This window comes from Apium graveolens, chromosome 5 (assembly GCF_009905375.1).
Source record: "Apium graveolens cultivar Ventura chromosome 5, ASM990537v1, whole genome shotgun sequence".
Classification (NCBI taxonomy): domain Eukaryota; kingdom Viridiplantae; phylum Streptophyta; class Magnoliopsida; order Apiales; family Apiaceae; genus Apium; species Apium graveolens.
In genome coordinates this window covers 133,355,870-133,427,958 of record NC_133651.1, presented here as the reverse complement: position 1 = coordinate 133,427,958, position 72,089 = coordinate 133,355,870, and the positions used below count along the sequence as shown (strand labels likewise).

The 72,089-nt window shown below is 35.4% G+C and overlaps 2 protein-coding genes and 1 pseudogene across 2 annotated transcripts; 2 read left to right on the top strand and 1 right to left on the bottom strand.

Moving 5' to 3' along the window:
- Window positions 1-18,249: 18,249 nt before the first annotated feature.
- LOC141724514 (oligouridylate-binding protein 1-like) lies at window positions 18,250-27,676 on the top strand. The gene is made up of 12 exons (XM_074526680.1): window positions 18,250-18,524; window positions 19,950-20,011; window positions 20,414-20,516; window positions 21,288-21,364; window positions 21,446-21,507; window positions 21,591-21,678; window positions 21,803-21,878; window positions 22,030-22,060; window positions 22,240-22,356; window positions 26,351-26,436; window positions 26,735-26,908; window positions 27,152-27,676. Exons 1-12 carry the CDS (start codon window positions 18,441-18,443, stop codon window positions 27,404-27,406), a joined length of 1,215 nt encoding a protein of 404 aa, XP_074382781.1. The 5' UTR covers window positions 18,250-18,440; the 3' UTR covers window positions 27,407-27,676.
- Window positions 27,677-47,546: 19,870 nt separating this feature from the next.
- On the top strand, window positions 47,547-48,550 carry LOC141724512 (UDP-glycosyltransferase 83A1-like; annotated as a pseudogene).
- Window positions 48,551-49,343: 793 nt separating this feature from the next.
- LOC141724513 (FCS-Like Zinc finger 14) lies at window positions 49,344-50,644 on the bottom strand. The gene is made up of 2 exons (XM_074526679.1): window positions 49,900-50,644; window positions 49,344-49,761 (listed from the first exon to the last, which is right to left on the bottom strand). The coding sequence occupies exons 1-2, from the start codon at window positions 50,445-50,447 to the stop codon at window positions 49,593-49,595; spliced, it is 717 nt and encodes a 238-aa protein (XP_074382780.1). The 5' UTR covers window positions 50,448-50,644; the 3' UTR covers window positions 49,344-49,592.
- Between the last annotated feature and the right edge of the window lie 21,445 nt (window positions 50,645-72,089).

Here is a 72,089-nt window from a genome sequence, read left to right as displayed (position 1 = left end):
CAAAGGCATTGTTCAAGAATTTTCAACTGCAAGAACACCTCAATAAAATGGTGTTGTTGAGAGGAAAAATAAAACTCTAGTTGAAGCTGTCAGAACAATGCTGCAAGATGCCAATCTACTAACAAATTTTTGGGAAGAAGATGTGAATACTGCATCAACAAAAACCATGGAAAAATACCTTACTCAATTCTATCAAAAAGGAAGCCTACTTTGAAGCATTTGCATGTGTTTGGAAGTAAGTATTTTATGCTAAAAGACAACTCTAAATATGTTGGAAAATTTGACTCTTAAGTTTTTAAAGCAATTTTTCTGGGATATTCAATGGAGAGAACTGCCTACAGAGTTTATGTGCTTGAGAAAAAGAAAATAATGGAAAGAACAAATGTGACATTTGATGATGACAAGTGTCCAAGCCTGGAATGCCTTGATGAGAATGAAGCTGAAGCCCTTAAGTTTGAAAATCTAAACATTGATAGTGATTCTGAAAATGAAGCTAAGATCAACACAAGCAATAGAATAAATGAAGATTCAACTGAGCAAGTGAATCATGAGAATGAAAAATCATCTCATACACCTGAATTTGATGGCACAAACTCAAGGGGAGAAAGAGGAGAAAGTTCTGCAAATCATGCCAATGGTGAAGAAAATGCAGAAAATTCAAGTCAACAAAATAACACCAGAAAATGGGATAGGAGTCACACAAGAGATGTAATTATTGGTGATCCAAATGCTGGAGTGAGGACTAGAAGTGCAACTGCAAATGAATGTCTACATGCATGCTTTCTTTCACAAACTAAGCCTAAGAAAACTTAGGAAGCTCTACTTGATCCTGACTGGATATCTGCCATGCAAGAAGAGCTAAATCAATTTGAGAGAAACAAAGTTTGGAAGTTGGTTCCTACCCCGAAGAACATAATCATAATTGGAACAAAGTGGGTGTACAGGAACAAAATGGATGAAAATGGAATTGTAACAAGGAACAAAGCAATGTTGGTGGCAAAAGGCTACTCACAAGAAGAAGGAATTGATTATAATGAAACTTTTGCTCCAGTTACAAGACTTAAAGAAATAAGGATCTTTCTTGCATTTGCTACACACTCAAATTTTAAAGTGTATCAAATGGATATAAAGAGTACATTCCTTAATGGTGAGTTGAAAGAAGAGGTTTATGTGCAACAGCCACCTGGCTTTGAAGATCCAGAATTTCCAGATTTTGTTTATCAACTGGTAAAGGCTCTCTATGGATTGAATCAAACACCTAGAGCTTGGTATGATACACTGTCATAATTTCCGCTCAAGCATGGATTCACTAGAGGAACAATTGACATGACTTTATTCTACAAGTAGCATGGTGGTGATATGATCCTAGTTCAAATCTATGCGGATGATATCATTTTTGGTTCTACAAATGAAAAATTATGCCAAAGATTTTCGAGACTCATGCGGAGTGAATATGAGATGAGCATGATGGGAAAATTAAGTTACTTTCTTGGACTTCAAGTCAGCCAAAGAAGTGATGGAATCTTCATCATCCAAACCAAGCATATTAAAGATTTATTGAAAAAATTTGGAATGGTTGATTGTTCACCTGCATCAACACCTATGTCTACATCTACAAAGTTAGATGAAGATAAAAAAAGGAAAAAGTGTAGATATTTCAGGTTATAGAGGAATGATTGGATCTTTGTTGCACTAAACTGCTAGTAGACCAGACATCATGTTTGCAACATATCTGTGTGCTAGATTTCAAGCAAATCCTAAGGAATCACATTTGATGGCTTTGAAGAGGATTTTCAAATACTTAAAGGGAACACCAAACTTGGGATAGTGGTATCTTAAGGGAACTGGATTTAAAGTTATTGGATACACATATGCAGATATTATTGGATGCAAGGTAGATAAGAAAATCACAAGTGGAAGCTGTCAATTCCTTGGTCAAAGACTTGTCTCATGGTATATTAAGAAACGATAATGTAGGTCAACTTCTACAGTTGAGGCTGAATATATAGCTGCAGGAAGTTGTTGTGCTCAAGTGCTTTGGATTAGAAATCAACTAATGGACTGTGGTCTAGTGTTACACAAAATTCCTATCATGTGTGACAATACTAGTGTCATATCTATTGTTGCTAATCCAGTTAATCATTCTAGAACTATGCACATTGATGTAAGGTACCATTTTATTAGAGAACATGTTATAAATGGTACTATTGAGCTCATTTTTGTTCCAGCAGAAATACAATTAGCTAACATTTTCACTAAACCTTTGGATGAAGCAACTTTCACTAGACTTGTTAGTGAAATTGGAATGTTAAATTCTTCATCCTAAAGGCAAAAACTCAGCTAATATGTTGCAGCATATTAATTCCTGATAAACCAAAATTAATTTGATTTAATTGGAAATTAACTAGAATATGATTTATAAATATTTTAGAATTCTCTGTATATTTATTTTTCCAAATTCAAAATTTAACTTGGAATTTTTCAAATTCTAAGAAAAACTGTCCAACTGTTAATTTACATTTTCAATATGTGAAATTAATATAAGACAGAACTAAGAAGAACAAAAGTATATAGAGAACTGAGTTCTCGATAAGTCTAAATGACTTCTCGATAAGTCATTTTGAGACTTCTCAATAGAGTTCTCGATAAGACTTTTTCCTGACTTCTCAAAGGACTTCTCGATAAGCCTCATCATGACTTCTTGATAAGTCTTATAGAGATCTTGACATATGTTTATTCATAGAGTTCTCTACAAGTATTTTTAAACTTCTCGATAACTTAGAACTGAAATAATTTAATTAATAAATTATTTTGTTAAAATACTTTTGATACAAAATCATTCTAATTTTATTTTGATTTATTCAAATAAAAATTGGGAAAATTCAGTCCATTCAGGACAAACTAGGTATTTATTTTACATTTCGATAAGTGACTATCTAGTTCTCGACAAGAGTCAAGACAGTGACATCTCGATATGTATCTATTCATTCATTTGACTTCTCGATAAGCAAATCTGAACCGCTTATTCCTACTTCTCGACAAGTCACTTACCTTTTCCTATAAATACCCAGACATCTCGATATAACCCCTTTTTACGCTTTCGAGATCTCAATTGACCTAGTTTTTTCAAACATTAACCGTTCTCTCTCATTTCAAGTTCTTTCTCTCTCTCAAATTTCTTACCCACTCAAATTCAAACACTTACAATGGCTTCAAACACGGTTAGAGCTGTTATCCCAAAGGACGGTACCAACTACTTAACTTTCACTAATGTTAACCAAGCTCCTGACAGTTTCAAGAGGTTTGTTAATTTTTGTCTGAGACTTACTTTGCAGATGCCTTGACTGCTAATCATATCATGTACTTGGATGTTCTCAATGAATTCTGGAATTTATCTGTAGTTAAGACTGTTGTGCATGAGAATCAAGCTGTGTCTTTGGTGGTAAGCTATTCAATCCAAGGTCAACAAGTGGAATTTGATGAGAATGATATCAACAAGGCACTGGGAATCCCTACTGACGGCATGGTGGAGGTACCCACTCAACAAGAGTTAGCTGAATTTATGGATTTCATAAATTTCAGTGAGAAGATCAACCTTTCCAGCTTGAACAAGAAGCATCTAAGTAGGGAATGGTCATTTTTGTTTGACTCAGCAGTGAGAGCCTTCACCTGCAGAAAGACTGGGTATGACAATATATCTAGTGTGGTCCAAAAGCTGGTGTTCTCCATGGTTCACAACATGCACATTAATGTGGGGCTATTGATCCTGGAAGAACTCAGCACAAGGCTCATAATGCCTTTGGCCACTAGAGGTAAGGAAATTTTCTTTACTAATTTTATTATGTCTACTTTAAATCATAAAGTTACAGACATAAATTCACTTAATGGTATTGATAGAACTAAAATAGGCAATTATAAACAAGTGTCCAAGATATTATTTGGTTCACTAATTAAAAAGAATAAGGTACCAGTAGGTCTAAAAATCACTAACTTTATGTTAGAAAGGTTCAGGACCTACCCATACCCTATGCCTGACATGAGGTCTAGTGCCATATCTAATATAGTTATGGCCCTTGTACCTGTGGAAGTACAAATACATAAAAACCAATAAGGGGCCTCCCGCAACTAAGACCCTTTCTTCATCACTATTAGAAGCTAGGAAACCCACTACTTCATCCTCTCAGCGGGCTAGAGTGAGTAAAAAGAAGAGAAAACATGCACCTTTAAATGTCATAATGAGAGTGGTGAGGATCAAATCCAAAGAGAGTCTAACCTGGTCAAGAAGTCAAAGAAGACAAAGAAAATTGAGCTGACCACTCATGAAGCTACCTCTGTATCCTCCCAAAAGGATGCATTTATAAAAGAGGGAAATAAATAGAATCTAGGGGCACCTTCTCAACAAGGTGTCTCTATTGAACAAAGCACTCTCCCTAGTACAATCTGTACAAAGTTTGCACCCCAACTTGAGCACTCTCAAGTTGGTGAAAGAAGAAATATGGTTGGCACTAACACTGAGAGCACATCAATTGAAGCTCCCTCATCCATTCAGGGGGAGCTACAAACGCTCAATGCTAATATTACAACTCTTATATCTCAAATTTCTTTTTCTTACAATGAAACACTTGAATCCTCTTCTCAAGTGTTTCCAAAATCAAGTGACACAATTCAAGAAACTGTGATCACCACGCAGGAACCATATTTATATGGTGAGAGGCTAGAAGCTAGGGTAGACCTTGAAGACACTATCAAAACCACAGGGTTTCATCAATTTTAACTGAAAACCCTGTGGATGTTACTCAAGCACCTTCATGTGCCAAACAATCTTCACAGATTAATAGGTTTGAGGGTAGTATTCCTGAGGAGGAGCTATCTAAATCCTCTCCAATTTAATTGGAGGTTCCTTAAGTAGGGACAACTCCCCTAAAAACCCTAGATGAAATTGCACTGTCAATTGAAGCTGGGAGTAAAACTGCCAATAATCCAGCTATTGGGGAGGCAAGTTTAGCACATTCAAGTGCCATTTCTTTGCACAAAGAACAAGGGTTTGAGGCCATGGTACATGACAGTAACCTGGTCAAATCCCCTCCAATTCAAATGGAGGTTCCCGATTAACAACACACTGTCACAACCACAATTCCAACTGCAAGTCCAACTGTGACTCCTGTCATAGGGTTACCTACTACCTCCATACCCTCAACCTCAAACTAAACGGACATACCCTTTACCTCAAACACTACACCACAACCTTCTCACCTCATCTCTCAATGGATGCAAGATGCTCAAGCTCAACCAACAACTGTTAATGATCTTTTGGTTGAGCAATTTTCAGGCCTAGCCAATATCACTCAACAACTCCTCACAACAGATATTTCAAACCAAGACTATCAAGCCATACTACTTTCCTACAAGGAGGATGTTGAAGAGCAACAAGAGAAGATTACAGATGAAACAGATGGTAATGTAGATGCATGGCTCTCAAAGGATTTTACTACCACTATGGAGGAGGCCTTAACAAAGTTTAGAGAGGAATATATCAACATTTTGGGTAGCAATGCTAAGGTCCTCACTCCCCAAAGAGTGTATGATGCAGTGACAAATGTGTATAAAGCACAATTTAAGGCCTTTCATCATATTGGAAGAGCTATGGAAAACACGCTGGTCAAGCATCAAGTTGTTGTGAAGAAATTGGTGAATAACAAAATTGATGAGCCGATGCCAACATTTCAAGACATTAAGACCAAGTTCAACAAGTTTTCAGTCAGACTTCAAGCCCTCTCTCTAACTCCAGTGGAAGAAAATTTGTCTAAGCTTAGAGAGTCTTTCAAAGCTCTACATGAAGTGATCCAAAAGCAGATCATCCAAATTAATGACTCAAACATCAAACTAGATCAACTTTATAAATCTAGGTTTGAACCTTCAGCCTTAGTCATAAAGAAGGTCAAGAATGATGTACAGAATTATGTTGGTAATTTGGCAACATCAAGCTCACATCAACCTATGTCTACATCAGCCATCCTACAAATCCAAAACCTGCAAGCTCAAATCTCATCTCCACAGTCTTCGAATGAGTCTCTGTCAACTTAAGTCTCTCAATTGACATCATTGGTGCATAGTCAACAACAAGATATAAAGTCTCTAGTAGACTCCCAAAAACACCTACAAATGCAAAATTCCTTCTCCTTGAGAGCTATTATGGGTGCTTTAAACATTCCTCTTCCAACATTGACAGAGGCAGTTAGACCTGAAAGTTATACTCCTCTAATCTTGCCTGCTACCAAGACTAAGGGGGAGATAGAAGCTAGACTGCTAAAATCATCCATCCAAGCCACAGTTTAAAAAAATGAAGATGATGTTGGGAAAGAAAGACTACCGAAAGCAGCTGAGGGACCCTGTTTGGACAATGATTTTGATGAATTGCTCAGGGCTCTCAGAGTTTCTCTAACCAACAACTTCTTCACCTACAAAAAGGCTTTGGACAGAAATATCGTTTTTCTAAGGGTGATAAAGGTGACAAGGGAGAACTTTCAAGAGAGGAGGATTGTTGCAAACATAAATGACTCAGGTGTGGATAGATGTATGCATATGTCTCTTAATTATCTTATATCTAGAAGAGAATCTGAGCTGGACATCCTAATCAACAAGGTTAATAGGGTGATTTCAGAGGACACACTCTTGTTAAATGAACTCAAGAAGACTCAAGTAGTTGTTCTTCCAGGAGCATATCTCCAACCTAGCAAGGTAGTGACCTGCATTTGTTCATCAACCAAAAGGTGCAAACATTTCATAATTCCAAAGCACTGTGTCATGGGGAACTTGAGCCTGATAATGACACTAGAGACTGATTTGAAGACAAAGAAGATCAAGACTGTAGAATATGAAGAAATGATCAGGATATTGGGGAGATATTTGAGAAATGCTTATGACATGTTGCCTAGAGCTCAAATAAACACTAAAGATGACTTTAATGATGATGAGCAGAAGAAGGATGAGCACAAATCTTCTGGATCAAATCCAAGTCAGTCTTCTAAAGCAACTGGCAGCAAGGTGTATGAGAAGAGAAAATGTAAGGAAGATAAGAAGGATGATGGAAAGAAGAAGAAGAAGAGAGATGGAGAAGGGGAAACAAAGAAGAAAAATGTCCAGGAAATAAAAATTTCACAAATCCAACCAACTCAGACCTCCAAGCCAAGCCAAACAAACTCTCAACCAATACAACCTCAAAAGCCTAAATTCCTATTCAAGCAAACTGCAAACTCTTTGCTCAAGATACCTATCAAAGCCAGCCATGTAATAACCCAAATTTTTGAGATTTTGTAAAACGTTTGATGAATAGTAACCCTGACGATTGGGGAAATTTTTTACCCTGACGATCGAGTCAATATCGTGATTATACGTACCAAATGAGTGTATGTAAAATCCATTAGTTTTCGAAAAAACGAACTTTGTAAAATGACCTTATCTTACGAACCATCGAGGAATACGAGAATCACAGTACAATTATGAATCTAAAATCCTACAAATTAAAACCCAAGTACAAGGCTTCAAAGCATAAAGAATTTATAAGAAAGGATTTACCCCACGAATCGCTTACGAAGATTTATTACAAAAATGAATAAGCGACCAAGCGAATACGTAAGCGAATAAATAAAATATATCAAGCCATGCAACTTCCCATGCAAACCATGCAAACTAACTAGTAAGGAAGTAACCAAGGATTGGCAACCAAATAGTAACCAATCTAAAATGCATAGTAACCTAGCTAGGCAAATAGTAACATGAAGAGTAATGGTGGTACTTGGCTAGAAAACTAGCTTTGAAAATAGCCAAGCTAGAAATATATGATGAGATTTGCATATCTAAAGAATATATACACAAATAACATATCACTTATACAAGAAGCAATAAAGCAACACAAAAATTTCTCTCTTCTCTCTCCAAGAAGCTCCATTCGGCCCCTTTGAAGAAAAAGGAGGAATCAAATTTTAAACTCCAATTTCTAGCCATGCATAAATGCTCCAATTAATTCCTAAACTTCTTACATATCAAACTAAGGTAAGATAAATTTTTGAAAGCATTTAATTAAGGTTTGGATGGTTAATTAAATCCATGAAAGTGATAGTGAATAGTGCCAAATAGTAACATTTCTTGATTTCTTGATTTTCATGGAAAGATTTAGGAACCTTAAGCACACCCAAGCCTCATCAAGCTTCATCCATCAAGAATAACACCTTCAAAGCTTTTAATAAAGGTATAAATCTTTACCCAAACTTTTTTTATGGTTTAAGTTTCAAGAAAATCATGGATCTTAGTTATAAACCTAGTTTTGATGGTTGATATATTATTTTCTTGATGATTAGTTAGTTAGTCACTAAGGTTGATGTTGTGGCCTCAAGAACTCAATGTTCTTGAGAGGAGTAAGTGTTAAGATGATGGTTGATGATGGTTAGGTATTTATTAGTCGTTTAGAGTGAAAACGGAACTCGAATCGCGAGCGTAATGTCGATAAAATGAGCGAATCATAATTTTAAGTTTTCTGCAGAAATACAGAATGTATAAACTGTGTTGTGCAGGACATGCCTGTACCTTAACAAGACTAAGTCAAATTTACAACCCTAAGTAAGTTGTATTGTAATCTTAGTTTGTATTTTGTATTGTAACATTTAAAATCTGTAAAAATATCAAAAGAGCATACTGGAGTCTTTTTCTTTAAACAGTATCAAGCCTAAGAATTCTAGCTGGAAGAAGATCAAGAAGATCATGCCTCAGAAGAACTATGAAGAAGCTTGGAGTTGAATAAATCTATTCTGAGAAAAATGTTCTAAGTCAAGATCTCTACAAGTCACAGATTTAGTGTTATAGAGAAGTCATTTGAGAACTCCATAATGACTTATAGAGAACTCAGGAAAGCTACTAGAGAACTCAGAGATATCGACAAGCCAAATTGAAGACATGAAGATTGGAGATATCGAGCTCTATGTTATAGCTTTCCCCGCTCACAAGAAGGTATTAGGTCAAGGGCGCGCCGGAACGGTCGGTAGCTGCTTATTTTAGAGGATAGTGGGCTAAGCTCAACACAAGTCATTTCTTCACTAGAGAACTCAGAGATATCGACAAGTCAAAATTCACTATAGAACTCTGAGTTATCGATAAGTCAATTTCACTAGAGAACTCAGAGATATCAACAAGTCAAAATTCACTAGAGAACTCTGAGTTATCGACAAGTCAAATTTCACTAGAGAACTCTGAGTTGTCGACAAGTCAACAGGTCACTAGAGAACTCAGAGATATCGATAAGCCAAAGTGAAGATATGAAGATGAGAGATCTCGACAAGCTAAATTCTCTCATAGAGAACTCAGAGACCTCTACAAGTCAAATCAACTATGGAGTATTAGAGATCTCGATAAGTCAATATACTTATCGAGATGTCTAGATCTCTATATGCCTAACTGGAGATCTCGAAGTAAAATCTCAAAGTACAAATTGCAGACCAGTTCAATATCCAAGATTAACCATCAATAAACAATCCAACCAGTTGGATTGACAAGTCTACAAAAAACGGCTTGAAGAGTGTGCAAGATCAAGGGTGAAGATTAACTGAAAAAGGAAGATCAAGTTAACACAGTATGCAAAGATATGCTAAGCCGGAAAGGGAAGATATACTTTTCCCAAAATAGAATGATAAGTCACAGTTTACAAAAGTGAATAGTATCTCTTATTGTACACTGTGTAAACCAATAGTTAACTATCATATAAAGTTAACATTGGTCCTTTGTTAGGTGTAACAATTAGATCAGGAAACTCTTGTATTCTCTCAAGATTAAAGCTAAGCTTTTTACCAATAAAGAGCCTAGAAATTTTATAGCAAAACATTCTTAATTTTAATATAAAATTAAGTGAGTTTTGAAATATCTGTTTTATTCATTATTGCATGTTTAATTTCAGTCTTAACAAATCTTACTATAAGATTTGATTTAATTTGTTTAACCATAAACATTTCAAGAAAAGCAGAAAAATATAAAAACACATTCACCCCCCCCCCCCCCGTGTATAATTCATTACCTAACAAACTGTGATTTCTTTAAAAGTAAACTTGAAAATTATAGAGCTTTTTTTAAGAATCGTTTAGGCGCTTAAATCGCTTGATTTCGATTTACGGTTCAAAAGTTAGGTCCGTTTTAGTAAAAATGATTTACGCGATAAAAACTGCTACGAATTACGAACTTTGAAAATAGAAATGATCGACTTAAAACTATTCAAAAATTATGAAATTTTTAAAAAGAGTAAGAAATGGAATATATTAACTTTTATAAAAATTTCAAGTGAAAATATGGATTTCTCAATTTTATAAAAATATCGGAGCCGAGATCACGCGAGTCCAAATCCTTAAGAATCGCGAGTGGAGCCGAGGGACAAAATGTAAAAGAGATTAACGGATATAAAGGATTATGAAAGAAAATGAATTTAACAAGTATTTGTACTTATTTAAATGATGAGAGTAAAGCGATTCACGTAAATGAATAGTAAGTATTGCATATTTATCAAGTGACGATAAATACGATTAGAATCTAACGGAACGATAATGTTCTTGATTTTAGATTTCTGGACGAACCCTAGAACACCCTCCACCTCGAAGCACCCGGGCAAGTTTACGAACCCGACTCCATATACTGTTGTGTTGTGAAGATTGTTTTACTGTCTTTCGAACAAATTGCATGTTTGTCATGATAGTAAAATACAAGTTTTGTGTATCAATACTGATTGAATTTACAATGAGTATATCGTAGAACATTTAACGTTATGTTAGAGCATGATGCATAAATTATAAGACCGGGAGTCGGTCAGATTTTATAAAGTAAACACCCTGGAATCATCCCGAAGCTATTTTGGACGATTAAAAGTCTGTACTTATTTTATTCCAAGGGACTCGATGTCCCCTTGCGAAATATTAAATTACCTCGAATTTATTTAAAACGATTTTCGAAGATCGTATTTCCTCAACTTTATTTAATTACTCAAACAATGAATATTATTTCAAATATTCATTTAAATAAGAGAAGTATTCTCCAATATTTATTTAATATTTTATAAATCAAGTAAAATTCTTAAACATAAATTAATTGAGGAATATTATTTCAAATATTCTTTTAAAATAAGAACTATTTGAGGTTTAATTATTTAATAAATTATTATTTAATTATTAAATATTTATTAAAATAATTTAATATCATTTAAAAATCATAAACATATTTTAAAATATTTTCGGAGTTTCAGAAAATCATACTAATACTTTCGGATCGTCGAAGAGTATTATCTCAACGTATTTTAAATATTTTGACTATAGTGTCAAAAGAAACTTCCCCTTATTTAATTATTTGTTGACAACGGTCAGCTCACATTATCTTAGTACTTCCTCCAAAAATTCTCGGAAGTACATATATACATATATGAGATGAGTTGTGTCTATAAACAAGCAAAATGCTTGAGGAACTTCGATATAATTCAAGTTCCAATTTTGTAATAAGATTCTTTAAAAGGACAAGGAGGGGTAGACTCTAGTACTTTGTGTACGGGAGTGACTACTAGTGTGCCACATGTAAACATGTGAAGTATATGGAAAGCCTGGATGTATGGCCCACACATAATATGCCCGAATGCTAGGGGTGACAACTGGATGTATGGATTTCGTCCTTCTACTAGTAGAGAACCACAATTAATTACAGTTATACAACTGATCATCGTATTTCGGGGGCTCCGGTGAATGTCCTATTTTTTCAATTGGAATTGAAATGCAATACCGTAACTCAATCCTAGGTGCTGAGTTTACCATTAAGGTATTTGCAGACTAATAAGTCAATCAAAGAATTGTTTTGCAAAGAGGTGTGTAACACCAAGAAAAACTATTTCAAACAAATATATTTATCATATACAGAATCATATATGAATTTCTTATACAGTCTTTTCATACTGTACATTATTATGCTGGACATTATAACTCACACTTGTTTTCTTAAAATAACACAACACAACAGTGAACCAAGATGCCGGTCAGAAAGCTCACAGCTCGGAAGTGAGTAGGAAACGGCCAGCTTTTCCGTAGATTGTTTGGTGCAGTGCCACAAGTAGACCGTATAAGCTGGATTAGGTTTCAATTGTTTTTAGTCCAGCTTATATTTAAATATGACTTATGTAAGGTAGTAACGAAGAAACGTATATTTGGTCGCCGGTCTAACCTTAAGTAAAGGTTACATCCGTGGTAAGACTTAATCACTTTTGGTCTATAATAACTATCACCTTGTGGAATTTATAACTCTAGTAATGCATTGTTTGTTTCCAAAACAATAACCTGTAAGTGTGTGTGTGTGTGTTGATAAGTGTGGGGTCATAGTTGTGTGAGTATATATAAAATGTTATGCAAGATAAGTGTTAAACAGGATTCAAGACGGCATGGCCTCCTAGATCCTTGACCCCGGATTAGGGGCGTGACAGGCCAAGTCACACTAAAGAAAAATATCAAAACCTCCTTCATTCAAATTACCAACCAAAACTCATTTCAAAATTACAGGAAGGAAACCAAGAAAAATCACAGCAGAAAATGAAGTTATCTGGAATTGTTTTAATCAAGAAGATTTTCTACCAATCTCAAGGAGCATAACAGATGAAGAATGTTTCCAACAACAAGCTGAAGAGATAGTTAAAGTTTGGGTTGTCTCTTTGAGAGAAGTCAGAATTTATTACAAGGATGACTCATTTATCTGGCTGAACATAAATGTTATTGAAAACACTTCTACTGTAGAATTGATTAAGGCGATTAGTTTAATGAATCCAAGGGATTCAAGTACTAAAATATGGAAAGTTGTGCTAGTAGAGAGGCCGAGAGAAAGAAACGAGAGGCATGTAATAATAAAAGCTGAGAGAGGAAAGGGAAAGGCAGTATGCCAAGGAGATAGAAATGTTTGAACAAAGGTCAAATGAACTCAAGGTAAGGGGGCTGAGTAGAATCTCAAAAGATGGACATTTTCTTAATATTCAAGTTGGGAGATTTTCAAGGTACAGGGTTGGTTACCTCAATAATTACTCATTGGATGAATGACTCAAACTGGTGGAAGCCTTAAGTGGGACATAAATAATTGAAGAACTTTAAGTGCTAGTAAATCTCAAGGACCTCATAAGGAAAGAACCAAACTATGAAAAATTCACCTAATATCTGTAATGTTTGAATTGATATAATTACTCAATATATAAAAGTTTATATTTGTCAATCGGTCAATTTGTATGTATTTGATCTTAGCTTGGGGTTAGTCTTTTTATCAGGTATGAATTTGTGATAAGCAATCTTTTCACAAATTTGGGGAGATTGTTGTGCAAGACATGCCTATACAATAACAAGACTAAGTCACACTGACAACCCTAAGATTAAGTTGTATGATAATCTAAATATGTATTTTGTATTGTATTTCTTGAGTTTGTAAAATTGGTTAGAAGATTAAACTGGGGGATTTTTCTATGAACAAATTCAAGCTAAGGAATAAACTATGGAAGAAGATCAAGCCATGATCATACCTCAGAGAAAAGATGTAGAAGCTTAGAGTTGAATAAAGCTGTTCTATGAAAAATATTATAAGTCAAGATATCGACAAGTCACATATCAAGTTTTATTGAGAAGTCATTTGAGAAGTCCAGAATGACTTGTAGAGAAGTCCAAAATAGCTTATAGAGTAGTCTCAGAGATATCGAAAAGTCAAATGAAGATGTAGAGAACTGGAGATATCGACAAGTCATTTCTACATATATAGAACTCAGAGATATTGACAAGTCAAGTGAAGATGTAAAAAATTAGAGATATTGACAAGTCAATTTCTCATATAGAGATCTCAGAGATATCGATAAGTCCAAATTTGTATATAGAGTTCTCAGAGATATCGACAAGTAATTTCTGTATGTAGAGATTTCAGACATATCGACAAGTCATTTCACGTGCAAGGATCTAGAGACCTCGACAAGTCAAGTATACCTGTAGAGAACTTAGAGATCTCGATAAGTCATTATACTTTTCGAGATGTCACTTTTCTATAAAAAATTGGAGATCTCGAGATACTTCTCAAATTCAGAATGCAGACAAGTTCAAGATTCAAGATTATCAGTCAACAAATGATCTATTCACTAGATTAAAAAGTCTACAAAGTAGCTAGAAGAATACAAAATCAAGGGCCAAGATTAACTAGACAAAAGGTGGTCGCATACCTGCAAAATTCTGCACATATTTGCTAAGCTAGAAATGGAAATAGAAAAAGGTTGCTTTGGAAAGTAGTTTAGTACATTTTAGTGCAAGTCTTGTAAACCCGTGTTGTTAGTCTATAAAGCATGCACGGGTCCCTAGTTCACAAGTAACAAACAGATCTAGATTTTCTTGTATTCTTTCAAGATAGAAGCTGAGTTCTTATTTTCTTAAGAACACATAATTTGAAGTAATACAAACTTAATCTATACAAATTTAGTGAGTTTTGAAAACATAGTGCTTGTTGATTAATTCTGTAAACACAATATCTCTACATTATCTTAACTGCTTTATTTACATACAATCCAAACAATTTTAAAACGACTAAAAATCCAAAAAAATACATTCACCCCCCTCTGTGTTGCATTCAATATCTAACACCCTCAGCCGAGAAGGCTCCAGGGAAGCCACTTTAGCCGAGAGGCCCCAGCCGAGTAGGCTGCCTTGGAGCCCGACCGAGCAGGCTCCAAGAGAGCCTTTCGACCGAGTAGGCTGCAACCATGCAAAAAATAAATTGAAAAGTTAGCTGAGTAGGCTCCTTCCAAGAAACCTATCAGCCGAGTAGGCTGTCTTGGCGCAGCCCTCAGGCCGAGTCGAAGGAGCCGAGCAGGCTCCTGAGGAGCCTCTTGCCATCCGTCGCAGTCACAGCCAAAAAAAAGGGGAAGGCAAAAAAAGGAGGAGCCATATGAACTTTTAACCCTTTAAGGAAAGCTATATAGTTGTTTGATCTGCCTTAGCTAGCTTTTCTTGTGTTCACTTACATGACGAAAAACATTGAGATAAATACTAGCCAGAAATTCTTCCGCTAAATCTTGGAAAATGTTCGTCATTTCCGTTATGTTCCCCTGGAGCCGAGTAGGCTTCAGAGGAGCCTCTCGCCTTCCGTCGCAGTCACGACCAAAAAAAGGGGAGGCCAAAAAAGGGGGAGTTATATGAACTTTGACCCCTTACTATACAATTGTTTGATCTGCCTTAGCTCGCTTTTCTTGAGTTCACTTATATGATGAAAAACATCAAGATAAACGCTAGCCAGATATTCTTCCGCTAAATCTTAGAACATGTTCATCATGCTCGTGACATCGGAACAAGGTTGTAAAGACGTAGACGAATTAAGTACCATACCTCGTTAGGACCTCGCCTTGGCGCGACGAGCCATGACCTCAGTCACATGGATGGAAGTGCCGTTATTCTCTTTAGACATCTTTGAGAAAGGTTTGAAAAACTTAAAGAAGCTAAAGCTAGAGAAAATTTGAGAAAATTGAGAAGTTGAGAAATGAGAAGTGGATGAAGAACGCATGCTTGTCTTCTTCTTTTATAGAAAAAGGGCACATGCTATAACAAGCCACAACCCAGGCTGGTTCACATTTGCAGGTTGTTTACAGATTAAATACCTGTAGAGGACTAAACTACTCGTTGAAATTAGGAAAAGTACATAAAGAGTGTATAAATGCTCCGTCAAAGCTGAATTCAAGGAGACAATAGCTGAATTCACGAAGAGAGTCATGAGCAAGCTTAATTAAGACTAAGATCAAAGGATTAGTCTTAAATTAAGATTAGAAATGCTAATTATTCAAATTAACAAAAGAGTTAGAAACTTAAAAATTAATTTCTAAAAATCAACTTCAAGGCATAGATGCCTTGGGTCATGACCGTCACCTCGCTTACTCTCAGAAAAGTAAGCTTGGAAGAGTAAATTTATTTTGGAGGCTTTTCAGACGCCAAGGACGTCACCTCCCTTGCTCTCGAAAGTATAGACTCAGAATAATAGGATTATTTTTTAGGCTTTTCATCTGCCAAGGACGTCACCTTGATTTGCTTACTCTCAAAAGAGTAAACTTGGAATATTTGACTTATTTTGAAGGCTTTTCAGCTGACTAGCACGCCACCACGCTTACTCCCTGAAGAGTAAAGTGTCTACGCCTTAAGCTCCTGGAAGAGTAGAGTGTCATCATCACAAGTTCAAGAAAAAGGAGTTCAACTTGCAAAAAAATAGGGGCGAGGACCCTCAGCCGAGAAGGCTCTAAGGAAGCCACTTTAGCCGAGAGGCCCCAGCCGAGTAGGCTGCCTTGGAGCCGTAAATATAATATTGCTTCCTACTTGAGGCTCCAAGAGAGCCTTTCGGCCGAGAAGGCTGCCACCATGCAAATTAGTTTTTTGAAAAGTTAGCCGAGTAGGCTCCCTCAAAGCAAGCTATCAGCGGAGTAGGTTGCCTTGGCGTAGCCCACATACCGAGTAGGAGGAGCCGAGTAGGCACTAGAGGAGCCTCCCGCCCTCCGTCGCGGTCACTGCAAAAAAAAGGGGGTAAGGGGATTCCCGCCGAGTAGGCTGCCACCATGGAGCCTCTCAGAAGAGTAGGAGGATCTTAGTATGCTCCAACGAAGCCTCCAATCCTCCGTCGTGGTCACGGGTGAAAATTTTGGCTCCCCCATCGCGACCAGGAACGAAAATTGTGGCTCTTTGAAGCGAACACAAACAAATTTTTTTGATGGTTTTTCGCCGAAACCTTAAAATTTTTAAATTTACTAACTAGCCCAAATTAGGGCTGATTAGTGAAATTTAGTCAAAAATTAGCCCCTATTAAGGTCGATTAGCCTTGAATAAAGCTAATTAGCGTAATATAATTTATAATTAGCCTATATTTATGTTAGTAAACAACTTACACTCAGAAATTAACCCTGATTAGGGCCTTTTAACCTCGATTAAGGCTGATTAGTTTCTATTTCCCTATAATTAGCCTACGATAAGGTTAAAAGGTGATCAATGCTAGTTCTCTATCCTCGATTAGGGCACGTTAGCATCGAACGCTGTCCAATTAGCCTCGTAAAGTCCCAAAGTGTTAAAGGCCACTTTAGAATGTATAAGTCACTGTGAATGAGTAGGTCTCCTCACACTTCATAATATGACCAAACTTAAGAAGAGACAAAACAACCTCCACGTTGCGATTATACCGTCGTAACTTCTACGAAAACTCAAGAAATTTTCCATAAATTTCCCTTAAAATTTGGGAGAAAATGATATGGATGAAAAGTAATCTGTAAAGATACAATTAATGCTGAATTAATTGTGTCATAAGTTGACTAGTTAAAGCTCGTAAACACCATGACCAAAACTGGTGGTGGCGACCACGACCCAAGTTAGATCATGGTGACCACGACCCAAAGTGGGTCATGGCGACCAAGCCCCAATATAAGTCCTAATTATCCGAGTAGATTGTGACGACCACGACCCAAGATGGATCGTGATGTCCACGACCCAAAATCAGCTACATAATAAGCCCGCCGAGCTGACCTGAAAACGAGGTCTATAATGATAACAAAGCGATGTCCCACATTGAAACAAACTTCTACAAGGAAGAATCCAGAATCCATTGTCTTGAGGAGTCCAGCTTATCATCTAACTAGGAGACTTGTCCACCAAGTCTCCCAACTCATATCTAACCCTAGACTCAACCTCTATATACAAGACTCTATCCCTCAATCTTCTGTGACACAAAGATCCGTAGACATCTTGTAAAAATCGCGTAGTCTCGAACACAAGAGCTACCAAACCTATCACTAAATACAAACGGAAGGATAGTTTTTATTTCACAACATTGTGTAATAAAATATATTTATTGTCTGAATAAAGTATAATTTATTTATTTCAATTATATACACAATATAACATAGTGTTTTATGTATTTATTTTTAATATTATATAATACTACTATATTATAATAGGTTTCATTTTTTATTGATTTAAAAAAAAAATATTCAGAAAATGTCTTCTAAACATAAATACATCTATACTATACAAGTAAAGATAAAAAATGAAACCCAAAAGTTAAGAGAAAATAAACTTGGGAAGAGAACCTGACAACACAGATAGGCAACAACCAAACAGAGCACTAAATATCAAAAATCAACGGTCCAAATCAAACCAATTGTAAGACAACTACAATAAACCTGAGCTGAGCATCCAAAAATAAAATAAAGAATTGACGGAACATAAATCATCTTCTCACATTCATTTTCCTCACTACTTTCTTCCAGTTTTTTCCCCATTTTCCCCATTTTTTTTCTCTTTTTCTTCCCTCTTTGATTTTCTTCTTCTTCCACCAAACAAAACCCTAGATTTTTAATTTTTGTATCTGTGTACAATCTTTATATAATTTGTAAGTGAAAGATGCAGTATCAACAGAGGTTGAAGCAACAACAAGCATTGATGCAACAATCTTTATATCATCCTGGTCTTTTAGCTCCTCCCCAGGTTATTTTCCCCTTTTTTTTGAGATTTCAGTTTTTTTGTTATTTAATTGATCTTTCTTGCTCACTCTTTTTTTCTCAAAATGTTTATCTTGGTTTTTTTTTGGGTTTTTATTTTTGTTGTAAAGATTCAATTTTTATAATTAAAGTTTCGATTTTGATGTAAAGATTGATTTTTTTGTGTTTGAATTCTTGTTTGGATTCTGCAGTTTTTGTTAATTTCTTGTTTGGATGACTAGTGTGTTTAAGGACATTATTATAATTTTATAAAGAAAGATTTATCCCAATTTTATATTATTTTCTTTTACTTAAGAAATGTGAATGTGCACACCAGTTTTGCTAATTTTCTTTGGAACAACTATAATTCACATTAGCTTTGTGTTTTTCAATGGCTAATGCTGTGTTTCATTGGATTTAATGTGAATGATTAAGAAATGAATGAATTTTAGAATACATTTACGAACATTTGTAAACCAAATCAAACATATTTGTGTGTCCTGCTGAAGTGCAGACCTCAGCCTCTCCCTCTACTGTTTTAAGTGTGGAAAAGCTCTTTACAAGTAGACACTGGCTCGAATATTACATAAGAAAACAGTAACGGGAGCAGTTTATAAAGAGACGTGAGACAGGGCATTTAATAAAAAGACGAGATGAGACACACGTTTCTGAACATATATGCTTGATAGTAATGCACTTATCCATTTTTCAATTTTTACTTATATCCTTACCAGATATCATCACAGAATATTTTTTAGGTGCTTGATAGTAATTTTTTTTCAGTCTATACCTGACCTATTAAATTCTATTGAACTGAAAACGAAACTTGATCCAGCCTACCAAGTGTAATTTTTTGTGTCTGCTCTTTTTGATTTTCTGTTCATTTATTGTTATACTATATTTGAGGTTTTTGTTTAGCACTATTTTTGAAACAAAAACAGTATAATCGATTCTCACTTACTGTTTAAGTGCATATATATATATATCATATATGTCATTCATACATCTACTTAAACGTGAGCTAAAATAGTATCTAATCGTCATTACTATAATGGATATAAAAGAAACTGCTTTAAGTCTGTTGTCGGTTTATTAAGATTTTATGTTGGCTGTTTGATTGAGATTTTTTTTGGGATGAGTTTTATTCAGGACTTATTATTGGGAGCCTGGGAGTTCATCTCTTTATGTTCAAGCATTGGATTTCATATCTAGTTTTTGTTCTGTTATGCTATGTGGCATTATAGTTTTATGTGTCATCGTTAGGAACTCAATTTACAGTCTTTCCGCAAAGAGTTTTCTTTTGGTGTGCTTTCTTTGTTATGGCTTGTGGCTCATAGGTCTAAAATTAGTACTTTTAAATGCTCTTATTGATACTTCCATAACCGGCCCATATTTAGGATTCATTTTACTCTTCCCCCCTTTCAATTTGCAGATAGAGCCTATCTTGAGTGGTAACCTGCCTCCTGGATTTGATCCAAGTACATGCCGCAGTGTGTGAGTGTTTGTCATTTTTTCTTTCTTTTCTCTTTTTTTTAGAATTTTTTTCGTTTTGTCTTGTTTGCTCTTTTCTGTTAGATGTTTGATAACCTCTACAGTTTATTGTCTTTGCTCACTCTTTGAATAAATTTTCCTATCAATATCAAGCTAATTATTATAGCAAGCACAGTTTATGACTTTTGTCTTTCACCTCAATTTGTATTAGTGCTTTATCTTGTGTTTCTGTAACTCTTTTGCAAGGTTTTAAAATCAGATATAAAAGTTAAGTATACAAGTTGCGCACTGCACATTTGCTTATGTAGCACTTCTCACGAGCTAGCGTGTCATTAAGCGCAGAATAAATTTGGGTTAGCAAGTAATGTTAATTATTATACTTTTATCTACTGTGATATGATGCAGTTACGTTGGGAACATCCACTCTCAAGTTACAGAACCACTTCTGCAAGAGGTTTTTTCGAGCACTGGTCCCCTTGAAAGCTGCAAGCTCATTCGAAAGGAAAAGGTAACTCACCTCTGCCCCTTTTTTTGACAAGTAATTATGTGTTCTTGCTATTCCAAATCCAAATTATAGAACTTCCTTTGAAAGTTGAAACTATTACTTTACTATTAAAATAATGTAGTTGCTTCCATGTGGCAAAAAAAAAAGTAGTTGCTTCCTTGTGGCAAAAAAAAAATGTAGTTGCTTCCTTTGCCCGTCATTGGATATCGGTAATGCTGCATAATGTATATACTTATACCCTCTCCTAATTAACTTATCTAGGCTTTTCAAGTTCCGAGATTCAACATCTACAAATTCATATTGAGTGTTGATGGGGAGCAAGGGATAAGGGATTAATCATTAATCATTTTATATTTATATTTACAGATAAATTAGTTGTAATCCTCCTTTTAAACATCAAGCGTAAATCCAGTTTTACAGATTTGTAAAGCAAAATATACACACACACACACACTTATGCACAAATAATTGTATGAGACGTGGATTTTTCACGTGTAAACCAACACTAAGGTTAGAAAAAATAGAGAAGATATTGTGTCTTTTAAGTTGTAGTAGTTAAATGGCAACTACAAACGGTCCATATTGTTTCCAGTATTCTACTTGGTGGGTATTGAATATAAGAGTGACTAGTCTGATTTTAATAGAAAGTTAACGATATATTTGAAGTATTTACAAAAAATAAAGCAAAAATTTGGTTTAGACACTTATTTGCAAATGTTTTATGTTCTGGCTCTATGCCTTGCACAGTAATTGTCATTTTATCTTTTTCTGCAGTCATCCTATGGCTTTGTGGACTACTTTGATCGCAGATCAGCTGCTCTTGCAATTGTTTCTTTGAATGGAAGGCACTTGTGAGTAGAATTCACATTTATTATAATCACCTCGATTAATGTTCTATTGGCTAATTGTCTTGCTGAACTTTAACCTTGCAGGTTTGGACAGCCTATCAAAGTTAACTGGGCATATGCCAGCACTCAGAGAGCAGATACTTCAGGTCTCTTTTCTCTCCTGTAAATATTTAATTCAAACTTACAGAAATTAAATGGTTGTAGGTAATACCTTTTTTTGCTTTTGTAGGTCACTTTAACATTTTTGTGGGTGATCTTAGCCCTGAGATTACAGATGCCACTCTATTTGCTTGCTTCTCTGTATATAGTAGTTGCTCGTAAGTTTGCCTTTTCACTTGATATATTATAATGTTGTTTTTAAAATATATAAACTCCTGGTATGTAAAATGAAGTTATTGAATTATGACATTGTCTTAATACATTTTGAGAATATGGTTGCAGAGACGCTAGAGTTATGTGGGATCAGAAAACTGGGCGTTCAAGAGGATTTGGGTTCGTCTCGTTCCAGAATCAACAGGTATCAAGTCTTTTTGTTCATTTGTCAAATTCTTGTTACCTCTTAGTTTTAGAATATGGTATGCTTTTTCTCTAAACCCAACTCTTATCTCACTTGCTCTATCCAAGCCAAATCTAAAGATATAACTGACTGATTTTTTTTATATGTTCAGGATGCTCAAAATGCAATTAATGAATTGAATGGTGAGGAACATATTTGTGTAACTTTGAGTAATTTTACTTCGGTTTTGTCTTTAAAGAATAATATTTTCCTCCAACAACACTCTTTAGGAATAGTAAAAGAGCATATATTAGAGATATAGCACTTCTTATGTTATGTAGATTAAATTTATTAAACTTTCACACAATGTTTAATACAATAGGCAAGTGGCTTGGAAGCAGGCAAATTCGGTGTAACTGGGCAGCAAAGGGTGCAGGAGCTGATGACAAACAGAATTCAGATGTCAAGAGTGTTGTAGAAATAACAAGCGGAACATCAGGTAAGCTCACTACTCCGGTGCTTCAAAATGTAGGATACGGCTGATTGTTACACTATTTACAAAATTTAAGGAAGTATTTTCTCTGTTGTCCATATTTCTGCTATATTGGTTTGTCTACATAGCCGCTGCCATGATATGCTATGCTGGTTAGTGTTTTAAAAATGCGCCCTGGGACACCCTCCCCCTTCCCAAGCCCCCGGATGTGAATATATGTGACCCGTTGTCCTACCATAGCGAGTTATTGAAGGGCTTCAAAACTCGAAAAATACTTGAAAGTATTTAATTGTTTGTAACTTTGTTTGCGGTAGTAGGGTCAATAAGAAGTAATTAAAATACTCAAACAACTTTGCCTCCATTGTGGCCCAAACCCTCGACCTTCGGTAACCAAAGATGACATTTTCCTTCACTAATAGGGATGTAATTCGAGTCGAGTCGAGTTTGTGCTTATTAAATTCGAGTTCGAGCTTTTTTTAATCGAGTCGAGTCGAGCCAAAAAAAAATCGAGTCTGAAAACTATTACCGAGCTCGACCCGTATAATAAACGAGTCGAGTTCGAGCTACTCGCGAGTTTTCGAGCTTTTCGAGTTTTTTAATCGAGTTTTCGAGTTTTCGAGTTTTTAAACGAGTTTTCGAGTTTTTAAATGAGTTTTCGAGCTTATTCCATTTTAACGAGTTTGATCTGATCGAATTTTTTAATCGAGTTTTCAAGTTTTCTAACGATTTTTCGGGCTTATCCCATTTTAACGAGTTCGATCTTATCGATTTTTTTAACGGGTCGTCGAGTTTTCGAGCTTATATAGATTATTATCGAGTTTTCAAGATTATTGGGGTTATTATCGAGTTTTCGAGTTTTTACTTTGATTTCATGAAAATTATCCGATAACGTTATTTTGTTTTCAAGTTCAACCTAAAAATATTCATTTTCTATTTAAAATGATAGTAAAATACGAGGAGAATAACAATAACAACACACTTAATATTTTCAATACTCAGCGTTTTCAATCAGTTAAACAATATTTCAATCTCATCTATTCATACATAATTTACAAATACATTTTATCTTCATTTGAAAACATCTTAAATAAAATACGAGGATAATAACAATAATAAAATGTGATTTTTTTTGAACAAATTTGATTTTTGCTTGTTCAAAAATTGGCACCACGGGACATAGACCAAGAATCATAAGTACACCTCGATAAATGAATAACCTCATATAACGAATAACTTTTTGTAGTCCCGACTTGGGAAAATGGGCTTAATGAATATCGTAGCTAAATTCGTTAACGAATAATTATTTTAAAAGTCTTATGCGAACACTGTAAATATAAATGAATAATCACTATATTTTAAATAATATATTCAAATTTAATACATTTGATCTGGTTAATAATTTTATACACATTAATAAGTCATATGTTTTCGAAAATACTTCTAAAATTGATTGTTTCTCTCCTTAATCAAAAATAAATTTAATCCTTATGTGTAATAAATGCAAAAATTCTCGAATATTATGATCATGTTGGAACAAGTGATTTTATGTAATTTTGTAATATATGCAAAAGTTCTCGAATGTTAATCGAGTGATTCATGGATCGACTGGTTGAAAGATAAGCCGAAGTAATATTGAGATATTAATTACATACTAATAATTCTAATAACATTTAAAATATATTAGTCTAATAATTTTGCTTATTATAAATATATCTTTTAGATATTATTTATAATATTGGTTGCATTTTTAAATTTAAGTATGTAAAAGTCTCTCGTTCGAGTTATTAATCATTACATATAAATATAATTATGTAAGTATTATGTCTTGTACATATAACATAATTATCCTAAAAGAATTAATGTGATTTGATAGTTAAGAATAAAATAATCAATTGAGAAGTTGTATTATTACATGATAAAACTAAAGTTCAATTATTGATATGATTTAGTCATCAGAAATTTAAATGGAGCAAATAAGAAAATAATTTTAAAATTTAACTATAAAAAAAATTAAATATATTTTAACAATATAATTCAATTCAAATTTTTTACCAAATATAATAAAAACCTAATAATGCCAATATATTATGAAAAACTAGTAAATTAGTCTGTAAAACTAATTTTATTAGACGATTGAATGACACGTATATTAGCAAACACATAAATATTTATAAAAAAAGTAACCAAGCTCGAGTGCGACTCGAGTTCGAGTTTATCGAGTCGATCTCGAGTCGAGCTAAAAAAACTCGGTTCGACTCGAGTTTTTTATCGAGCCAGAAAATATGTTCGAGCTCGAGCTCGATAACGAGTTTGAGTCGAGTCGAGTTCGAGCCGGCTCGGTTCGAATTACACCCCTATTCACTATGGCTCGAACCCTCAACCTTTTGTAACCAAGGACTAGGGTAAATTTTCTAGGCTAAGCCTTGCAGATACAGTAATTTTTAATGTCTTCTTTTGGTTTTTAATTAAAAATGTTCTTGTAACTTGGCCTGATAATGTATTGCGACTGCGGAGACTTAGCAAGCAGAGATAGGAGTGAGGTTTAATGGGGATGAGGAAGGATGCAGTAAAATCTGTTCTCACAGAAAATATGTAAAAAACTTGAGATGCCTGAGTTGTTGATTGCTACTTTTTGCAAAATAGTCATTTGGCGTTTCACTGCTCTGCGTATGTTTCTAAGATTTAGGATTCAAAATTGAAAAACCTTTTGTGGTTATTTTTTTTTTTTTTGAAACTACCTTTTCTGGTTATTAAGGAAAAGGGTTAGATTGTGAGGGTTTGATGAGGGGTTAGACAAGGATTAGATTTTAAATACATAATCAGAATTTTCGAACCCCCGATTTGGGGTGTTAGGAAGGTTTGGACTTTTGCAGAGTCGTTCTTAGTCTGTCATAAGATTATCACGCTTTCTCCATCGTCAATCAATGATGCATGAGTTCAATTTGGGCCCCACTTATCTAAATGTGCAGCCGATTTAACCCGTGAAGATACAGCCTAAGAAAGTGATGTATGTGATAAGTAACATACTGCATACATAGGCTTAATAAACATTTCTAAAAGTAGAATCAGAATTTCCTAAAGAATGATACATGTATGTATGCAGCGCCACATACTTTTTTCAGTCTTCGGTTGTAATTTTTTCGTAAATGTATCGTAATTATATTTAAATCAGATATTTATTTTAGACGAGGACGAAAAATTGTAACACAATTTTGTATTAATTGTTTTAAATAAGTAATGCTTTGATGTTTTTGTTTGAAAATTCTATGAGATATGTAAGTACTGATATATGATGGTGCAACCTCTATTATTCTGAAGTAATATGATGATATATTTAAATTTTAATCAGTGTACACAAAATTATTATTAATTCATAATTTTTTTTAAGATGTCGACCCTTACTGTAACCCTTCAGTTAAACCTCCCAGCCAAACACAAGGTACGATTATCTTCCTCACTCAACCTTTGCATCTGAACAAGGAAATGTTGTACCTTCTTCACCCCTTCCCTCTACAACCCTCTACCCAAGCAGGCCGCTAATATATTTCCATTGAAGCATGTAGTTTAAGGCCATTTTTTGCCCCCTGAAATTGATGATGGAAAGTGTGATAAAATCAAACTAAAATCAGTGTTTTATATACGAGCACAATAAATGGAAAGGATTCAAGCACCTGTCACATTTCACTTGAAAAAACTAACAAACTTCTTGTTAATTTTCCGCAAGGATGATGTAAGGTTGTGGAGTTGGCACATATAAAAGTTGATTACAAAAGAGATAATTTCTTTTACTTCTATTTGTGGATTCTACTTGTCTCTACCCTATTAGACCAGTTTTTCAATCCGCATAACGTCAGACTCGTTAATCTACATTTGTCTTTTACATTTTTTCTCCTTAATTAAAATTGACCAATTTTATTCTTTGATCTATTAGTGTGGCATTTTACTCGGTTTGATTATTGTGTATCAGCTTTGATTAGAGTAATGTTTCATTCTTGTGCAGAAGATGGCCAGGAGAAGATTAATGATGATGCTCCTGAGAATAATTCTCAGTATACAACTGTCTATGTTGGAAATCTTGGTCCTGAGGTGAGTTAATATAAGAATGTTAAATGAAGTCTAAGTCTCCAACTTGGCAAAAAAAAAAGACCAGGTCTCCAATGATTATAGATCTGAGTCTAGTTGTAAGATTCTTATACCAATAACTGAAGATAATGTTGAAGTCTTTCGGATTGATAACTGCTACTTTATTTACCTAATTTCTGTCGGTATAAAGTTTGTTGGCTTAATTTGTTTTGAGAATGTTCTGCTTGGTTTGCCGGGTTATTGCTACAATAGGATATTATCAAAACTCAAAAGTGTGTCTTACAAGCAAAACATGTTGCAGGTTACTTCAATTGATCTTCACAGGCACTTCCATGCATTTAATGCCGGAGTGATTGAAGATGTTCGTGTTCAACGAGATAAAGGTTTTGGTTTTGTGAGATACAGTAACCATTCTGAAGCAGCTCGCGCTATTCAGATGGGTAATGCTAGGATACTCTTTGGAAAACCAATAAAGGTAGTCTACTTATGGCGTGTAATGTATTTAATATACTATCATTTGGAGTAGAATAAAAGCGTCCATGGTTTCCTCACTTTTACGATTTTCAAAACTTTCTTTTGTATTCATGTTTTTTCCCTAAAAAAATTATGCCAAATTCTTTTACTTTAATCAAATTCTCGCAACTGTTCCTTGATAAACTTGTTATTTTATTTTTTTCTGTTTACAACAAAAAACTCATTTGGACCTATTATTTTGCAGTGCTCATGGGGTAGTAAGCCGACACCCCCCGGGACTAGTTCTACTCCTCTGCCTCCTCCAAGTGCAACAGTCTTCCCGGGATTTTCAGCAGCTGATCTTGTTGCATATGAAAGGCAACTTGCCTTGGCCAAAATGGGTGGTGCACAAGCCCTGATGCACCAGCAGGTGCAGCGAATGGGTGCAGCTAATCCGGCTATGTACGATGGTGGATACCCGGGCATTGCTTCAACTCAGCCACCTATGTACTTTCAGTAATAAATGAAGGAAGCCCTTTATTTGGCAGAGTTTAAATTATAAAATTATGTAGGATGAGTTTTTTTCTTTTGATTTTATCTTTTCCTTCTACTGTAAAATTTGAATGTCCCTTCCCCATCCTTTGCTCGCTTGCTTAAATTATAGATTTGTATTTTTCATCAGGGATGATGGAATTGGTTAGGTTAAATCGACCATGTCTCCAGTGTGATTGGCAACTACCTATTAAGGTCTAAGGTATTACTTTGTAGCATATGATATGCTCATATTCTATTTCCCTTGTTGCTGGTTACGTTCTCTTGGCTTTTCCATCTGTTCCTTTTTTAGCTGTCCCATTTTCCGTTATTATGGCCAAGGTTTTACACATCCTAATGAAAAAGTAAAAGTTTGGGTACATTGAAACACTTGTCTGATAAGGCCGAATTATGCTCAGTTACACGACCGCTGGAATAAACTAAACTAAAGTAACTTGAGCTGAACTGTTCATGACTTGCTATTGAGTCCGATAGAAGTCCTCATTCATGTGACACGAGATATACAGATGCAATTCTTTTAGGAAAGAACACAAAATTTTAGCTTGATAAATTTGATTTTATATCGCAATTTCACATATAGTTTCAGGTAAAATAATATTTAAAAAAAATAATTCGTATAATAATTTATTGTATACATTTCAGGAGCATATAGATTTTAGATTTTCAAAATAACTCTAAGAATATGGTACCAGTTAATTTCCCTACAGCACAATTCATACTACGGTACGTTAATGTGAAGGGCTTGATCCTACTTGGGTGAGATATAAACAATTTTTAATGTGAATAAACGAGGAGTCGTTTAATCATCAAACTAAATACAACAGTGAACGTTAATAGCGTGCATGATTCAAATTAGATTTTATTTTGTTTTGATTCATAATTTACAGAGGCAAGGTTCTAAAATAACAAGAATGTGACCTAATTAAGTTGAACCCTGACAAAAAAATGGTTTTATGTAGACTGACATCGGGTTTTTATGAACACAGGTGAATAACACTTATTTTGCAATTCAAGATAACTTAACCAAAATAACCACCCAAAATTGGACACTGAAAAACAAATTTGTGACGTCTGTAGGTAGGACCACTCATGGGGGCAGTAATAAAGCTGATGAGGATATTGAACAAGTAACCAAAATATATGATGGGAATTCCACGTGTTAGCTATACCATATCATGTCATTCCAATGATATGATAGAATATAATGTGAATAAACAAAACACAAAGTAGTTGATTACTGGTATGTAAAACTCATAATTGGATTAAAGTTTACGAGGATGGAAAACCAGTATGTATAGCTGGTCTAACAGAACATGTCTAACAGATCATCAACAAATCAGGAAATCACGTCGTAATTTATCTCCCACTTATTTGTTTCCTAATTTATCTCCCACTTATTTGTTTCCTAAACACACGTAACAGCCTCAATGACCAAGTCTATAACACAACGTCTAGTTATTTATTTAGAAATAACTAAAATAGATGAGTAAATATGTTTAGATTAATAATAATCCAACATACTCCCCCTTAATCTAAATATTCTCCATATTTTTGACTCCCAGTAAACTCCTCATTTTCTCGAACTTTGTCACTGCCAAAGCTTTAGTTAATATATTAGCTCGCTGATCGTTCGTTCGGACATGCTGTATGACAATCAAACCTTGCTCGACACAATCACGAATAAAGTGATCCCGCAGATCAATGTATTTGCTCCTTCCGTGAAAGACTGGATTGCGTGCCAAATCCACAGCAGACCTGTTGTCTGTACAATGTAACTGGACCTGGTTTTATACCCATGATATGACTCAGAATCCGTTGCAATCAGATTTCCTGGCAAGCAGCAACTGTGGCTGCCATAAACTCTGCCTCGCATGATGAAAGTGCCACACATCGTTGCTTTTGGGAGACCCGTGTGATCAAGTTTTCATCGAGATAAAAAGCCATTCCTCCCGTGCTTTTCCGATCATCTAAGCTGCCTGCCAAATCACTATCTGAAAACCCAGATAGAATGTAATTGCCTTTCCCTTTTGTATAAATAAGACCATACTGTAGTGTTCCCTTCAAGTAGCGACAAATTCTCTTCACAACATTCATATGTATTTTTGTAGGTCTCTCCAAGTATCTGCTGACAATTCCTACATCGTAAGCGATGTCAGGCCTTGTGTGCACTAGATACCTTAATCCACCTACAATGCTCTTAAAATGTGTAGAATTCACAGGTTCGCCCGTTTTGTCCGTGTGAAGTTGCAGCTTGTACTCCATGGGGTATTTAACAGAGTTACAATATGCCATCCCTACCTTCTCAAGAGCCTTCTTCGCATAAGTCGACTGTCTCAATTCAATAAAACCTGTGCCTTGAGTTACTTCCAATCCCAAATAATATGATAATTTTCCAAGGTCGGACATGTCAAATTCACGACTCATCTCCCCCTTGAATTTGGCAATGTGCGACAGGCTCGTGCCGGTTACCAACAAATCATCAACGTACACCCACAATCAACGAATGATCACCTTCTTTCTTTGTATAAACAACATGCTCAAACGGGCATTTAACAAAACCAAGCTGTAATAAGCATTGATTCAGACGGGAGTACCATGCCCGTGGGGCTTGACGAAGATTGTACAATGCTTTGAGTAATTTATAAACCTTGTGCTCAGAGCCTTGTTTGATGTAACCTTTGGGCTGTGATACATATACCTCTTCCTGAATAATTCCATTGAGAAAAGCTGATTTGACATCGAGATGATGGACTTCACAATCATGTTTCGCTGCAAGTGCCAAAAGCAGTCGTACTGTTTCAAGTCTAGTTACAGGGGAAAACACTTCTTCATAGTCGATCCCATGGCGTTGCACATAACCTTTAGCCACGAGACGTGCTTTGTGCTTGGTTACTTCGCCATTTTGGTATTTCTTGAGTTTGTAAATCCACTTAAGGTCTATAGCTTTGTGGCCTGGAGGTAAATCCGTCAGCTGCCAAGTTTTATTTTTCTGGATAGAATCAATTTTACGATCCATAGCCTCTTTCCAAATACCATCTTCGACTGCTTGTTCAAAACATACATGTTCATCAATGCCCATCAATAGAAGTTCGTCTGCTAGTTCGACTTCTGTGGTGTGGTCGTAGATATCATCGAGGGATCTGAATCGCAGTGGTTGTTCACTGCTGGTACTGGACACACTTGAACCTGTTGATTTTTCGTTTATGGACTGAGCATTGAAAGGTGTGGCTGGAGAAGTTTGAGGTGTGAAGACCGAAATAGGTGAATTTGGCTCAAGCCCCCTTCTCCAGATTCACCAGTTTGCTATGATGTATAATTCTCCAGAATGAAATGACCGCCCCTGTCTGTTTGAGAATCTAGTGTAGTCTCCCAGTCCCATGGCTTACTTTCATTGAACACCACGTCTCTACTAACATGAATGGTACTTGTGTTTGGATTGTACAGGCGTAAAGCCTTCGTCCCTGGTTCTTTACCGAAATGCACCATCTTTTGACTTCTGTCGTCGAGCTTTTTGGTATGTGCAGTGGGAATCTTCATGTAGGCTATACATCCAAAGATTTTCAAATAGTCTACATTTGGTTTCTTCCCGAACCAGGACTCGTGAGGAGTGATAGTTGACAATGCTCGGGTTGGCAGCTTATTTAAAACATAGACGGCATGAGTGACAGCCTCCCCCCAGTACCGTGTTGGTACGTTTCTCTCTTTGAGCATGCTCCTGACCATAGCCACTACAGTGCGATTACGGCGCTCTACGACACCATTTTGTTGTGGTGTGTAGGGCGCAGTGTAATATCGCAATATGCCGTGTCCCTCACAAAATAAATTGAAATCTTTAGAGCAAAATTCTCCTCTGCAGTCTGTTCTTAAAACTCGAATACCCTATGGTGCACCATTCTCAACAAGTAATTTAAATTTCTTAAAACAATTCAAAGCTTCATCCTTCGTTCTAAGCATATAAACCCACATCATGCGGCTATAATCATCAACTAGCAACATAAAATACCGGTTTCCCGCTGGGGTAGGAAGGGATATAGGGCCACATAAATCCAAATGTATTAATTCTAGAGTAGTTTTTGCAGAAAAATTTGACTGAGTTGGAAAAGACTTACGTGTTTGCTTTGACATGAGGCAACCATCACAAATTTCATTTGGTTGGTTGATATGGGGCATTCCATGAGCCATGTGGTTCTTAGACATCAACTGCATTGCCTTGAAATTTACATGTCCGAGACGTTTGTGCCACAACCAAGCTTTCTCCTCGCTCTTGGTTAACAAGCAGTGGTGTTCAGCTTCTTTGATATGAATTTTGTAAAGTCGGTTTGCAGACCTTTTGACATGAATCAGCAATCTCCCACAGCTGTCATAGACCCGCAAACTTTCACCATTCATAACCACCCGATTACCTTCCTCTGATAATTGTCCCAAGCTTATGATGTTACTTCGAAGTGTAGGTATGTAGTATACTCCGTGAAGCATCCTGGTCTCCCCATTCTTGCAAGTAATCCTGATTGATCCCTTTCCTTCGATTTTCACCAAGGAGCCATCACCAAACTTCACCTCCCCTTTCACTGTTTTTTCTAGTTTTTCGAAATTTTCTCGGTGTCCAGTCATATGATTACTAGCACCGTTATCAAGGTACCAAGTGCTTTCTTCGACTTCTTTAAAGCTGCCTGTAGCCTTTTCTTTAGTAAGTAGAATTACATCATCTGCAACATTCTCACACAGTGTCATTAAAAGTGCTAGTTCATCATCATTCAATTGTGCCAAATTAGCTTCTCCCTTATGTTGTCTATTCTTCCTTGATTTACGACACTCAGCTGCGAAGTGTCCGTATGTGCCACAATTAAAACATTTTACTTTGGTTTCTATCACGAACAATACGATTATCTTTCACCCGGTAATCGCCTCCACTACTCTGTCCGCTTCTCCCTGACCTTTTCAGCCATTCTTCTCACGTGAGAAGAAGTTTTCCCTCGTTATTTTCTCTCTTAAGCCATTCATCCTCTATTAACAGAAGTTGTTGTCCCTCATTGTTCTCCGTTTGTCCATGTAAGCGCTCTTCGTGAGCCTTGAGTGAACCCATCACTTCCTCTACTGACATGGTTTCTAAATTCCCAAATTGCTCTATGGCAGATGCAATATGAAGGAATTTAGTTGGGACTACCCTTAATAGCTTTTTAACGACATACTCCTCTCCAATCGTTTCACCCAACGCCCTGATATTCGTTACCAGACCATTTAGTCTCATATAGAAATCATCCAACTGCTCTGAATCTTTCATCTTTAGTGACTCGAACTCTGATTTAAGGGTTTGAGCCTTGGCCTTTTTCACCTTATCTGCACCCAGACACAGCATTTTAATCGCCCTCAAACCTCCTTGGACGTCTTCTTTTCTGCAATTATCAACAACATTTCATCAGCGATGCCTTGGTAGATGATGGCTAGTGCTCGCTTATCCATCTTGTCCTCGACAACGGCCTTTGGATCCTTAGGTTCAATCACCTCCCATACCCCATGAGCTTGCATAAAAACTCTCATTTTTATAGCCCAGGTGGTATAATTTGTTTTTGTCAGCATTGGGTAACTTAGCCCAAACGATCCCTCCTTATTTTTGTTCATCTCCATTTGCTGTTAACCCTAGATGTACTTCACAGGTGATTACGCTCTGATACCAGATGATAGAATATAATGTGAATAAGCAAAACACAGAGTAGTTGATTACTGGTATGGAAAACTCATAATTGGATTAAAGTTTACAAGGATGGAAAACCAGTACATATAGTTGGTCTAACAGAACATGTCTAACAGATCATCAACAAATCAGGGAATCACGTCCTAATTTATCTCCCACTTATTTGTTTCCTAAACACACGTAACAGCCTCAATGACCAAGTCTGTAGCACAACGCCCAGTTATTTATTTAGAAATAACTAAAATAGATGAGTAAATATGTTTAGATTAATAATAATCCAACATGATAGAGCTTATGCAGAGAGAGAGCTGCACACCATGGCCTCAAAGTCACACTAGTTAACGCACACTTTATTCACACTTGAATTATGAATGCTTTGTCCATAAATGAACAACACTTGGGTGACAACAATCTCAACCTGGTTTCCATCCCCGGATGGCATGGAACCATGGGAGGACAAGAACGACATCCTCAAGGTATCCAAGGCTATTCAACGTGTCATGCTCAAAGAGCTACAACAGTTTATACAAAACATAAATGGAGCTTCCGATGGCGATGAAAATCAGCTGCGTCATTGCTGACGGCACCGTGGGATGGGCTGTGAATGTTGCCAAGAATTTGGGAATTAAAGTAGCAGTTGTCTGTCTGGTTTGCATCAGCTGCTCTCAATACACCGTATTCCAAAGCTGATTGAAGACGGTATTGTCAACAGAGAAGATGGTAAGATTCATACCCCGTTTAAGTCTGAATATTATCTGTTTAGCTAGTTTTACTAGAAATGAATTTATTTAATATTAAGTTAGAAAAAAGAAGCCGACGTACATAAACTTTATGAACTAGAACAAATTTTAAGCTGAAAATTTGAAATTAAAACAAACATTTCATCGGGAGCCTGAAGCTGAACATGCTCCTAATGTTTCCAACTTTTCTCCCTAATACGTGACATAGACATATGGTGGAGCCAACATTTCCAATGAACGAGAATGAATTATTACTAAATTTCCTGTCGGAGCTAAAATCATTTTAAAGATGATAATGCCCTATCTACTATGACTTCTCCTCCTCGCCTTCTTACCCGGAATGCGGTAAATCTGGTGATATAGGTTTTTCAAAACAATGTCGGAAATGGTTGGCAGCTCCGCAACACCTTCGGCCTAAGAATAAAAACAAGTAAATAAGAAAGTTTGGGGAGATTACAAGGCAAGCAAAGTGTATCTATATGTATATGGTTGTGATAGAACCTACCCTAGTGTAACAACCCGCACTTCCGGACTATTAATTCTAAATCGAAACTAATATAGAATACACTTTTAATCCAAAAGTCCATTACAAAGATTACGATTACAAAAGCGCAGCTAACGGAAGCCCAAAGGTCAATCTCCTCCAAAACTAGGTCCTCGAACTCCCATGCTATCCAACTCAAATCTTAAACGAAACCTGAAATATTAAAAGAATGAGCGGCGAAGCCCAGCAAGTACAAATTGACTAACTATTTAACCGGAAAACAATGGCTGTTTTAATAAAAAGATTTTTCTCAAAACAATAATAATTTTATAAAATATTTGTAACACCCCAGTCCCACATCGAGGATATTTGGGAATTCTGTTCAGTTTATAAGGCAAAGTACTACTACCATGTGCACCAACAAATCATGATCTTTTGGGGGCCTGTGGTGGGCTTGTCATAACCCAAGTTGGCTGCACTCGGGACAGTATGCTTCGACTTATTTCGGACTCGGAATCGGGACTTGACCCGGTTTTCGAAAAAGGCTCGGGATTTGACCCGGGTTGTCACATATGGTATCAGAGCCGACTCTCGAAAGCTTGATGCGTCAAGTTGCCGGAGGTGGGGACATGAAGGCTAGTGGTATTATCCCACAATGGCAAGAGGTCCGGAGGTGGGGACACGAAGCCAACCGGTATTATCCCACAATGGCTAGAGGGGTACGATCTTGGTCCTATGGGCTGTCTGTTCGGGCCTGACGAGGACTTCAGGAGTTTAAGTGGGGGAGTTTGTAACACCCATTCTCACATCAAGGATATTTGGGACTTCTGTTCAGTTTATAAGGCAAAGTACTACTACTATGTGCACCAACAAATCATGATCTTTTGGGGGCCTGTGGTGGGCTTGTCGTAACCCAAGTTGGCTGCACTCGGGACAGTATGTTTCGACTTATTTCGGACTCGGAATCGGGACTTGACCCGGTTTTCGAAAGAGGCTCGGGATTTGACCCGGGTTGTCACACCTAGCACTTTATTCCTCCACTATTTACGGGAAGGAAATACTATTTTTGGATCACATTTTTTGTTTCCGGAGCTATTAAAGCAGTAAATGACAAATTTGTCCCCTGCATACATAAATAAAGAAAAAAAAATAATGTAGGGATATTTTCGTCTTTTCATGCCTTTTAAGCTTTGAAAATAAAAATTTTGATTTCAAAATAACACTTTCCCTAACAAGCTAGATATATGATTTTGGGATATCTAAGGTGCTTCTTGTGTTCATGCTTTAAAGACCCTGCACGGGTCTGTCCTTAAACTAAAATTGAATTGAAACAGAAAAATGATAAAAGATCAAACTGAATATAATCGATCCAAAATCGAAATTGAAAACTAAAAAATGAAACTGATTTGAATGGTTCGGGTTCAGTTTCGGTTTTAGGCTCCAACGCTGAACCGATAAAAATCAAACCGATCAATTATTGTTAATAATAAATATTTTTACTTATATTAGCTTAAAACACGCGTGATACACGATTGTTTTAAATATTTGTTATTTTATTATTTTTATTTTAATATTATTTAATATTATAATAATTATAGTTGTTAAAATAAATAAATAATATGTTGTTTTTAGCCGAATATTATATATCGACCAACAAATTATTTTTTTAGTTTATTTTTTTATTTCAGTTTTATAGAATAATTGTTTTGACATCGTCAATAGTATCTATTATTTTATTTTAGCCCGAACACCGTCTATATCTATCCAAATACCATCTCATACTCGACTACTATGTTATTTATATATAACTTTATTTTAGGGGTTTAATAAATTTTAACGATAATATTATATAAGATAATTATGTCAAAATAATAAATTAATTAGGTGATGGAAATTAGGTAATTTCAGCAAGTACCGACCGACTATCAAATTTTAAATATTTAGTCTAAACCCGTGCGATGTAATGTTATTTTAAATAATTGTTATTGAGTGCTGATTTATGCACACCCTAAATGTATTTATACTTTTATGCACGCCTGATTCATTTTTGGACCAAGATACCCCTATTTAAATTTTATCAAAATAATTATTAATAATCTTGATAAATGATTTTTTCCGATCTGCTCAAACACTACTTGGGTAAAGAAATTAAAATTTCCTGGAAGATACCAGTCTCCGCTAAATATACATCATTAATATCAAAAGAACTGGAAGATACCAGTCTCCGCTAAACATACATCATAAATATCAAAAGAACACATGAGCTAGATCAAACTCACAAAACTTAATATAAACTAGAACATCCAATATTTCACTTAAGAGTGCATCTCCATGTCTCCAAAGTTATTAAAAAAGTCCAACTGAAATGCTAAAATAAATTCTGATAACCAACAACATAATGTCAATGGAAAAATCAACATTGTCATCCAAACTCGATCCACACATCTACATTAAGCAAACAAAATATAGTTTGTTTGTCGATCACCTGCATTAAAAAAATAAAAATATATTAAGTTAAGAAATATATGACAGGAATAGTTTAACATAACTTAGATATTGGCTTTAGAAACATTACAATATGCAGTAACTTATTATTATTTTTTTATGTTTCTGTTGAGTACTCTCAACGATTTCAAAAAGTGAAGGATCGCGAGTTGTGGAACTATCATTTCTTTGTTTTAGCGAACCAATTGACCTTCCTTTGTATGGATAAATCCTAGGCTCAAGAGTCGGTGGAATAGATAGATCAACAATTTTGAAAATTTGTTCCCTCACGTATTTCTTTTGTATGAGAGAAAATCTTTGATATTTTTCAAATAAACATTCTATCGGTTCACTTTTGTTATCACTTCTTACAGTACACCTTATGTCAAATCTCCATTGTAGATATGACATCAAGTTGCAGGGGTTGAACTCGAGCTCTAATTATGTGCGCGTGTAGCCCCATTGAACTCGTAAAGTTAACTCTACATGGTGGTAGGACATCAAATTTGTCAATTCGTATTGCTTCAAAAGTTCTTCAAGTGCATAAGTAGATACATGACCAATTATTTACTTAAACAACGAAATCTGAAATTTATTTGGTATGCGTATCTTCTCGAATGAAAGCCGGGTCTTGATTTCATGAAAATCATTTTCTATAACTAGACAAATTTTTTCTTTTACACCGCGGAGGTCACCGGTAAAGACTTGGAGATACCTAAGTTTTGAATGAGCACCTACGACTCTTGACGTCACATGATTCCCAAAGTGATTCACTTTATTCGTCCATGCATAAATAATTTTTTTCTTAAAAGGAAGACAATTTTTTTCAATATAAGCAATCTCAGATGCATTGATTCTTATATTTCTCCATAAACATATTCCAATTTTTTAAGTTATTTTATTATATTTTCACACAAATTATTATTTCATCATATTAAAATTTCTTGTACACACCACATGTTATCATATTCTAATGAGTGAATCATGTGTGTCAGGAATTATTTTCATACATAATATTTCTATTCGCAATTCACAATATTTTTTTATTTTAATTTATAAAATTGACATATATAATTAATTTTCATATATTTCTCAAATTACAATGTTTTATTATTATTTAGTTATTTCATAATTATTTTAAACTGAAATATTCATATATATATATATATATATTACAACATCTCTGACTTAAAATAGTTTTTTGTGTTTAAGTTTTATTATTATTATTATTATTATTATTATTATTAAACCATGTTAAATTAAAATTATTCATCGCTAAAACTTTAAATGGATCCGGACGTCTGATCCGATAATCCGATATCCTAATGGATTTGGATATGGATTATGTTATTAAAAATACAAAAGCGATCCGATCCAACAAATTTAAATAGATATGGATATGGATTTAGTCAAATCTAATCCAAATATGACCCGTTGACAAACATATCTAAGACCTTCGACTATTAATTAATAGTAATAAACAATGACAATAAATTGAATGAATAAAAGAAACATGGTTTAAAAAATAAGGGTATTTTGCTCCAAAAATGAATTAGGGTGTGTAAAATAAATTTAGGGTGTGCATAAATCAACACCCATGTTATTTTAATGTTAATATTTTCTTAATTATATTTGTTAAAACTGTAAGTATGTCTGAATAAGTAAAACAGAATATATCTTTTATTATATTATAATATCTATTTTATAATAATTAGGTTTTAGAAAAGGATAATTTAAAAAACTCACTCCAAAATATAGGTTCAATTTCCATCCGTAATAATTTTCTGTCAATGTCAGAGAACTATTCTCAGGAAAAATATGTTTCGTTCAATCTTCGTTGTTGATTTGTTTTATTAACATTAATTTCAGAGTCTTGAACGAGAATTTTATCTAATTTACCATAAAACTCTCTTTTCCCCGTCTATTCTTTTATAATATATAGAAGATAGTTATGTTAAAATAATAAATTAATTAAGTTGGACAATTATGTAATTTCAGCGAGTACCGACCGACTATCAAATTTTTAATATTTCGTCTATTAAATATAGGTTCAATTTCTATCCGTAACAATTTTCAGTCAATGTCGGAGAACTATTCCCCGGAAAAATATGTTTGGTTCAATCTTCGTTGTTGATTTGCTTTATCAACATTAATTTCAGAGTCTTGAACGAGAATTTTATCTAATTTACCATAAAACTCTCTTTTCCCCCTCTATTCTTTTATAATATATAAAAGATAATTATGTTAAAATAATAAATTAATTAAGTTGGACAATTATATAATTTCAACGAGTACCGACCGACTATCAAATTTTTAATATTTCGTCAATTATAATCAGTATATATTAAAAAAATTATTCATAATAATTTAGAAAAAGATTTGTTTTATTTGGAAAAAATAAAAAAGGCAACATGTTTTACTTAAAAAAAGTATTGATTAAAAAGAATTGTCTAAAATATTTATAGATAAAGAGTTGTTTTAGTTGGTGAAAATAAAAAGGATGACATGTTTTACTTAAAAAATATAAGAATTGTCTAATATATTTGTACAGAAAAAGTTGTTTTAGTTAAAGAAATTATAAAATACAAGTATTTTACTCATAAAGTTAATCGGTTATGTATTAATTAAGTAAGGGCACTTACTAAAATATTAAAATTTTTAAGAAATAGTAATTATGTAATTGAAAAAATGACAGTACTTTTAATGTTTCGTCTATTATATAACAATATAGATGTATAATATTTATAGATTATTTTTTATTTTATTTAAAATGGATAAAATTTGCATACTCATTCTCTAGTAAGTTTAACTCTTGTGACAGTCTCCTCCTACATTAGAATTTCTCATGGTCTTGTAACTTTTAGTCACTAATCTACATGAAAAACAATAGCAATATTTTGAATATAATTTATTTAAAATACAAGTGTTGTTTCACATAAATAATTAATTTTACAAATTTTACAAATATGTCAATTTACTTTAGACATGATCAAATAAATAGTTTATCTGTTCGTTTATCAATTTTAGATAATAAATATATTTTTAATGTAACAAGGCAAGAAAATAATGTAATAACTATTTCTATATATTACTAGTTGGAGTTTAATTTTATGTAAATATTTAATTAAAATTGAAAATATATTATTTGTTAATTATCTATATTTATAGTTCAGTTTATAATTTCTAACAAAATATATTGAAGTACAAAATGACACATCCAAATATAATTAACATGTTTGTAAAAAATTTGGAGTAGATTATATTTTTTGTAACAATGTAGTGTACATTTAAAATAGATCTTGGTAGTAAATGAATTTTTCAAAAAAATACTTTTTAAGAATTGAAACTTTTTTTTGCCAACAGGGAAATAAACTTTCATTAAATCAAATAATTTTTGAGTACATGAATGATTTCTGGGTAAGCTTCATTCGATTTCCACGTGCGGTTCAACTACATAATAACTACAGCAAGCTAAAGTGTGGCTTAACAAACTTAAGGATTAAATCTTTGTGGTTCACAGTCTTCAATAAGTCTCTACACTCCTGAACTGAAGCACCAAAGTATGAATTCATCTCAGCACTACTTCGAATTGCTTGGACTGCAACCAAGGAGTCTGTTACAACTATCACATTCTCCATTTGTTCAGTTTTAATCCAACTTAACGCTTCTCGAATTCCCATGACCTCAGCACAATCCAGAGAAATGGTACCCTCCTTACAGTTTGATGGAGCCTCTACTAAATCTCCTTTATGATTTCTTGCAGCAAACGCATAGCTATAACAATTAGAAGAAACAAAAACTGCAACATCAGTATTTACCTTAGTCTAATTTTCTGTTGGCAAGGTCCATCGCTCATCCCCATCATTAAGGTTTACCAATCCCCAAGAACGATCGAAAAGTTTGTCTTGAGCTTCTTTCCATTGACTAAGAACCACTCTAGCTGAATTTGCAGCTTCTTGCGCCTCCAAACACTTCTGATTCCATATTAAATCATTTCTACACTTCCAAATACTCCAACAAAGCATGGTTCCAATTTGTCGTCTAGCTGCATTCCACTCATTGAATATATTTAGAGCCCATTCCTGAAACGAGTCGTAGGCAACATCATTAAGAGGAACGCCTGCTAGCTCCCAACACAATTTGGCAAAAGAGCATTCTAGGAAAATATGGCTCGTAGTCTCTACTTCCCTGTTACACAAAGAGCAAAAAACATTAACGTTAACTTGCTTTATACGAAGCATGTCTTTTGTTGGAAGGCATCCCGTAATAGCTCGCCACATAAAGTTCTTTACTTTTGGCGGAATTCTTAAATTTCACAATCATTTCCAGAAACAAGGATTGCCATACTGGTTCACTATAGGTTTAGCTTCTTGTATTAGAATATAAGCTGTCTTGACTGAGTAATTTCCATTGTTCTCTTTTCTCCAATACCAGTTGTCCCTGTTAGTTTCTGATAAAGGCGTGGCTAAGATAATATTAACATCAGGCTGGATAAAGATATCATTGACCAAGTCTTCATCCCATCTTCTTTCATTTGGAACCATTAACGATGATACTTTATGATTTTGAATGGCTTCGTTCAGTCAAGACATACATGTTGTCACTGCTTGGTAACCATGGATCATTCAATATGCTTATTGAGCTGCCATCTCCTTCTCTACAACCCATACCTTGCTTTAGAATGTTCTAAGCTGCTAAGATACTACGCCAAACAAAACTCGGATTTGCACCTAGCTTGGCGCTCATGAAACTGTCGTTTGGGTAATATTTTGCTTTAAACATCCTAGCAACAAGTGAATTTTATTTTGTAACGAGGCGCCAACAATGTTTTCCCAAAAGAGAGGCATTAAATTCATGGAAATTTCTGAAACCGAGTCCCACAAAGAATTGAACTTATATAAGCCACATTTAACTAATTACTACCTACATAAAAAAATGAATGAGAAGGGAATAAATGGCCGACAAAGTTATTAATACATTTTCAACTCATCTTAAAGATTATGCGTGCATGTAATTAATATTACTCTTACTTGTTTATTAATTTTTAACACAAGTGCAGATATGCGAAGAACATAAGATGTGAAGAACATAACTAACATAAGCAGTTAGTTATGATAATTGTTATGCCACATTTTGGCATAACCAATATTTTCTAATAATCCCATAATTTATTAATTATTAATTCTGTTTAATAATTAATTGCTTAAGGCCCAAGTTATCATCTCTCCGAAATGAGGAAAAAATCAGTCTCGATAAATCAATAACTGAAAATATTTCTCAACGATATTCTTCAAATCAGGAAGATATCACAACGCTCATATTAAATTAGATAAAATCGGTAATTACCACATTAACGAAATTTATCCCTAAAATCTCTTATAGATAAGCCCAAATTTCACAGAACTGCGTAGACTTGATCCAATATAAATTGGTACGCAGACATCTTGGTAAAGGGATCCTATACAACGAGACAAATCGAGACACCTCCCACGTCCAGCCCCCCTTTTCATAAACCCTAATCTCACAATTATACCTAAATTGCTCTATTATTCCAGCAACCCTTCGATTTTATGTTGTTACGAAATTGCTCCAACAACATTTGGCGCTAGAAGAAGGGCTCTTTCATTATTCGTGGAGGACGAATAATATTCAAAAAATTATACACATCGAGCTTTGGATTTTCGGTAATGGACACGTGGGTCGACTGTAAAAAAAACTACATGATTAATTTTTGAGTTGAAAAAGCGGCACGAGGTACAACCAACGGAAGACGACGGCTGCTAACAAAGACATAGTAAAAAACAAAAGAGGACTCAGCGCAATAAAATAATGAAGTAATGCCAACAGATGATTTACGTGAACAAAGCAAGATCAAAGCAAAAGAAAAAAACGGACTCAAAATTGGCTAGCAATTGAAAAATAGGTGGAGCCCATCAGAGAAAAGAAAAATGATGATTTCAGACTTTCAGTTCGGCTCAGCTGCACGGCAAAATTACACAGATAAATCTCCTGAATTTTTATTTAATTTTTCCGGTAATTGAATATATTTCTTGTTCGAATATCATGTGATGCCTTCATGAATATTATGTTTTTAATTAGTTTTTTATAAAAAAATATATTTAGTGTGAGTCACGTATTTTAATGATTGTAAAATTACTTGTGAGACTCGACTTATGGGAGACACATATATTTTGGGGAAAATATCGTACGAAATATTTATTTTGAAGATTTGTTTTTTATTTTTAGAAGATCGTACGAGCTGCATCTTTCTGAAATATAAAATATTTATGCTAGTTGCATAATTTTGGGAAAGTATTTAAGAAATAACATTATTTTTGGGAAAAATAGATATCGCGATAATTTAAATTGGCATATTTATTATGTTTGAATTGCATTTAAAATATTTTGCATATACTGTCGCGGTAATACATGTATGTCAAAAAATATTTTCAAACTTATGAATTGGAATTGCTAAGTTGGGTAGCTGAGACAAACACTTGGAAGGATATACACTATGGATTGTGAATTTGTTTATTGTTGACACCTTACGCCTAGATAGGCAGAAAAATTACAAATGGAAAGACTAAAGGTGCGAACTCACCTTATCTCAAGTATGGAAAGAGATTGAAGGTCGATAGTTTCACCTTATCTCAATTACGGAAAGAGATTGAAGGTCGGGAGTTCCACCTTATCTTATGCCGAAGGCATGTTTGTTAATCTTGTTACATTCGGATAATACTAGCAGTTCACCTCAATAATACTATTTCAAAATCCGCTACTATGTTTATCTTGAACAGTGTGTACGCCAAGGTCCAACTTAATAATAATATTCGCAATGGTTTTATAAATTTGTGCTCTCGCAGCCACAAACAAGGGAAATATGTATCATTTTCGGATCTTGCATGGTCTCACACGTGCATTTGCATAATTGTTTTGAGCACGAAGGTGCTCTATGTTACGTACTAAACTCTGATTTTCAGTTGTTTCAGTGATCGAAGTATGTTTAGTTCTCCACTGCAGCAAGCTACACTGAAGAACTGGGGGTAGTTGTTATGCCACATTTTGGCATAGCCAATATTTTTTAATAATCCTATAATTTATTAATTATTAATTTTGTTTAATAATTAATTGCTTAAGGCCCGAGTTATCCTCTCTCTGAAATGAAGAAAGAATCAATCTCAATAAATCAATAACGGAAAATATCTCTCAACGATATTCTTCAAATCAGGAAGCTATCACAATGCCCCGATTAAATTAGATAAAATCGGTAATTACCACATTAACGAAACTAATCCCTAAAGTCTCTTAGGGATAAGCCCAAATTTCACAGAATTGCGTAGGTTTGATCCAATATAAATTGGTACGCAGACATCTCGGTAAAGGGATCCGATACAACGAGACAAATTGAGATACCTCCCAAGTCCAGCCCCGCCCCTCTTTTTCATAAACCCTAATCTTACAATTATACCTAAATCGCTCTATTATTCCAGCAACCCTCCGATTTCGTATTGTTACGAAATTTCTCCAACAACAATAATCTGTTTGTAGTTGAAACCTACATATAAAATTAAATTTGCAGCAGGCTACTGATAGTATTATTCAAAAAACAGATAAAACTAGTCGAGAAAGGAATTGAAGATTGATATTTAGTGAACCTATATGTAATAACTCGAATTTTTGAGACCTTGTAAAACGTTTAATGAATAGTAACCCTGACGGCGGGAAAAACTTTTGAGCCCACACTATGTAGTGCATGAGAAAATTAGTTTCGGAATTGATATTACGACTATACGTACCAAATGAGTGTATGTAAACGCTATTAGTTTTCGAAGAAAATGAACTTTGAAAAATGACCGTATTTACGACTTATCGAGGATTACGGGAATCACAATATAGTTACGAGATTAAAATCCTACGAATTTATATTCAAGTAGGATAAATAAAAATATAAGGAATAAATACGAAAGGAATTACATCGCGAACCATTTACAAGTAAGTATTACGAAGAACGTTTAAGTAACCGAGCGAACGCGTAAATGATTAAATAAACGTAACGCACTAACTAAATCATGGTAAGGAAGTAACCATGGTTACTTCATCAAATAGTGAGCTAACCATAGGATGAACAAGCTAGCTAGCAAAATAGTGTGCTAAGGAAGATAACCTTGTAGTTTAGCTTGTAAGCTAGCAAGCTACAAAGATTTGTCCCCAAGATTTGCTACAAAGAATAAACCTAGAATGCTATACTAGGAAGAATAAAATCAAGTGCAAGATATCACCTCACCTTCCTAGAAGCAACCTATCAAAGCATCCAAGAGAAGCAACCAAGAGGAGTATAAATACCCCCCTTGGAAGCTCCATTCGGCCCTAAGCAAAAAGGGAAGAAATCAAATTCAAATCTCCAAGTTCTAGCTCTTGTAAAATCACCCAATTAATTATCAAGCCTCCTAGCAACTAAACTAAGGTAAAAAAATTCTTTCATCTCTTTTTATAAAGGTTTGATGGGTGGAATAAATTCAAGAAACTCACTAGTGAATAGTGTGAATAGTAACCTTTCTTTGGTTTCTTGATTTCAATGGTGGTTTTAGGTTCTAAAAATCATACCAAGCACTTCCAAGCCTCCACCATCCTCAAGAACACATCTCAAGCTTTCAAGAAAGGTAAAAATCTTTGGCCCAACTTTATTTAAGGTTCATTTTTAAGATCCATTTAGTATTCGGTAGTAAACCTAGTGTAATGGGTGTTATTGATGAAATCTTGATGATTAAGTTAAGTAGATTTAAGGTTGGTTGTTGTTGCCTCAAGAACATGATGTTCTTGAGAGGAGTTTGTGTGTTGATGATGATATGATGATTGTTGGTGGTTGTGTTAATAGTTAGGGCGTAAACGAAACCCCGATCGTAAACGTAACTTCGTTAAAACCAACAAATCGTAACTTTAAGTTTCTGCAGAAAGTTCCGAAATTTTAAACTGTAGATTCTTGAAAAATAACCTTTGTTTATGATAGACAATGTTATAAGGATCATTTAGGCGCTTGAATCGCTTGATTCCAATTTACGGATCAAAAGTAATGGTCGTTTTAGTAAAAGTGATTACTTATTTCAAAATCGATTAATCATTATAGATTATTAATTATGTAGACACAAACTAGTTGGGGAATAGTGTTTTAAATAAATCTTTTAGAGAGTAAACTCATTCGAGGTTTGATTATGATCGATTATCATTTAAATTATTTATTAAAGGGTTTATTATTGATTTAAAAATCCTAGATCCTGATTTAAAACATACTTTCTGATTTCGGAATAGCATTCGAATAATTTCCGATCGTCGGTGAATATTATCCCGACTTATTAATATTTTGAATATAGTTTCAAGGAGAAACTTTCCCCCCTTATTGATTATCTGTTGACAACGGTCAACTCACATCCTTAGTACTTCCTCCGAAACTTTCGGAAGTACATATATATATATACAGTAAAGTTATCAACAAGCAAAACGCTTGGAGGAACTTCGCTGTGGTTCGAGTTCTCGAGATACGATAGGATTTCCTAAAGGACAAGGGAGGGGTAGAATCCAAGTACTTCGTGTATTGGATAGACTACTGGTTCCGTAGGAGACGGTACAATATGTACCTATGGATCTACGAAGTGTGTACCTGAGAGGGATGGACACAGAAAAGGCCCGAATGCGGCCAGGGTGATAACCGATAATAAAAAGGAAATCGTCCTTCTATTAGTAGAAAATGTTACTTTTATCGTAGTACGACTGATCATCGTAGACGGTGGCTCCAACGAATGTCCTAATTCTTTCAATTGGAATTGTGATGCAATACCGTAACCCAAGCCTAGGTGCTGGGATTACTATTAAGGTATTCGCAGGATATTAAAATCCCTTAAATAATTGTTTTCATAAGAAGGTGTGTATCACCAAGGAAAACTATTTTCAAATAAAACATAATTATCATATATCATGTTATCATACAGTCATTTCCATACTGTACATTATTATGCTGGGCATTACAGCTCACACTTGTTTTTTTAAATTGACACAACACAACAGTGAATCAAGATGCATGTCATGAGAACCACAGCCAGGAAACAGGTAGGAAATGGCCAGCTGTTCTGTAGATTGTTTGGTGCTGCACCACAGGTAGTCAGAATAAGCTGGATTAGTTTTCAGTTGTTTATAGTTTGGCTTATTTATACGTATGACTTATGTAAGGTAAGAAATAAGAAACGTATATTTGGCCGGCAGACTAGCCTTACCTAAAGGTCACTCCCCGGTAAGATTAATTACTTTTGGGTTGTAATAAATATCACTTGATGGTTAACAATTACTCTAGTTATGATGGTTTGTTTCCAAGACAATAACCTGTAAGTGTGTGTGTGATAAGTGTGGGGTCGTGAAGTGTGAATATTTACATATTGTAGTGTGAGTTGTGTGAATTTAAATGGCGTGGCTTCCGAAACTCCTGACCCCAGATTTTGGGGCGCCACACTATAGCAATCGATTGTCAGGAAAAAATTTAAATATAGATATATATAGTGAGCCTAGCAACCGGTTGTCATGCAGGAGGTAGACACACTGGTCCATTACGAAAAGCATAAATCACACTTGTGTGAGTTCTAAATTTTTGTTACGAAAAGCATAAATCACAGTTGTGTGAGTTCTAATTTTCTGTTTGTTATATAATGCAGGAAGCGTCAAGAGTAAAAACGGTTTATCCATCACCACTAGTGCCTGTGATGAGTAGTGAAACATTTATGTGGACCAGCTTCAATGACGAAGCCATAAGGAAAAATTAATTTGAACTTCTTTCTAATACAATCTATGAAGCTAGCAGATTTAATAATATGCAAATCAGCTTATGAGCTTGAGCCAGATGCATTTTCAGCAATTCCGGAAGTGTTGCCAGTTGGTCCTCTGTCAGCAAGCAGCATGCGTAGAAACAAAGCAGGCAAATTTTGGTCAGAGGACTCGTCCTGTTTGTCCTGGCTTGATCAACAACCAGTGTGCTCAGTCATATATGTTGCATTTGGGAGCTTCACCATTTTTAATCAGACACAATTCCAACAACTGGCTCTAGGTCTTGAACTAACCAACAGGCCATTCCTTTGTGTTGTACGTCCGGATATAACAACTGACACACAAGTAGGTTACCCTGATGGATTTCAAGACCGGATAGGCATTCGTGGCAAGATGGTTGGTTGGGCACCCCAACAAAAAGTTCTTCGTCATCCTTCTGTAGCTTGTTTCCTGAGTCACTGTAGTGGAACTCTACCACTGAAGGTGTCAGTAATGGGGTGCCTTTCCTGTGTTGGCCTTACTTCGCAGATCAGTTATCTAATGAGACCTACATTTGCGATGTTTGGAACATAGGGCTGGGGTTTGAAAAAGATGCAGGGGGCATCATCAGACAAGATGAAATTGTGAGAAAGGTGGAACAGCTGTTTAGTGGCAATTACAAAGCAAGAGCTATGGAACTTAAAGTAAAGGTCCTGAATAGTGTCCAAACAGATGGCTGCTCCTATAAGAATTTGAGCAATTTCATTAAGTGGATGAAATGAATGTTACTGGCAAGATTTCAATACCTGAAAATGTTTAAAGAATTGGAAGGCGAAGTTGTAATCTTGCTTATACAAATTAACTGGGGTACAATTTTGCTACATGTTTTTATGTTTAATAATAATAAACTATATAGACGAAATGGTATTTTTGTTATTAACGTGAGCAGTTTAAGAAGAGTTGATACTCAACGTGGTAACATAGCTTTCCTTGACACAAGTCTTAGATTCAAAAGTTAACTTGGACAGGAGGAAAATAAACCCTTCTCAGCTCTTTGGAGGTCCAACTGAAGCATATTTTCTAAATTAGCCAAAGTTGAACATTCTATTGCATCTCCATTATCGTATTAGTTCACAGCTTGATGGTAAATATATTGACGTGGCATAAACTTGAAACACTGTGTGAAAGTTGGTTCTGTATTGAAGAAGTGAGGGCCGAGGGTGATGAGGAGGTTGCCCTGGTCGCCCCGAGTCATAGCCGGCTCTTGGATCAGCTCTACTCCTCTACCCCATACTGCTGTGGTTAACCGGGTAAGTCTGAAAGTATCTTGCCACATGCCATGCAAGTGAATTTAACCAAAACGGGTGGTGCATAAGCACATTTGCACTGAGCCTCGAAATACTCAGGACCAGCCCTGGTCCAGACCCCAGTAAATGAGTGCTGTTATGGTGGATTCTCCGGACTCTGGAATTACTTCAACTCAGCATCCCTCTTTTTTTATTAGCGTTGGATAAAATTTAATTGTCCTTAAATATTTTTCACAATGGACGATCAATTGACCGAACCTAAATCAACGTGTCTATGAGAGAGTAATTCGGCAAAGATTTTACCATATAAAGAGGGTGTGCGATTGGAAGATCAAATAACAACTAACAAATAACGCTTATCATCGTATCAAACATTCAAAGCAGCCTTGAATTTGATCGTTCACATATATATATATATTAACGAGTTTTTACGAAATTTCTCGAAGAAACAAAAATAGTCTTAACTTTTCGATTACATCCGAGGATCCAGCCATCCAGGTAAAATGTAGAAGATGAAAACAAGCTAACACAGTATGAGAAGATGGAGGAAAAAAGTAGTTCCTGCTTTTAACCTACTCCCTAATAGAATTCTGTTATATTCTCAGTGTATATTAATTATAATTATTCTCCCGAGTGTTAGATCAAGTGCTGATCAAGATCTTCTAAATTGCAAAAATCCCAGTAGTAAACATTGGGCGATCATTGGTACTGCAAGGTGAGGTTGAAAGATCTGCAACAGTAGATCTTGAGGAAGCCCACTTGTTTTCTTTCTTCTCATCCATCACAATTTGCGTCTCTCTACACTCTGTGCTACAATATGCTTTCTCTCCCCTGTTAATCATAAACAGATCATATTTAGAACATGGTATGATCTTTATTGCTAGCCCATCTCGAATCCTGATTGACTCTGATATATTATTCGCATAAAAGATCACTTGGGAAAGAAAATAAAAATCAATGAATTAATACCTGTACATGTAAATGTCTTCACCATGCAGTTTCTTCCGGCACATATGACATGAACTCAGAAAATGAGAAGCAGCTGAAGATTCAACTGTAGAATAACTAGTTTCGGGACATATATGAAAAACACATGTCCTGTTGTCGTTGCTACTCATCCGATCAGACCTAATTCTCGATTTTTCACAACCATTATAATAAACTCTAGTATGTGAGTTTTTATTAGGTCCATGAGAAGTAACATAAGTATAATCCTCCAAACTGTCCCCATAATATTCCTTAACAGAAGACACTGAAATAGGAAGAGACTTATTAAACAAAGCCTGAGTGTGCAAACAAGTAGTAGTCTCGATGTTTTTTTCGAGTGCAGCCACAATTCCAAGGCCAACTCCAACTGCACCACCATAATTGTTCAAAACTCTGGGAGAATGAATCCTGATGAATTCTAAAGGACTTTTTGGACTTGTTACGACATCGTAAACCCCGGGCTTGTAACCGGAGCCAGAAGCACCAGTGATGAGGTTGTTGATGACAGGCCGGGCTTTTTTACCAAACATGTTTGGTGTTAATATTGTTGAGAGATATACAAAATGCTGGAGATTATGGTGAAATGGGGAGTGATAATTGAGAGGAGGTTATGTAAGAGAAAGGGGGAAGGAGGGAAGTGAAATATATGGAGGAGGAGGATTGAAGACTGAAGAGTGGTTGGACTACGCCCATGGGTTTGGTTTGAAATTATGGGATTGATGATGTTGCCCATCAGAATAGCTTCCATTCCATTATTTCGATGTCGACCCCCCCTTTCTTTTATTTTATTTACGTTCACGAGGTTTCAACATTTCACTCGTTTATTTGTAGCACTTTTTACAATACAAATTAATTCATGATTTATTGATTTGGATTTACCAACAATATAAAGCACACCTAAAACCCAAATCTAAGACCAGACCATTAACCTCTGTTTCGCTCAAATTTTGACAAGATTTAACTCCCCATACCGTAGAAATAGCTAATGAGATATCGATACGTGACATATGTCTGGTAAAGGAAATTACACGGTTTAACTTATTATGCATCCTGCACACTGTTTTTCCAGTTGTTGACCTATTTTAAACGAATCTGTTGAAGAAAAAAAATAAGATTTTTACATAAAAAACTGTCGAGATCAGATGTTAAAATATAGATAGATGCATTGATGTATTGATGTATTGATGTGACAGCATACAATAAACAAATAGGTGTTCATTAGAATAATTCTTTCTTCTTAGTTGTAACAACTTTAATTTTAATGCATTCATAACTTTGTGAATTATTAAAAGGAAATCGATCACTGTCATGATTTGTTTTTATAAACAAAGGTCATTGTCCATGTCTAATCATTGGGCCCCGTGACCCCACATCTGACTCAGAAAGCCGTCTCCGACCGTCTGTAAGATTCCGGCGAGTCCGGTTGTTAGAGATAGGGGTGTACACAGATCGGGTTGGGCGGGTTGGGCGGGTTGGGAGAATTTAGCAACCCAACCCAATTAATTCGGGTTTTTAAAATTTCAACCCAACCCAAACCGTTTAAGTTTGTAACCCAAACCAATTTATATACTCCCTCCGTCCCTCCCAAATGTACACCAATTTATATACTCCCTCCGTCCCTCCCAAATGTACATTTGGGAGGGGCGCGGAGTTTAAGAAAAATGATAAAGTAGTGGAGAAAAGTTGAAAAAGTGAGTAAAGTAGTGGGACCGATTAATATTATATGTATAAAGTGGGTATAGTGGAGGAAAGTAGTGGATGTAGTTAATTTAAAAATTATAAAAACTTTACTATTTTTGGAAAATTTTGAAATGTAAACAATTGGAAGGGACATCCCAAAAAGGAAAGTGTAAACAAATGGGAGGGACAGAGGGAGTACTTCGGTTTGGTTCGGTTTGGATCGGTTTGATCGGTTTATTAAATATACAAAATTAATATAAAAAATTATAATAAAACACAAGGTTTTAAAGTTTAAAACACTTGAAAATAGTTCAAAACAATATTACAATCCTCCATATTGAATAGTTTTAAACATCTAATTTTCGACATCAAAAGTACTAATAATATTGCTTACGCTTTATATATTGGAATGAATCATAAATGCAAATAATATAACACTAATCAAACATCTATTGTTGTTACGAAATGAACTATGAACACGGAGGTTATAAGTTACATTTAGAGTTAGAGATATATGGATCTATGTACATATATATTTTAATTGGGTTGGGTTGGATTGGTTTAAAATTATCGAAAACCATATCCAACCCAATTAAATCGGGTTGACATTTTTTCAACCCAATTATATATCGGGTTGAAAAACATCAGTTTGGTTCGGCCGAAATAGGGTCGGTTCGATTTGGATTGGTCGGGTTGGACAAACCGTATACACCCCTAATTACTATTACTAGTTAGAGAGACGTGTCTAAAGCCAAGAGTGATTGATTGAAACACTGAGTTATGGTGGGCCGAGCCTACAGGAAACTAGGTGGGCCCAGCGGCCCTATGTTTTGGAGCTGAAAGCGACTGCAGGTCTGGGTGCTGACGCAATTTAATTATTGGTGTTTCGGTTCACTAACTAATGTGTACGTAGAAAAAAATAAATTATTCTTATGCACCGGAACATTATAGCATCTATAGCATTTTTGTGTGCTAAATTGTACTTATAGGATAATATATAAAATTTGTTAAATTCGTAAGCATTTTTTTTAATAGAATTGATTATATTGGTTAGTTATATTTTAAAAATAGTATATTATTAAAATTTTAAGTTGTTATAAATAGAATATATTATTTCAATATGATAATAAGTGATTAATTTTTTTTTACAGATTTTTTACAGGTCTATATTGGTTCAACAAATATAATGAGCTTAACTATATTTATAAACAAGCGAATACACAATTGGAGATGATTTTTTTATATAATCTCTATATTTTATATTTATAATATGTATTAATGATTTTTAACTAAGAATTTTATATGGTTGAAGATACTCTTAGTGAGGGGTATCGACGGGGGAATCCCGTTCCTCACCATGCCACCAGCATCATGTATAAAAAATAATGAATTGCGGTTGTAGAAAAGATGGGGCTTACATGGTCATTTAGTCAGTCATTTGATCATCTGCAATTTTGCATGCATTTCTCCTATCGCAAGATATAATGTCAAAACCTGTAGCGAAAATCATCTGGAATGAAGCAAAATACTAAAAATAAAGGCCCACCACACGCGGCCGAGCATCAAAGACATGTATGTTTCGAAAGCCCACCGGGTCCAGGCTTTAGCTGTGGAGCCACCCACGTGATGGGTTTTCTGGTCTACTTCTACTACCCGGCCGGACCGACTCCTCCGGCTTCACTACGACCTAAAAACTTATACGGTGTTTATAATAATAATCAAAATCAAATAACTACGTAATAAAATTGAATAAATCACGATTTTCTTCCTTTAACATACGATTATTTAGTAGATTTTTGTTAGAATATATATTTATATTATTATTATATTATATATATTATGATATTTTCGATATTTAGATTTTCTATATAAGTCTATATATGTATTATAAACTCTATGTTAATTGTAATAAAATTTTACAAGCTATCATGATATCAAAATTTAGGTTTCGAGTGATTTTAGACTCAAATTTAAGGATGATCATGGAAGTTTAGTTGAATCATTAAGGAGATAAAGCCACGTTATAACAATAAAATTTTCCTGAAAATTCGCTCGAAATTTTCTAACTAGATTAGCCAACTTATTTTACGATTCTCGGAGTTTCAACAGTTGGATCATCCTGAAATTTTAACCACGTCTTTTTTGTATTAGTATCTAAATTTTGAAAGGTGGATATCGTATTTGGATCTCCAAAAATATTTTTTTTGATGGTTTCAACGATTTACTGTTTACTTATAGTTGATTCTTTCGATCATTGTTGATCTTTTGATTTAGATTATTTAATTGATTGAATTTTATAGTACTCGATTATTGGGATGCTACAGTTGTAGTAATTGGTTATATGCTTGATATTTGATATTAGTTTTGGATTTGCAATCAGAATTGAAATTGGTTTTAGATCTGCTATCAAATTTGATTTTGGATTGGAATTGGTTATTTTTAGTTTGGATTTGATTTCGGGTTTGGTTTCTTGATTGGATTTGAAAAAGTTTGGCAATTAACTTTGGATACAGTTTAAATTTGGGTGTTAAATTTGGATTCGTTTTTGGTTCTAATTTGGTTTGGGTTTTGTTTCAACAATATCTCGACATGTATATCTCATCATCAACAGGTCTTTTGTCAACTGGTGCTTCAAGTATATTTTCTTCTCTCTGGATTCCGGATTCGGGTGCATCTCATCACATGTCTCCTCATTGGCCGTCTTTCGTTTCATTTTCTGATGATTCATCTTTATCCAACATGATTGCTTATGATACTTTTATGCAGTTACAAGGTGTTGATTCTGTAGTTACTCCAACAATGTCTCTCTTTGATGTTTATTATAATCCAGATCTTAAGTTAAATCTTATTTCAATTAGTCAATTATAAGAATGTGGTTAATTGGTTTCTTTTTCTTCTACTACTTGTTGTGTTATAAATCCGAGATCTCAAAAGGTAGTTGAAATATGTCATAAGCAGGTATGACTTTATATTTTAGATGAACTCAATACATTTGCTGTGGGAACTCCTAGGTTCCCCTCTTCGTTTGAGTGATTTGTCTTCTGGATTCTACCTACGGCATGCTCGTTTAGGTCATGTTTCTCAATCTCGTTTACACTTTTTAGTTTCTACAAGAGCCTTGGGACAACTAAAAGCTCATGATATTTCTGACCGTAGCGGTTGTAAATTAGCGAAATTTGTTGCTTTACCTTTTTATAAGAGTGTTACTGTTAGTCCTTAACAATGCAACAAGAATTACAGAAGGGGGGTTGAATGGAATTCTTGAAACTTTTTCTAAATTATAAAATATTCTAACTTAAGATATATATATATATATATATATATATATATATATATATGGCAGTATTTTGATTTGCAAATTGCGGAATAACAAGTTAAATATGAATCAAAACACAAAGTAATAAAAACGCAAGTCTTTAAAACTTTGTGGTGGATTTGAATGTATCCACCAGAGGTATATATATATATATATCAATAGAACTCTGTGAAGCTTGAATAGCTCACAGCTGCTTACAAATGAGAACAACTAAACTTACAGAGAAATGCTAAGGATACAGCTTACAAATATTTATCTGAGAAAGTACTTGCTTAGTCTTGTTGTTGTTCTAATTGCTACTCTTGGTTTATATATCACCAAGATTACACAGTAATAAGACAAGATAATAAAATAAAACCTATCAAGTCTAATACTATGCTACTTCATTACTCTATTCCAGCATCTTTGAATATTTTCATATTAGCATGGAAATGGCAATGCTTCTTTGTTCTCAAAAACTCAGTTGAATAGGCTGCCACATTCCGTTTGCATACACTCGATGCATGTGACTGTGTTGTCACTGTCAACGGATGTTTGAATTGATCATCCGTCGGGTACATGATCATTCGTCGGTGGCTTTGTTGATCATCTGTCGGTGGCTTTGTTAATCATCCGTCGGGTAGCTATTTGGCACTTGACTTGATTTCATTTATGCAGAATTATAAGACATCATCTATTTACAATTAATCAACCTATTCTGCATATCTAATTAAAGTCAACATGACTTATATGCTACTAAAGAATCTAAACAAAGGTGGTTGCAGAAATGTGCTACAGGACTTATTATTACATAAGCTACTCTCTCGATGGATAATAAACCATCATCCGTCGGGACTATATTGAGTTATCCATCGGGACTATATTCCTTATCCGTCGAGTGCTACATTTTTCACTAAGTTAAATCCACTAAGGTGTTTTGTTAATTAAATCATTAAGTTCACAACATATTCACAATAATCTCCCCCAATTTATGTCTACTAGAATTGTAGCCATAAATTAAGAGAAACTTGATGATAACAAAACACCCTAAAAATACAAATTTAAAAGGAAGTAGATAAAACCGTAAAGTGCTTCAATTAAAAAAGTGTACAAAGATTTGCTCACAGTCATTTTCAAGATGCTCCTCTAGCCTGAGCAGATTAATCTATTTCCTTGAAGATCTGGATCTCTTTCCAAGCTTTCTGTTATTTTCTTTTATATGATTTTGGAGCTGTCTGTGGAATTCCAGTTCATCAGATTCTGAGAGATTTAGCATTTCTTGCATTTCCAAAAGAGTCTCATTGCTAGAGATGCTCAATTGGTCTTCTAATCTGAAGAATCTTCTAACTCCTTTATCATCCATGAATTCCATCAGCCAGTAGGGCCTTAGATGCACTCTACTCCCTGTGTAAGGAATAGTTAGAGTCTTTGGGAGTGCATCTGTGGCTCTAATACTCCTCAGTTCTTCAATCTTCTTTAGAACAAGTCTTCTAGCTGTCACATTGAATCCAAAGTTCTTCTTGAAGGATGAATAAACCTTTATCAGCACATATTGGCTTTCTTGAAGGATCCTGTGAAGTGGCCACTGTATCTCTTTTCCTCCCTTGTACTTGAATACTAGCCTTTCAGGTAGATTCCTGTAAGCATCAATCCCTCTAACTTCTTCCATTTCATCTAGATAGAGATTTAAGTGTGAGAATTCCTTGATGTCACAGATGTACATGATGTCTCCCTTGTTGACTTTGGTTTGAGCTTTGGTTAGAGACTTGGATCTGAGAGTTGATGGCTTCACTTTCTTGACTGCTCTTGTCTTTATCTTCTTTGGCTTCATGAAGTGAGGTAGATTGAGTTCAGGTATTGGTAGACTATCCCAGTCTATTGGCTCATCCTTTGGAATGATAGGTTCACCATGAAAATTCTTGGATAGATCTATCTTGAATTCTTCATGTGCCACAGAGGGCATGGATTTTTGAGTTGTTGTAGAAATAGACTCTTTGGGAAAGTATCCTTCCATCTCCTCATCACTGAAATCCAACTTTCCCTTTATTCTTTGCTTGTACCTTGGCTTCTTCGTCTGTGGAGGTTCATTTTGCATTACTTGATCTTGAGATTCAACTGTTTCAGATGGTTGTGCATAAACTTGTTGTGTAGGTTTCACAGCTTGTAGCTTGGCTAAGATAGCAGCTTACTCCTTCTTTTGTTTGACCTTTTTAGCATCTAGAGCGGCTTGCTTCTTTTCTTGCTTCAATCTTGCCTTTTCTTCTCTCTTTTCTTCAGCAAATTGTGGGTGTCTAGCCACCACACAAATTTCTTTACCATTCCTGAAAACTTTAGCAATTCTTCTTTTCAGTGCTGAATCAGCTGGATCCTTGTAGAATGCTATGGACCTGGCTAACAGCTTATTTTTATCAGGCTTTGATGTCTCATACACTGTGTCCAAGGGGTTTTTTTAGTGAAGATTTTGGATAGTTCACCCTTGGCTTCAAAATTATCTTAGCCTTTGGAGATTTGATGCAGGATGGCTGTCCTCTTTCCAGATTATTCATTCTCATTTCATTCACAGAGATTTGCCTGACTTGAGAGTGATGAATGGCTGATTTTTCTGGCTTCTTTGCTAGCCCAAACTTCTTTTGTATGTCCTCATCAATTTTCTCCCAATTGATTGGACTCAACTGCTTCTTTTCAGCTGCTCTCAGTGTGGCTGCTGCTTCATTTATTAGATCAATAGTGTTTGTTGTTGGTGGCTTGATGAAAGCAATTGTAGGCACAATTACTTTACTAACTTGAATGTTAAGCTGTTTCTCCCCTTCACTTGATCCTTTCTTCCTCTTTTTATTATCATCAAGTTGTGTGGGAGGGAGTTGAGCTACCACCAGTTGTTGGAGTAATGCAGTCTGAGCTTCTTGATTATTTAGTATCTTGGCCATTACAGCAGATAGTCTTGAGTCCATGGCCTCAACTTTCCTGTTTAGATCAGCCTCCTTCCTTAGTTTGTGAGCAATTTCAGTCATGGTGGTTGAAGAAAGTCTAGCATCCATCCCTTCTATCACATCCTTTTTGACTTCAAAAATTTCCTGCTTGATGGCATCCACACTCTGACTGGGTTGGAGGGCTTGAATCTTATGCAACTGAAGTGCTTCAAGATGTGCTTTGAGTAGTTGCTTTGTGCTAGCATTGGAAGATGCCTGAATGGCTGCTTGGGTGTCATGAATCAGCTTAAAAAGTGTTGATTGCAGATGTGAGTAGGTGCATTCTTTTGTGAGTATCCAGGAAGGAATATCTGCATCTCCCCCTATGTCCATGCTATCTTCCTCATCATTACCACCATCATCCCCAAGAGAAGTCTCATCCAGTTCCAAATCACTGCCAATATTGGAAGGCATAGCAGTGATTGCATCCTTTGATCTTTGTAAGGATTGAGTTGTATGCACCAAGTTTAGCAATCTTTCAGCCTCCACATTGCCCTGTACAGCTAGAGTTTGGTAAGCTGTCACAGGGTGAGTAAATGTCTCAGCATCCAGGGAAATGGAATCTATAACAACTTGATATTCTTACTGAAATAGCCTTTCCCTTTCTGCATCATTAACACTCATTGACTCACTTGCAATGGTTTCCATCCTTATCACTCTTGTACCTGCATTTCTCTCTTGCTCTTTTTTTTGTTGCATCAAGGTCTCACCTTGGCTCCCCACCCTCACACCCTCACCTTCACCATCTAAGGTGGGACTCCTCACACTCACTTTTGCCAATCCTGAAGAAATGGATTGCATTTGTTCACTCTTTTCCTCTCCTTTTTCCTGGGAGCAACCCAGACTCTCACTCATTTCACTCCCTTCCCTCAATCCTAGGAGTGATTGCACTACCACTAAGTCTTTTGCACTATTAATACTTGAAGAAATTTGAAGCTGTGCAGAGACACTCGACAGATAAGGAATATTCGTCGGGTTAGCAGTTTGACTATCCGACGGATAACTGCTGTTAAGCTTATCCGTCGGGATACAATCACTACTCGACGGATGAACAATATCCATCGAGTGAGTAGAAATGAATGAGTTTGGAGTGAAAACTATTGTGGACTCTGTGCAGATTGATGAGAATTTTGGCACAAATGTCTCAATAGTTTCAGAAAGAAATGACAAGTGAGCCAACAAATCATCTAGAAGATGATGCTCACTTGCTTGGATTTTTGGCTTCTCCAAGAAAGTTAAAGATGGAGAATTTGGAAGTGATGTGTTTATCATGTCAACATCCAAAGAGTGTGTGGGAGAGTTTGATGTTTCAGGGGCTTCAATTATTAGAGATTTTGGCTGTGACTCCACATTTATTGGAGCCACATCAACCTGACTTTGAGAAGGTGCAGTGAATGTGTCTTTAGCACCAGTTTGCACAGTGTGTGAACCATGTGCATCCCCAAGAGTCTTTGGTTTCTTCTTTCTAGTATATGTTTGGGGTGAGCTTGTGTCCCTTACCCTTTTGGCTTGTGCTCTTGGCTGAGAGCTTTGTTCAATAGTCACATCCTTTTGGGATGATGCAACTAGTAATGAGCTTATATCCTTATTAAGCACTGCAATATGTTGGGAAACTGCAGTGTGGCTTGGCTGGGAAACACTAACCTCTCCAACCTTATCCTTAGGGTTTCTTTGATGTTCACCCTGTCCCTCATCTTTCTTACCCACCTTCACACTCCCCTCTTTTGGTTTGGTGGATTTTACAACTGACATCTTTTGAGAGACACCAAAGGGGGCTTTCTTTGACTTTGATTTTGAAATTTTGGGTTTGGTAGCTTGGGTAGGCAACTGTTGGGTCAATGACACAGTTGCCATGGCTACACTGGAATGCAAAGAAGTGTGTGAGACTGGAAGAGTAGAGACAAATGAACTTACCTCACTTACCTGAGGTGCCTCCATAACAGGAAAATAGAAGAGTGACACCTCTTTGTGATGGTTTGCCCTGTTCAAATCTGCAATGATTCTCCTTTCTTGAACCCAACAATCTAATTTGTTGGTTGGGTTCTCAAGCACAATATCCTCAGAGAGGTGGTTAGCAATCATCATTAAAAATCTAGCATAGTAAACATTTTTACCCCTCTTATTTAGCCCCCCTAACTTAAACCCCAAGTCAATTATAACAAGATCACTAAAGTTGAAAAATTTATCAGTTACAAGCATGTAAAACATGTTAGGCATAGAGATATTAACTGAATCAAAATTACTGATTTTACCAAAAAATACCTTAGTAACTACATCACACAGATAACTCCATTCCTTTCTAAGACCCAACCTCCTAATTTTACTTAATTTAGAAGTGGAGAGTACATAACCCATGGAGTTAAGCATATTAACGATGTCAGTGTCTGTGTGTGGTGAAGTTACAGTATTATCAGGAATTTTGAAATATGCTTTAACAATATCACTATTAACACATAATTCCTTACCTTTAATAGTGAATGTGATAGTCTTATCAGTTGAGTTGCATGCTGCAGTCGTCCATATTTCTTCAACAACCTCACAGTAGATGGTGGGTGATTCCAGCATGGCATAGTTGAGTTTGCAGTTCTTCACAAAATCCATCATTTTGTGGTAGTCGCCTGACTGTTGAATCCCCTTGTTCACAAGAGCAGTGAAATTGTTCTGCTCATAGATAAATCCAGTTTGAGACATGATCTTGACGACTGGTGCCATTGTTAGAGAGTGATAAAAGAAAGAAATTAGAGCAGATGATTTGAGAATGATAAAAGAAAAGCAATGAAAATGAATTATGCTTTTATACTATCTCAGAAATAACTGTCGAAAATAATAAAGTAAAATAAAGTAACCAATAAGAATTGCCCAAAATAGCCGTTTTAAAAATAAACTGTAAAAATTCCATCAATTATCCGTCGTGTTGTGCTTACAGACTGTAAGTATACTCGATGGATAATGTTCAGAGAATCGATGGCTAAGAATGAGACAATTCGACGAATGAGGATAAATCAGTTATCCATCGAGTTATAAAAAAAATATTCCAGAAAAAATAATAGATTTTATTAACAAATTGTACACCGTCGGATGATCAAACTCGATGGATAATGATCATCCGTCGAGATGTAAATTTTGACTTAGCCAAAATTACATCTAAAACTAAAAAATCAATTAAATTTCCGGCTGCATTACAACTTGCAAATTATCTGTAAAAATTCAAGAGTAATTTAGCATACCTAACTCACTTACCAACCTTGAAAAGGTGGATTCATCCAGTGGCTTGGTAAATATATCTGCAAGCTGTTTTTCACATGGAACAAAATGTAGTTCCACAGTACCATTCATTACATATTCCCTTATGAAGTGGTACTTGATGTCTATGTGCTTTGTTCTTGAATGTTGTACTGGATTTTCAGTGATGGTAATTGCACTTGTGTTATCACAGAAAATGGGAATCTTTTCCACTTGCAGACCATAGTCTAGCAATTGTTTTTTCATCCACAAAATCTGTGCACAACAACTTTCAGTAGCAATATATTCAGCTTTAGCTGTAGAAGTAGAAATTGAATTTTGCTTTTTACTGAACCAGGACACAAGCTTGTTTTCTAGAAATTGACAGGTTCCTGTTGTACTTTTTCTATCAATTCTACAACCTGCATAATCTGCATCTGAATAACCAATTCGATCAAAACCAGAATCTCTAGGATACCAAATGCCAAGTTTTGGTGTTCCCTTGAGATATCTGAAAATTCTTTTAATAACTACTAAATGAGACTCTCTAGGATCAGCCTGAAATCTAGCACAAAGACATGTAGCAAACATTATATCTGGCCTGTTAAGTACAGAAGTGAGCCAACCATACCCCTATAACTTGAAATATCCACAGACTTTTCAGTAGTGTTTAATTCAAGCTTAGTTGCAGTGGCCATGAGAGTTTTTGCAGATGTGCAATCCATTAGATCAAACTTCTTTAAAAGATCATAAATGTATTAAGTTTGACTAATGAATATTCCATCACTAACTTGTTTAACTTGCAAACTAAGAAAGTAAGTTAGTTCTCCAATCATGCTCATTTCATACTTACTTTGCATCAATTTGGCAAACTTTTTGCAAAGTTTTTCATCTGTAGAGCCAAAAATAATGTCATCTACATAAATTTGAACAAGTATACTAGAGCCATTAACATTTCTAAAGAATAAAGTTTTGTCTACAGTACCTCTAGTGAAGTGATTTTCTAAAAGAAACTTTGACAAAGTGTCATACCAGGCTCTAGGTGTTTGCTTCAGTCCATAAAGTGCTTTCAAAAGATAGTAGACATATTCTGGAAAATTTGGATCTTCAAAACCAGGAGGCTGATTGACATAGACTTCCTCCTCCAAATCTCCATTCAGAAAGGCACTTTTAACATCCATTTGATAGAATTTAAAATTGGCATGGGCTGCATAGGCTAGGAAAATTCTGATGCTTCAAGTCTTGCAACAGGAGCAAAAGTTTCATCAAAATCTATTCCTTCTTGTTGACAGTAGCCCTTAGCAACCAATCTAGCTTTGTTCCTGACTATTATGCTATTTTCATTTATCTTGTTTCTGAATACCCATTTGGTGTCTATTGAATTCTTTCCTTTAGGCTTGGGTACCAACTTCCATACTTTATTTCTTTCAAATTGGTTTAGCTCCTCCTGCATAGCTAAAATCCAATCAGGATCCAACAAAACTTCTTCTACCTTCTTTGGTTCTTCCTTAGAGAGGAAGCTTCTATATAGACATTCTTCTTGAGTTGCTCTCTTTGTTTGAACTCTAGAAGATACATCACCAATGATGAGCTCAAAGGGGTAATCCTTTGTCCATTTTCTTTGTTGTGGTAGATTAGCTCTAGATGAAGAGGCCTCATTGTTGTCTTGATGTATGATTGAGTTTTGATTATTAGAAACTCCCTCTGAGTTAATGGATCTTTGATTTGAGAAAGGGGAATTTTCTGTAAGTGAACTATTCTGACTTTCAGCTTCTTTTGAACACCCGACGGATGGTGAATTTTGAGTACTGACGGATGAAGCTGATTGTCTCCCGACGGATAAAGCAGATTGTCTCCCAACGGATGAAGCATTTTGCAACTCGACAGATGTTGAATTTGGTGCTTCATTGGTAGTGGATTTTTCTGCATTATCCTTTGATACTGTTTCTTGATCACTTTCATCATCACTGTCATCACTAATTATCTCCACATTGTCAAATTTGAGGCTCTCATGGTAATCTCCATCTTACAGTCCTTCAATCTTTTTATCATCAAACACAACATGTATTGATTCCACAACAATGCTGGTTCTTAGATTGTAGACTCTATGTGCTTTACCAACAGCATATCCAACAAAAATTCCTTCATCTGCTTTAGCATCAAACTTCCCATTCTGATCAGTTTGATTTCTCAAGATATAATATTTGCAGCCAAAGACATGAAGAAAATTTAGAGTTGGCTTCTTGTTCTTGAACAATTGATAGGGAGTCATGCTTTTTGCTTGATTAACCTAGGAAATATTCTGAGTGTAGCATGCAGTATTTACAGCTTCAGCCCAGAAATATGTTGGTAACTTAAACTCTTCAAGCATTGTCCTTGCAGCTTCAATAAGTGATATATTCTTTCTTTCTACTACTCCATTTTGTTGTGGAGTTCTTGTTGTTGAAAACTCATGCAAAATCCCATTTTCTTCATAAAATACTCTCATAACAGAATTCTTGAACTCGATTCCATTATCACACCTGATTCTTCTAACTTTGAAATCAGGATGATTGTTGACTTTGAAATCAGGATGAAATATGTCCAAGAGAACTTTGAGAAATCATCTACAATTACTAGGCAAAATATTTTCCTTGAAATGGACAACAAATTGACTGGTCCAAACAAATCCATGTGTAGCAGTTGCAAAGGTTCTTAAATTGTTGAATCAAGCTTCTTTCTGAATGATGCTTTAATTTGGTTTCCCTTTTGGCAAGCATCACACAGTCCATCGTTAGAAAACTCCACTTAAGGAATGCCTTTAACCAGTTCTTTCTTTACAAGTTCATTCATGGTCTTAAAGTTTAGATGGGATAGCTTCTTGTGCCATAGCCAACTTTCATCTTGACTTGCTTTACTGAGAAGACAAGTAACAGATTCTGCATTTGATGAGTTGAAGTCAGCTAAGTACACATTTCCTTTTCTCACTCCAGTGAGAACCACTTTGTTGTTCCTCTTGTTTGTCACAACACAGGCTTTTGAGTTGAAGGTTACTGAATTGCCTTTATCACAAAGCTGGCTGATACTCAACAGATTGTGTTTGAGACCATTCACTAAGGCAACCTCCTCAATGATGACATTGTCTTTTAAAATCAAGCCATATCCCACAGTATAACACTTGCTGTCATCTCCAAAAGTAATACTTGGGCCAGCTCTTTCCTTGAATTCTGTGAGCAGGGTAGAATCACTAGTCATGTGTCTTGAACAACCACTATCCAAGTACCATAGGTTCTTTCTGTTTCCTTGCACACATTAAAATCAAATCAAGTTGATTTTGGTACCCAAGTTTCCTTGGGTCCGGCCTTGTTAGCTTTCTTTTTCTTTTTCTTAGGTTTGATCTCATTTGACTTGGGGATATCAGATTTATCCTTAGTCATTTGAGTTGGACCTTTGAAACCATTCATTATAACAGAATTATCATGCACATTTTGATTAACAGAAAATGGCATGCTATTTGAAAACATTTTATTCTAGTAGGGCATGCTAAATGGCATTTGAGGCATACTAAATGCAGCATAATAAGGATTAGGTACAAATGGCATATTAGCAAATTGTGCATTCATATTCTGTGTAGACATAGCATTCATAGGCATAGAAGGCATGGCATTCATGTTGGGAAAAGGAGGTGGCACATATGTGGAAGTAGGCATGGCAGATTTGCAATTAACAGACAAAAGATTTACACTACCACACTTAACACAGATTTTTATTGGAGCATACTTATCAGGTGTGTAGTTGTTATGCTTGTTAATCCCTACTTTACCATATATATTGTTTTTCCTTTTAGCCTCTGTTTTAACCTCAATCTTTTATAGTCTATCATTCAATTGCTTGATAGACAGACGACCAACATTCACTTTCTTTTCCTTCTTCACTTGACTAGATTCTTCTGAAATAAAGTTTTTGGAAACTGATCCATATTTTTCATTTAACTTAGCAAGTTTGGCTTTACTCACAGGTTTGCTCACAGCCGACGGATGAGGATTTATGTTACTCGACGGATAATCCTTTTGATTATCCGACGGATGATTCTCATCATCCATCGAGTCCACATCTGTTAGCAATCCTTCAACCAAATTGGATTCCAGCTTCTCCTTATCCTTCTTCCAGGCTACATCACAGAAGAACTCAATCCCTCGAACTTTGGTGATTTGAGCATGAACATCTCTAGATGTTTTCCATGCCTTAATCACCTCTTGTTATCGTTCAAGCTGCTTCTTCAAGATCTCCTCTTTCTTCAAGGACTCAGTTAATTCATCCTTAGCAATTTTACACTAAATTCTCAATTTTTCAAATTCAATAAATTGAGATTCTAGCATATTATTCCTCTCACTTAAAAACAAATTGTTTTCTTTGATTTTAGCATTTTCCTTAGTAAGAGACTTAAGTGTAACACCCAAATGATATAATTCTATAGACATGTCATTTATAGCATCATTACACTCAACTTTAGATAAATGTGCAAGGTTAGTGGTGTTTACCTGATTACTTGAAGAACTTGTCTCCGTTTCATCAGACTTGGCCATTAGGGCTAGATTGACATAGCTGACATCCTCATCCTCATCCAGACCATCTGCTGCCCAGTCATTTTCTTGTGTAATGAAAGCCCTTTCCTTTTATTTGAGCAACTCAAAATATTTCTGTTTATAATCCACAGGCTCAAACTTCTTCTTGCTGGAATCTGACTTTCTACACTCACTGGCAAAGTACCCTGCCAAGCCATATTTGAAACATTTGAATTTTGATTTATCCACCATGTTTCTATTTGGCTTAGCTGCTCCAAAGTTCTTCTTGAACTTGAGCTTGGGAAAATCTTCTGGAAAGAAATGCAAGATGTTCATCAATATCCTCCATGTCATCTTGGCTCAGAGAATCTTCATTTTCTGCTACTAGCCCATTGCCCTTGTTTTCACAGACCCTTGAAGTTGACTCAACAGCTTCTATCTTCATCTCCTTCTCTTTTTCCAACTCAGCAACCAGTGCAATGGATCCTCCTTTCTTCTTTCCTCTCTCCATCCTCTCATCTTGCTTTATTTTAAGCTCATAAGTTTTCAGGATGCCATACAATCTCTCCAAAGTAAACTCCTTATAATCTTGAGAGTTTCTCAATGAGACTGTCATTGGTTTCCATTCCTTTGGAAGAGATCTAAGGAACTTAAGATTGAAGTCTTTTTTCTAATAGACTCTTCAATGCAACTTCAGAGCATTTAGTAGTTTTTGAAATCTACTAAAAAAGTCAGTGGGAGACTCACTATCTTCACTATGAAAGTGCTCATATTGCTGAATTAGCAGCTGCATATTATTTTTTCTAACTTGTTCAGTGCCATCACAGATAATCTGAATTGTATCCCAAACTTCCTTGGCAGTTTTGCAATTGATGATGTTGTCAAACATGTCACCATCAACTCCATTAAACAGAATATTCATGGCCTTCTTATCCTTCCTGACTTGTTCAATATCAGGATCTGACCATTCATGCCTTGGCCTGGGAACTGATGGCTCATTTCCAGTTGCAGCTCTCATTGGTACAAGAGGGACTCTCTCTATGCAATCTACATAGGCCTCATCTTGAGAAAGTAAGTGAAGATGCATCTTTACCTTCCAGTGATGGTAATTATCTTTGTCCAAAAAATGAATCTTGACTCCAACATCCTTCTTGTTCATCTTGCTGTTTGTTGTGATCTTTAAACTCTTTGTTCTTTAAGAGCTTGCTCTGATACCAATTGTTAGTCCCTAACAATGCAACGAGAATTACAGAAGGGGGGTTGAATGGAATTCTTGAAACTTTTTCAGAATTATAAAATGTTCTAACTTAAGATATATATATGGAAGTATTTTGATTTGCAAATTGCGGAATAACAAGTTAAATATGAATCAAAACACAAAGTAATAAAAACGCAAGTCCTGAAAACTTTCTGGTGGATTTGAATGTATCCACCAGAGGTATATATATATATCAATAGAACTCTGTGAAGCTTGAATAGCTCACAACTGCTTACAAATGAGAACAACTAAACTTACAGAGAAACGCTAAGGATACAACTTATAAATGTTTCTCTGAGAAAATACTTGCTTAGTCTTGTTGTTGTTCTAATTGCTACTCTTGGTTTATATATCATCAAGATTACACAGTAATAAGACAAGATAATAAAACAAAACCTATCAAGTCTAATACTATGCTACTTCATTACTCTATTCCAACATCTTTGAATATCTTCATATTAGCATGAAAATGGCAATGCTTCTTTGTTCTTAAAAACCCAGTTGAATAGGCTGCCTCATTCCTTTTGCATACACTCGACACATGTGACTGTGTTGTCACTGTCAATGGATGTTTAAATTGATCATCCGTCGGGTACATGATCATCAGTCGGTGGCTTTGTTGATCATCCATCGGTGGCTTTGTTAATCATCCGTCGGGTAGCTATTTGGCACTTGACTTCATTTTATTTATGCAGAATTATAAGACATCATCTACGTACAATTAATCAACCTATTATGCATATCTAATTAAAGTCAACATGACTTATATGCTACTACAGAATCTAAACAAAGGTGTTTGCAGAAATGTGCTACAGGACTTATTATTACATAAGCTACTCACTCGATGGATAATAAACCATCATCCCTCGGGACTAGATTGAGTTATCCGTCGGGACTATATTCCTTATCCGTCGAGTTCTACATTTTTCACTAAGTTAAATCTACTAAGGTGTTTTGTTAATTAAATCATCAAGTTCACAACATATTCACAACAGTTACGTATTCTCTTTCTCCATTTGATATTGTGCATTCTGATGTGTGGGGACCTGCTCCCAAGCCCACAAAAGGAGGATCTTAGATATTATGTTTCGTTTATTGATGATTTCACTGGTTATACGTGGATTCATCTTATGAAGCGTATGTTTGACTTTTTGGATATTTTTAAAGATTTTAGAGCTCATATAAAAAACTCAACATAAAGTTGTCATTAAATGTTTTCGTTGTGATTTGATAGGTGAATACAGCTCTAACGCTTTTTGTCACTTGCTTACTTCTGATAGGACCATACGTCAAACCTCATCACTGACACTCCTCAACAGAATGGTGTTCTTGAAAGAAAATATCATCATCTTGTTGAAACAACTCGCTCATTTTTGTTATCGGATGATGTTCCAAGTGTATTTTGAGGTGAAACACTTCTTACTGCTGTTTATGTGATTAACCGAATTCCAACTACTCAAATTTTTGGTTTATCTCCTTTTGAGAAAGTATATGATGAAGTTCCTGATTATGCTTCGTTGGTGTCTTTTGTTGTACATGCTTTGTTCTAAACCTTAAGTTGAGCGTAGTAAATTGTCTGCTAAGTCTGGTTTATGTGTGTTTTTGGGCTACAGTGTTACCCAGAAAGGATATCATTATTTTGACCCGGTTAGTGGAAAATTATATGTTTCTCGGCATGTTTGGAGCATATTCCATTTTTCTCTATTCCTGCTAGTTCGCATCACATGACACAAGAAGAGCTTATTCGCATTAATCTGTTTAACAAAAATATTGAGGATGCCTCAACCATAAATTCTAATACTTCTATTCCAGAGGCATCTACAACTCAAACTCCCACATCCCCACCGACTTATACATCTACATCTCAGACTTTGATGTCTCCACCTGCTTCTACAACTAGTCAATCATCACCAGAGATTTCAGATTCTCCTCCTGCTCAATCATCTACCAAAAGTTTGACTCCTCCACCATCGGAAGTCTACTCCTTACGTAAGTCCACTTAGCTTCCTGATTTTGCTTATCCATCTTACTCTTCATCCTTTACTTCATTCGCTACTGTTAGGAATATGTTGTGAACTTGATGATAAATTAAACAAAACACCTTAGTAGATTTAACTTAGTGAATTTTGTAGCACTCGACGGATGAACAAATATAGTCCCGACGGATGATTCAATATAGTCCCGACGGATGATGATTTGACATCCATCGAGAGAGTAGCTTATGTAATAATAAGTATTGTAGCACATTTCTGCAAACAACTTTGTGTAGATTCTGTAGGAACATGTGAGTCATATTGATTACTAGTAGATATGCAGAATAGGTTGATTAATTATAAATATGAGATGTCTTGTAATTCTGCATAAGTGAAATGGAGTCAAGTGACAAATAGCTACCCGACGGATGATCAACAAAGCTACTCGATGGATGATCAACAAAGCTACCCGACGGATGACAAGCATGTACCCGACGGATGATCAAATTCAAATATCTGTTGACAGTGACAACACAGTCACATGCGTTGGGTGTTTGCAAAAGGAATGTGGCAGCCTATTAAGCAGGATTTTGAGAACAAAGAAGCATTACCATTTCCATGCTATTATGAAGATATTCAAAGATGCTGGAATAGAGTAGTGAAGTAGTATGGAGTTAGACTAGATTTGTTTTGTTTTATTATCTTATCTTATTGTCATGTAAACTTGGTGATATATAAACCAAGTGTAGCAAGTGAAACAATAATCGAACTAAGCACACACATTTTCAGAGAAACATTTTCAAGCTGTATTCTGTAGCATTTCTCTCTAAGTTTAGTTGTTCATACTTGTAAGCAGCTGTGAGCTATTCAAGCTTCATAGGGTTCTCACTCGATATATAATATATATCTCTGGTGGATACTGTCAAATCCACCAAAAAGTTTTAAAAGCTTGTGTTTTTATTACTTTGTGTTTTGTTTCATATAAATCATTTATTCCACACTCTGCAAATTAAACACATATATATTATCAAGTAAGAACTGTTTTAAAATATTGAAAGAGTAGCCAGAATTACATTCAACCCCCTCTTCTGTAATTCTTGTTGTATTGTTAGGGAATAACAATTGGTATCAGAGCAAGCTCTTGAAGTACAAAGAGTATAAAGATCACAACAAACAGTAAGATGAACAAGAAGGATATTGGAGTTAAAATTCCTTTTCTGGACAAAGATAATTATCACCACTGGAAAGTGAAAATGCACCTACATCTTCTTTCCCAAGATGAGGTATATGTGGATTGCATAGAGAGAGGTCCTCATGTACCAATGAGAGCTGCAACTGGCAATGAGCCATCTATTCCTAAACCAAGGCATGAATGGTCAGACCCTGATATTGAGCAAGTCAGGAAAGACAAGAAGGCCATGAATATATTATTCAATGAAGTTGATGGTGATATGTTTGATAACATCATTAACTTCAAAACATCCAAGGAGGTTTGGGACACTATCCAGATTATTTGTGATGGTACTGAGCAAGTAAGGGAGAATAAGATGCAGCTGCTAATTCAGCAATATGAGCACTTCCATTGTGAAGATAGTGAGGCTCTCACTGATAATTTTAGTAGATTTCAAAAACTACTAAATGCTCTGAAGTTGCATGGAAGAGTCTATCAAACAAAAGACTCTAACCTCAAGTTCCTTAGATCTCTTCCAAAGGAGTGGAAACCAATGACAGTCTCATTGAGAAATTCTCAGGCAAGGAGTTCACCTTGGAAAGACTGTATGGTATCCAGAAAACTTATGAGCTTGAAATAGAGCAAGATGAGAGGATGGAGAAAGGAAAGAAGAAAGGAGGGTCCATAGCACTGGTTGCTGAGTTAGAGAAGGAGAAAGAGATGAAGGTAGAAGCTGTTGAGTCTACATCAAAGGCATGTGAAAGCAAGGGCAAAGGGCTGGTAGCTGAAAATGAAGATCATTTGAGCCAAGATGATATGGATGATATTGATGAACATTTAGCATTCCTTTTTAGAAGATTTTCCAAGCTCAAGTTAAAAAAGAACTTTGGAGCAGCCAAGCCAAATAGAAACATGGTGGATAAATCCAAATTCAAATGTTTCAAATGTGGCTTGGCTGAGCATTTTGCCAGTGAGTGTAGAAAGTCTGATTCTAGCAAGAAGAAGTTTGAGCCTGTTGATTATAAACAGAAATACTTTGAGTTGCTCAAGCAAAAGGAAAGGGCTTTCATTACATAAGAAAATGACTGGGCAGCTGATGGATTGGATGAAGGTGAAGAAACAAGCTATGTCAACCTAGCCCTGATGGCCAAATCTGATGAAACAGAAACAAGTTCTTCAAGTAATCAGGTAATCACCACTAACCTAGCATATTTATCTAAAGCTGAGTGTAATAATGCAATAAATGACATGTCTATAGAATTATATCACTTGCGTGTTACACTTAAGTCCCTCACTAAGAAAAATGCTAAAATTAAAGAAAACAATTTGTTTTTAAGTGAGAGGAATAATGTGCTAGAGTCTCAGTTTATTGAATTAAAAAAATTGAGAATTGAATGTAAGATTGCTAAGGATGAATTAACCGAGTCCTTGAAGAAATAAGAGATTTTAAAGAAGCAGCTTGAATGAGAACAAGAAGTGATTAAAGCATGGAAATCATCTAGAGATGTCCATGCTCAAATCATTAAAGTTCAAGGTATTGAGTCCTTTTGTGATGCAACCTGGAAAAAGAGTAAGGAGAAGCTGGAATCCAACTTGGTTGAAGGATTGTTGACAGATGTGGACTCGATGGATGATGAAAATCATCTGTCGGATAATCAAAAGGATTATCCATCGAGTGACAAAGAGCCACATCCGTCGGTTGTGAGTAAACCTGTGAGCAAAGATAAGCTCGCTAAGCTGAATGAAAAATATGGATCAGTTTCCAAAAACTTTATTCCAGGAGAATCAAGTCAAGTGAAGAAAGATAGGAGAGTTAATGTTGGTCATCTGTCCATCAAGGAATTGAATGACAGATTATAAAAGATTGAGGTTAAAACATAAACTAAAAAGAAAAACAATAGAAATGGGAAAGTAGGAATTAACAAGCATAACAACTACACACCTGATAAATATGCACCAAGAAAAATTTGTGTTAAGTGTGGCAGTGTTAATCACCTGTCTGTTAATTACAAACTTGCCATGCCTACTCCCATGTTTGTGCCTCCCTCTTTTCCCAACAT

Excerpts from the sequence above, each read along its gene's own strand:
- LOC141724514 (XM_074526680.1), top strand. The coding sequence starts at position 18,441 with ATGCAGTATCAACAGAGGTTGAAGCAACAACAAGCATTGATGCAACAA. Across the intron at positions 18,525-19,949 it reads GTCTTTTAGCTCCTCCCCAG|ATAGAGCCTATCTTGAGTGG; the intron begins GTTATTTTCCCC and ends TTCAATTTGCAG. Across the intron at positions 20,012-20,413 it reads CCAAGTACATGCCGCAGTGT|TTACGTTGGGAACATCCACT; the intron begins GTGAGTGTTTGT and ends GATATGATGCAG.
- LOC141724513 (XM_074526679.1), bottom strand. The coding sequence starts at position 50,447 with ATGTTTGGTAAAAAAGCCCGGCCTGTCATCAACAACCTCATCACTGGT. Across the intron at positions 49,762-49,899 it reads GAAGACATTTACATGTACAG|GGGAGAGAAAGCATATTGTA; the intron begins GTATTAATTCAT and ends TATGATTAACAG.